The following is a 72,089-nucleotide window of genomic DNA, read 5'->3' as shown; positions in this document are numbered from 1 at the left end:
ACTTAACCGAAAAGTTTTTAAGACGTTTTCATCATAATCTCAAACGTCCAAATGGAGTCCGAGTTCTTTTCAACATCAAGCAACAACGTGAGGAAACTCTCCGTAGTTTTATCGCTCGTTTCCGCTAAGCTGCAGCTGAGATTTCTGAGCAATCCGATCTAATGGTGGTTTACGCTTTTAAAGAAGCTATCTTGTTTGATAAAGATGGGTTATACAACTCTCTTGTTCGGGATATTCCATATTCGGCGCGCGTTATACCAAATGAGTTCAACAATTTATCAATGTTGAAGACGACATTTGCTTTCGAACTTCTCGTGACAAAGATAATAAAGGAAAAGATTTTAATGATCGTTTTGAAATAAACGAGTAAGAATCCGACTTTTGATCAATAGCAACCCAAATCGGAAGCCTCCGTGATAAGAAAGAAGACTCCACGAAGCGGGACCGGGAAAGCCTTTTTACGATTTTGAATTAACTCCGCTTAATTCCAAATATGTAGTTTTCGACAAAATCAAGGATAAGAGTCCGCTCACTCCATTGCGTTTGCGCCGACGACACTAAAACAACTTCGTGATAAATCGTTATGGTGCAAATTTCATAATGATTATGGTCATGAGACGGAGAATTGTCGGTCTTGGCGGGAAGAATTGAAAAGCTTGTGCAGAATGGGAAACTTGATCAATATGTGTAGAAGAAAGTAACAACTCAAGCTTTAACTATCGATCACAATGTCATTAAGGTTGGACATGCCATCATTGATTCATTGTCAATACTCGGCGGGAAAATCCGCCGTCGTTCTAAAGTCAAATATCCGCCTAATTTGTACGGTTAATCGGGATCAATTTCGTGGAAGGTTTTCGCGAGGAGACTATTGAAGATGAACCATTATGTTTCATTGACCAAGATCTAATGAAGTGCATGTTCCTCATTATGATCTTTGTCGTGATAACTGCAGATATCACCGACTGTATCGTAACAACGATAATGATCAACACTAGTAGTTCAGCTAGCGTCATGTTTTCTGGGTGTTATCGTAGTATTCCTTTTATTGATAACTTGGTCACCCCTGAAAATGCGCCTATCGTTGGTTTTGATGGTACCGCTACTCATTGCGTTGGAAAGGTGTCTCTCCCGGTCACTCTTATGCAGAAGGAAGTCAATATTGATTTCTTATTGATGGATTGTAAATCCCCTTACAATGTCATCCTTGGTCTAGATTGGATTCATTATATGGAAGCTGTCATCTCAACATATTATCAAGCCATCAAGTTCCCATTCAATAAAAAAGTCTGTAAGGTGCGCAGCGATCAACTGGCATCTCTAATTTGCCACGACAATGTTCTCGATGATTATAAGAAGTCCGGAAGTTGTTGACGAACTATTCGAGTTCCAACGCGTCAAATAGCAATACAAAGATCCGGGACCTTCGGTTTACTCTGCCAATAGAAATGTTGAAGGACCCCCGACGGTCGATCCACTTTTAGAAGTTCAAATTGGCCAACTCCCCGAAGAGACTACTTTTATTTGTTAGAACTTCCGTAAGAGGAGAGACAAGAGCTTATTTTGTTATTGCAGAAGAATAATCATGTGTTTGCTTGGCTTAATAGAGCAAATGCTCGTATAGATCCTTCGTGGCTTGTCATTAACTCGACATTGATCCTAATGCAAAACCGATTCGACAAAAGCCCCGAAGGATGGCCCCCGATAGAAAGATGAAAGTGAAAGACGAAATCAACCGTCTTGTCGTTAACTTTATAAGGCTCGTGACTTATCCAACATGGATGTCAAATGTTGTCGCGATTGCCTCCAAAAAGAACGGCAAATTACGTGTTTGTATCGATTTCACAAATCTCAATAAGGGCTTGTCCGATTCATCCGTGATCCATTGCCTTATATATCCGAAATGGTCGACATGCAACATCCGGTTTTCGCCGTTTGTCTTTTGGATGCTTATTCTAGTTACCATCGATTCCGTTTTTCATTAAGGACCAAGAGTTCTGCATCAGGCATTTATCATTTACCGGTAATGCCTTTCGGTTTTGACTTATTTGAGCCACATATCAAAAGCTAGTCAACACTATTTTTTCTGACCTACTTGGAAAGACAGTAAGCATACATCGACGACATGGTTGTCAGATCTACAGAAGCACCTGATCATCTTATTGATTTGCAAGCTGTTTTCGATAGACTCTCCAATGTCAACATGCATTTGAATCCGGCTAAGTGTTCTTTCGGTTTATCATATGGTAAATTCTTATGATACATGATGACTAGATGCGGAATTGAAGCAAATCCGGATCAGATTCGAGCTGTCCTTGAAATGCCTTCTCCGACATCAAAGAAAGAAATTCAACGACTTACAAAGACGGCTTTGGTCGCCCTAAATCGCTTTATCTCTAAGATTCGACGATGCCGATCCTTTTTCCAAACATTGAAAGACGATCAATTTGACGGGAGGACTGTGAACTTGCATTTCGCCATTTGAAAGCATATTTAGTCCAACCTCCAGTTCTTGCCAATCCGATGACGGGGCAGCCTATAGGTTCAGTGTTTAGCCATTGATCATGCCGTAAGTGCCGCCTTATTTGTCAACGGTGGCGACGGTCAGCCCTATATTCTTTGTTAGCAAGACTCTTACATTTCTTTGAAACAAGATATTCTTGAGTGGAGAAAAATTGCATTGGCTTTGGTTCATGTCGCCCGACGCCTTAAACCTTATTTCCGGGGACGAAGTCGCCAAAGTTTATACGGACATATCCGCGTGGCTTTTTTCGCAATGCTCGGGAATCAAGTAAGCCTCGCAGAATGGAAAGTTACCTTAGCTTTATAAGCATTGTGGTTTGAAACTCGCACGGTGAGAAAGGACAATCTTTGGCTTCGCTTAATGGCTGATTTTCCAATTGAGGATATTCTTATGTCCGACGACATTACTAGATCTAAGAGAATGTCGCCGACAACACGCCATTACCTCTCGGGGACGATGATTTGCCAAACTTATCGATGTATCTCACGATTGTTGGATTGTTTACACCGATGGTTCGCGATAATAAGTATGGCTCCGTATTGGTGTGTAATCTTGCAACCGAATGGAGAAAAATTGAGAAGTGGTCGCGTTTGGGTTTTGACGTTTCAAATAATGAGGCCGAAAGTAATGGTCATTATTCATTTGCGGGCATGCGACCGCTTCTTCTGGGGGGAGACTAAGCTATAATTATTCACGATTCTAAGTTAGTCGCTAGCCGCTTTGGTGGATCGTGATGCGTACTTCGCGGACGATAGAATGGCGGCTTATGTGGACTTAATTCATCGGATTGCTCGAAATTTTGATTTTATCAATATTGTAAATTCCGTCATGACGCGGCAACATGCTAATTCTCGCGATATTTATCCAGCAGTTAAGTCGATAAGCCTCGCCAGATTACCATTGAATTTCAAAAGGAACCGAAAGTATCGATCGGGTCCATCGAGGATGTGCACGATATGTACATCACTCGAGTTGTTTTTTCATCAAGACATTTTCTCGAGGAATCACGCCATGCCAATTTGATATCTCCCCGTCGACTCGGTTTAAGCGTGATCTTGATAATCAAGCTTATCATTGCAGAGAAAAATGCTTGATCCACAACTTATGCTATCGATGACCACAATGATCCTCGTTTAATGATATTGTCTCGGTCCATACCGACGAATCATCATGAAGTCGACAATATTCCGCAGGTTCCCGATATAGAGCTAAGTTTTCCGCTTTTACACCTTGTGACGAAGATGATTGGCATCTTTCTTATATCACATATTTACATGATCACATCTTGCCTCCCGATCATAAAGTGGGTGATCGGTCAAACGCGATGCTTGGAAATATTGTCTCATATCGACTTGAACGGTTCATTTGTAACTTTATCGCGAAAGGCACAAGTCTTAACCCCTATGCTTTCATTGTCTCGCCAGAGCTAAAGGTTTGCTCGTCCTAGTGGAAATTCATTCAGGCCTATGGGGACCACTTCCTGGTGAAGTCTCGCCATGAAAGCAATGACACAAGGATACCGTGGTCGTGACATGCAAAAAGGATGCTAAGCATTTGTCCTGAGAAGTGTGTTTTTGTCGTAAATATGCTAATATGGGAAATCTTCCAAAGAACGGAACTTCATCCATCTTCGAGCCCTTGCCGCTTGCAAAGTGGGGTCTTGACATCGCCCGGTCCTCTTCCCAAAAGCTCCCCGGCAGTTGTTCGCTTCTTACTCGTCGCGAACCGATTATTTTACAAATAATAAGCTATGCCCTTAGCCTAGATCCATGCTTCATATGTTAAAAATTTTATGGCGCAGACATTGTTTGTCGCTTCGGTATTCCAACATCATTGACTTCCACAATGGCAAACAATTTGATGTCAAGAAATTCGACAATTTTGTTCTCGACTTGAAGATTAACCATAATTTCTCCGCACCATACCATCCTCGCTTAATGGACAAGCCGGCTACTAACAAATCCATTCTTGCAATGCTCTGCCGGATGACTTCAACAGCCAAAGGAAATTGGGTTAAGGAACTTCCTGCGTTATGTGGGCTTATCGAACCACACCTAAGCATTCAACCGGATTTTCTCCGCTTAATCTTGCTTACTGCATTGCGGGAAGCCTTGCCTTTGAGTTGATGACACCAACCACACTTAACTTCTAACGTGGAATTGGAGTCGAATGATCAAGCACTTGCTCAAGCCAAAGCCTTGATAGATGAGACAAGAGATGTTGGTCTTCACCAGCTTAATTCGCTATCGCTGATATGAAACGAAAATATGATAAGAAAGTTCGAATTTAAAGTGTTGAGAAAGATGACCGGTACTGGCCGAAAAGACGGGTTGATAGATTCCGCAGAATTTGGAGAAAACCGACAGTCCATACATCATAGATCGCCTCCGCCACCAAAGGATCTTATTTTCTCCGAGATTTAGATGGGAATGTTCTCGATAAGCCATGGAATGTGTTTCATCCGCACAAGTTCTATAAGTAGATTTTAGTTGTGTTTTTCCATTATCCCGAGAAATAAAATAATACAATAGTTCGTGCATGTATTTTCCGTTGTTATCTTTGCATTTTTAAGACTCTGGGTAATCAATAAAGAAGCAGCTCTTTCACTTCCGGGCCTAATGGTATGATTTTGGTTTTAGCGAACCTTATAATCGCTATAACAAAATCTATAGCTTAAATTACCAAGTTTAATTTCGTCAAGTAGTCTAAGTTGAACGCTTTTACGCCGCTTTAGTCGTCTTTATCGCTATAATAATAAAATCGCAAAATTACCACGCTTAATTTCGACTGGCTAAGTTGAACGCTTTACGCCGCTTTTAGTCATTACTATCGCCATAACAAACCGGGAAATTACTACGCGTTTAATTTCGTTAGTCTGCTGAACGCTTTTATGCTCGCTTTAGTCGCTACATTATCGCTATAACAAAAATCTGGCGAAATTACCACGTTTAATTTCACAGGCCTAAGTCGAACGCTTTTTACCGCTTAGTCATTACTATCGCCCGACAAAATTTGGACGAAATTACCACGTTTAATTTCGCCAATCTGTTGAATGCTTTACCGCTTTTAGTCGCTACTATCATTACAACAAAAACCGCAAAATTACCACGCTTAATTTCGCCACTCTAAGTTGAATGCTTTTACGGCATTAGTCGTTACTATCGCCCGACAAAACCGACTTAAATTACTACTTTTAATTTCGCAGCCTTTTTGAACATATTTACGCCGCTTTAGTCGATTATTGCTATGACAAAATCTGACGAACGTACCACATTTAATTTTGTTAGTCTAAATTGAATGATTTTATGCTCGCTTAGTTGGTTACTCGCGTTATGTCAACATCTGATGAAGTTACCCCGTTTCGTTTCGTCAGTTCTGCGTCGGAGCATTTTTTCGCTCAATCTAATTTTGCAAGCTTAAAGTTAGCATTGGGGGCGTTTCATTCTATTTCGTGTCATCTATATAATTCAACAACATTGTCAGTTTTCCACAAGTATGTTATCTGACATCACAATGATATTTAATTGCCAATACATACTTTATTTTATTCAAAAAGAATTTTTAGCTCTATGGTATTACAAACGCACAATCACATGATCATTGGTTTGGGCAAATCCAATGGTTCCTTACAAACTTTTCAGATATACAACTTTCGCATAAATCTTTGTAATTCATCTTCTCACGCTCTAGTTCATCTCCCGCTTCTATTAAAGTCTCTCAATTGTCTTACTTGATGATTCACAATGTGCCATTTGCACGGATCTTGGCCGGCCGCTTAAATCATTATTCGCTTGTTATTTTTTTCGCCTCTTTTGGCGACGCTTAAGTTCCTAATCTTTGGTCGCCACGAGTGCCTTTAATTTATCACATCCGCTTTTTAATTGTTTAGGTTCTTCCATTATCTCACAAAGCTTTCCTAAAGTCTTCAGACGATCTCCCTTCCGGCTTCTTCCGTCCGCCGTTAAGTTTTTGTTTTCGCCTTCTAACTCTTCGTTGGTTCCGCTTTAACGCTTTGTTTGCCTCTTCCAATTTTCAGTTGAGCATTGTCACTTTCTATTTCTTCTATGGCATTGACATCATTCGAACTATACTTTTCTTCACAACTTTTTCATGAATTTCTTTTGGCCTGCACTACCGCCGCTTTTAACTTATACAAAAAATATCTGTTTTCATCAATCTTTCATACTTAAACACAAGTTTGCAATAACTGATAAAAAAAAATACTATCATACCTGGTTCATACTATCGAAAAATCATTGACACCGGTTCCGTCATATTCTCCGATGTTCTCCGTATTTTGGTCACCGCTTTGATATTTTTCGAGCCCTCCATTGGCGTGGTCCCTCGGCGATACCTTCAGCTTTCGCCGTGGGACTTGAACATCTTTGCTTCATCTACCAATTTTATCGGTTTAGTTGTCGACATAAATTTCTTTACCGGCCCTAACGCTAATAGTAAAAGCTCAACCGGCCAACTTTACATTAATGTATTCTCGCGGTTTTCCTCCATGAGCAGATAATTCCTACGCATCTGCTGGTGGTTGGATTCCTTTTGTTCCTGCATTTTGTTTTGTCGCTTTTGTTTTCTTCAATCGACTTTCAGGTTCTTCGCTGCACTATCTTTTGTAAGTATCACGGTTTCGTTTTCCCGCCATTCTTTTCCTCAGATATACCAAACCAGAGCGAAGATATTACATTTCCCACACTTTTACATATCTATGTTTCTACGTACATACCGCCTCTTTATATCGAGAGTTTGTATTATATTTCGCCTGGGATGTTTTGTGCATTGTAGTCCTCGTCCTCGAGGCATCATACATTGTAATGTGGTTGTCTCTCGTCTCCGTCGCCCGCTTTCTTGTGGAACATCTTCTTTGTAATTCGCTTTTTGTGCTTTGGCAAGCTCAACACTAGTTCTCACTGTTAATTCCGCTCCATTTTTTCACTATCGCTATCGCTATCAAATATTGCATTTCGAGAATCTTATTCTTCTTCGCCATTTCACTATGTGTCTCCCTCGACCTATCGCCGTTGTTCAATACCCCCATAGTGTTTGAAATCAACAATATCATCAAAATAGCTCGATCTACCAATCTTTCGCCGTAACATTCATGAAAGAAGAAACAAAGGTTGTTCTCCACTTCCTGTCCAATTCAATGTCCGTAGTGTACTCGATTTTCTCGTTAGACACAAAATAACTCGGGTTAGTCAACGCTTACTCAGAGTACAATTTTCAATACTTATGTTTCGCTTACCGAAATTTGTTCGCACTTTAAACTCGCCGGATTCCACTTCCTCGCAAGCGTACGTAAATCTATCCCATCCGTGTATACTTTTGGGAACCTTTAAAAGTTCTGTTTGAATCTTTGAATTCAACTTCAAATTTTATGTACCCTTTCGCCAAGATGGCTTTTCGGTCAGATCAACGCTAAGATTTCGAGCCCCAAACCTTCTAAATTCATTTTGTAAACGGCGCCTCGTGAAGATTAACCGAACGATATTGGCGCTTGTCCCGTGCAATTTGCCACCACTCCAATAATCGCGCACTTTTGTTCAACGGAATTGTATTCGCTAATTTAATTGTGTGTGCTTCATTACTACTTCCATCTTCTTCGACTTCGCTTTAAATTCAGTTATCACATAGAAGGGACATAGTTGGACTAGGTTTTCCATAATAAACCCCTGACCTAAAGTCTGCTATAAATGGAACACCTATTCTAAACCGTCCAAGAGTCCTTCTAATCTTGAAAATATAGCTGTACAAGATTAGTCATCCAGTTTTGGACCAATTAGAATCGGCACCTTGAGTTCGAACTGCTTGTAAACCGACTAGTCTAACTAAAGGAATCCCAAACTTCGTAGGAATTGACCAAAGCCCGACCAAATCAGTTCAGGCCATTATCTTATGCTCCATTCTCTTTCTAATAATGATCATTGGTTGTAATCTCCTCCACCACATGTCTTTGGGACACCGCGGAAAATTACCCTACGAAACCATTACAAGCAAGTGTTAATGTTGTCAACATAAGGGAAAAGAGGTACAACACTCGTTTGCAAGACCAACTTAACTCCGAAACATGTCGGGAAGATAGAAATATGATTCCTCAAGATAATGACACAAACTTCCTCCCTATACTTGCTAATAAAGATCAAGATGATGATCGACTCACGATGAGTTACCGAAAAAATCTAAGGACCTTCACCTTACCGGTAAATGCAACAAATCTAGATGATTGGAGAACACCGTTTATTGCATTTCTAAGCAATGACATAATTCCATCGGATCCCAAGATCGGGAGATCATCAAATGAGATGCATGGAAGTTTATCTTTGAAATCCTCATCTGATAGAACTCTACAACTATATAGAAAAGGCAATTTGTTGTCTCCCATGCTAAGGTAACTCCGACCGCGGGAAGGACTAGCGATTACTTAAGAAGTCCATCTGCAGGGATATCACGGTAATCACTTTCGGTGGTGAAGCTTGGCATAAAGCAATGACCGCGAGGGGATGCTTGGTGGCCTTGCATGTAGTTAGATGTGAAACACATTTCCGAGACATGTATCCCTTGCCAAAAAACATTACCACATGGGTACTTTTCCAGCAACTTAGCTGTATTAAATTTTCTCCCCTTTGCCATTTGCGAAATGGGGGTTAGACATCATAGGACCCCTTCCTAGGGCTCAGGGGAATGTTGATTTTGCTAGTTGCTACGAATTACTTTATCAAATGGCAGAATTACAACCCTTAGTGCACATACAAGCTTCCGACGTCAAGCAGTTTCTATGGAAGGATATAGTATGTCATTTTGGTATCCTTGTTGAGCTAATATCAGACAACGGAAAACAGTTTGATGTAGAATACACAAATTTTGTGCTAGTCTCCATATTGACATTATTTTTAGCACCACGGTTGGGTACCAAATATGGCACCACGACACACCGCTCCGACGAATCACGGCGACCGATTAGCATTGCCCATTAAAATTTGGCTATTTTTTATTGCCAACCGAGGTTGGCTAACTAAAGCAGCTTACTTTTATTGCCAACTAAATGGGTCACCTATTTTTTGCCAACTAAGTTGGCCGACTTTTATTGCCCTCTTGTATGGCTAGCATAATCGGCCCACTCATCTTGATATGACAGATTTTGGTATAAATACAAACAAAGCAAGATATCTTTCTATATAAAGATTTTTAATAAGATTTTAAAAGAAATTAAGATCTAGATATTATGGAAATTACATTTCTTAAGCAAAAAGAAATCTCGTTTATTACTCACCTATAAATATCTCATTTCATTTCCAAAAAATTACGTTCATTTGAGAGACTTGATTCGGATAATGATTTAGATACATAAGCGCCTTTTGCGATACATTCTCAACAATTAAATCACAACAACCTCTCTAATGAAACCATTGGTGTGTGTTTGGGTAGAGACACTCTCTATATTTTCTATTACGTTTTAGTTTTCCAAATGCGGCTAGAAGAATTTGTACAAATCTCTCTCATATCTTGTGCGGAGAAAGGCTTCGTATGGTCTTTTCTTTCATAGCAAAGCGGGTCAAAAGCCCATTATTCTAAATTGGCGGGTTCACGATTTTAAAATTTCAAGCCCATTAATCTGTAGTCAGCCCATTGCTTATGACCATTCTCTGTCGGGCCTTAAACTTAATCGGGGCAGGCTAAAATTTGGATCCGGCATTTTAGGCCCATTAGATATGGGCGGGCTTAGGAATTTAAAGCTGCGTAAGCACAGGCGATGGGGCTTTTAGCATTAGTGAATGAGAATGAAGCACTTACATCCATGGTACATCACCAACCATAGTACAAAATATCGGGGATATGGGTATTTATCGATATTCAATTTTGGATATGTATCGTGGATATATCCCTTTCTTTGGGGATATTTGACATTGTTTTACATGCAAATATAGTAGATATATCAAAATATTGACAAATATCGTGGATATTGTGGATATTTCTTGATATATCATGATACATTATTTATATTTATTTAAAATATAATAGTAAATATTAAATAAAACTTTATATACACAAAATATAAGCCAAATATCTCCAAATATCCCAAAATATTGTAAATATCGCCATATTTTGCAATCGTGATATATCTCGAGAACATATCGTGATATTTATATATCTTTCTCTGAAATCTGGATAGATATCCCCAAATATCGCGATATATCGGGATATTTTGTACTATGTCACCAACAATCCTCCACTGATATTTATAAAACAAGGAAAAGTCGGACTCAATCTGAAACAATCGCAACCACGACAAACTGTGTTAACCTGAAAACCACTAACAACCTTCAAATCATATAGACAAAGGTGACAAGTCCCAAAAAAGTAAAAATCTAAACTAACTTACCTGTCATAATTAGTAAAACCTATCAAACATGTCTTTGAGTTGGATTGCAAGGCTTGAGTAACAAGCATGATCAAGAATGCAAACCTTACGACCAAGAATGAATCCACCCATGTTAACCTTCATTTTTACAACACTCATCGCTATGCACTCCCTCATTCTTAGTGGTGGAACTAGAGGCGGGTTAGGTCAGGTTGAGGCTTAACCCGAAGCCCAATCCGAGAGTTTCAAATGTTTCAACCCGAGTCGGGACCAAGTTCTAGTCGGTCCTTAAATTTTCAGTCCAAGCCTAACTTTCGGGTTGGATCGGGTTAGTCAAGTTTCGGGTTTCAATGTTAAGCGTTGAATAACTCAACGTCTTTTCACTTTTAAATAAATAAATTAATAGATAAATAACACGAAATTCAATATTCTAACCAAATCAAAGGAATTTGAAATCAAAGGGATTTGATTATTTGAAATGAAAACTAACATGATTGATTCAATTATTCTCTCTTAAATTGATATTCTCAACTTTATTTTTGACAAGAATAAATCTCTACTAGTAGTATAACCTATAATGATCGTGGTCTCTTAAATTCATCCGGGTCTTTTTATGACGCATAATATGAATAATAAAATCGGATACCTAAATATTTATTAATGAAGACTACTTTGTCTTTTTTATGCATTTATAAATTTTCAATACCGATATTGTCCTTAAATAAAAATATTACTTAACACCTTTAAATAGGAGCAATCAGTCTTTTGATGTAGCAGTATATTAGAAAACCAAATCCATGCCATTCTCAATGTACGCCTTATTATAAATGCCATTTAATTAGCAATAATTGAGTTATTTAATATGAGGTTAAGAAAAGAAAAAGTCTAATAAGAGAATACGAACCGATTCTTTTCCCTTCTCTCCCATCTCTTTTGTTTCTCATAATTTTTTTTTCTCACAATTAAACTACTACTCTCATTCTTTTAATTTTGGGTTTTTCCCTGTAATACAAAAGAAAATAAAAAATAACCAAAAAATTGAGTGTAATATGAGTGTAACCAAAAAACCATTAGAGAAGAGCTCGGAGAAGAAAGTGTCACGGAGGAAGACCCCTCTCTTTATCTCCTTCTCATCCTATAATTATGTGTTCATCTCTCTCTTTATAAAAATCAATGACATTAAATATGGAATTGATGTCTCTAGCAAGCCGATTGCTTTGCTGATGGTTTTCTTTGTGCTCAGGAATGATTGGGACACACTAAAGAGGTTGTTATCCTTTCGACTGAAGCAAGTATGGTAAGCTACTAAGTGAGGGACACAGTGAATAATGATATACCATATGTTGTACATGGCGGTTGTTGATAGCCCTGTGTGTGTGTGTGTGTGTGTGTGTGTGTGTTGTTTTTTTTTTTTTTTTTTTTTAATTTTTTTATTGTTGATTTGTTTCCAAATTTTCTGCATTTAGGTTATGGCCTAGTACCCTGAAGCTCAAATGACTCAAGATCGACAAACTTCTTCATTAGGAGAAACATATTAGGAGTTAGTAAGGAGGTTGGAAAAAGGTATTTATGGTTTTAACATATGTGAAGAGGGTTCATGCATTTTGAAGGTGAGAATGGACTACTTTAACACATTCAACAATACCCGTAGTGTTATCAGTAACAGTTTCTTAACTTTAGTTGAAATTTCAGCCCCAGTTATGTGTTTTTCTTTTGGCAGAAATTGGTGGGTGTAGTGAGAAGTTCATTACTGGGAAGTCAGGCTTGAATTACAACAAGGAAGGTGAAGTTGGCTTTGAATCTAATGGTAATTTGTTTTATAACTCAAAGTCGATTCATTTTTAGTCTCATTTATTGGAAATGTTATTCTATCTTGAAAAATAAATTTATTCATAAAAAAAAAACGAGGCCTTATGTTCCTAGAGGTTCACCTTTACATCTATACTCTTAAAAAGTGTAGACACTTTGATGGATTCCCTTTTCCATTAAAGCTTCCACCTCATTAAAGTGATTGAGATTTGAGAATGATAAAAGAATATCAGCTTTGGAAGTCACATGGATTTTTCGCCTTTTCCTTTTGAAGTGTCATTGTATATGTGCAAGGACATGTTTTTTATTCCTTGTAGTTTTTTTTATCGAAGAAGTTATTATATTCAAGAGTCTTGTGGTATAGTTTTAGTAAAATGGAACTACTTATGAGTTATGAATGAAGTTATCAAAGCCTTATATGGAGAATTTTGAAATATTCAGTTAGTCACATATGGCTTACGTAAAATGATTAGTTATCATTATTTCACCGTTGTTAACTATTACCAGTTTGAGTAGCTATCTTGGTGTTGCTCCTTTATTATGTTTCTTTTTTGCTTCATTTGGTAGTTTTTAATTGAAAACACCAATTTAGTTAATGTAGTTTGAAGTGATCAATATCTTTTTTTTTCAGCTTTCATATTATTTATTATTACTGCTAAAAGTTCCAATTAGACATGTTATTCTATTGATTAACTTCCGGGCATTACTCTGCAGGGATATTCTCTGAGACTATTCCCAAGTTAAGGCGGTGAAATTCGGAGACCCTTCGAGATCAATATATCAATAGCAAAGAACTCAAGCATGCTTTTTCATCCTCTGTTGTAAAATTGTGCCTTTTACACTATGTTGGAATATTTGTTGTTAGTGTGTTTTCCCTGAATCAATATTATCGAAATTATATAAGAAGATCATGGAGTTAGGACACGGGTGGCCCTATTTTTCGATGGTGTTTTTTATTCAAGAATTTGTGTAGGGACATGGAATGTTGGGAGGAAAATTACCAGCAGATGACCTAGATATAAGTGATTGGTTAGATATGAACCAGCCTGAGATATCTATTTATGCATTTTCTTTAACGCCAACAACTAACATCCTCATTCTGTTGCTAGAGACATAAATGCATATTTAGGTGACATTTACTGCACTCTTTGTCTATTTTTTGGTTTTGTTGTTTCTGTTTTGACACATTAAGATTGATGCTTTTAGTTTTTCTACGTTGTTGGCTAAAACTGCTAAATTCGAACATTTTAATAAATAGATTTTTCCTTTCAGTTGAAAATACTTTTTATGCATTTTTTTTTACATTTCTTTAGCGCCAATTACTAACATCCTCATTGCGAAATTGCTAGAGACAAACGCAGATTTAGGTGACATTTACTGCCAACTTCATCAATTTTTTTGTTTTATAAAAATTTCTGCTGTTTTATGGAATTTATATTAATTCAGACCAAAGCACATGCTCTCCTTCCTTATTCATCTACTTCTTAATTGGTTATATCTCTTTGTTTTGTCTGCATTCTAATCTTCTTCACTTGGACTAGCAAGTGGACTGGTAGCCCATGTTGAGCACAAAGTCTTCACTCTCTTTTCTGCATTAGAGTAATAACTCTTGAAACTTGATTTGGACGAATTATGGGCGAAATGATGGCAGAGACTCTCAGGAATGAATTTGAGGTAAACCTATATCTCCTTTTTATGATATCTGCAATACCCTTTGTTTAATTTGATCTCAGTATTATTGTCTGAACTTTCTTCATTTTTCATACTACCTGCATGAGTTTTGGTTCATGATTGTTGAATTCTTATATTGTGATTCTCAATTGAATTTTTAGATGATGCTCATTGTTTTTGAAAATTGTTCATGGGTTTTGCACTGAAAATGATATAAACAGATAGAAAAACCAATTGCCTCTGATCCTAGATTCAAGCAGTCAATTTCATTCGGAAGATTTGAGAATGATTTATTATCTTGGGAAAGATGGTCGTCGTTTTCGCAGAACAAGTACTTGGAAGAAGTTGAGAAGTGTTCAACCCTAGATTAGTAGTTATGAAAAAATTAAGCTTACTTTGAAGCCCATTACAAGAAGATTGCTGCTCGAAAGGTGGAGATCATGGAAGAAGAGCAGAGGATGAGAGAAGATTTATTCAGATTGGATACTCCAGGTAAGAAAAATTCCATTAACAATTAATGATTATGGCACGAAAGTTGAATTCAGTACATTGGGAATCAATGGAATTACTTGCTCAATGGAGCCAGATAAAAACTCGTTGGCAACGACCTATAACACTTTAACTAAGGAGCCAAACCAGGATAGGAGCGGTGTCAATCGTCAAGGCTCATCTATGGAGGGGGTTGAAGAAGAAGGGGATGACTTACCAGATAGTCCAAAGTCAAGTGAATTTGAGGGAGCGTCTTGGTTTTAGATGAAAATCGCGATGTTGAACCACGCAGGGCTCAATCGGAAGTAGAGTTCAATTCAACAAATGAAGACTTCAGTTATGTAGGTTTTCCAAAGACAATCGGAACATATGAATGTTTTAGTACAAGAGAACCATCTAATTAGATCTTTAGATCCATTACAACATCCACGCTAGCTTTGACATAGAGACAAAAGTGCACTCAAGAAGAAAAGCACCTAATCAAAGCACAAGATCCATTAGAGCATTCACAGCTGTGCAATGAGACAAGCCACACCGAACGAAGCATGTTATTGGATCACTAGATCTATTACAGCGATCCAAGCAGTTGGACATAGAGACAAGCTATGCTTTGAAGAGAAGCAACTGATTGGATCACAACATTCATTAGAACATCCACATCTGTACAATGAGACAAGCCATACTAAAAGCCGCGAAGCATGTGATTGGATCACTAGATCCATTACAACAGATCGCCAATTTGGATAATTAGACAAAGGCCATGTCCAAGAGAATAAGTCGGAGGATTCTAAATCAAAGCCACGAGGGAAGCCCAAAAGGTGAAATGCCAAAACTCTTCTTCACAATATGTTTTCCAAATTATCTATCGGTACATACATAGTGAGAAATTAACTAAAATTTTCTTTGAAAATGAACTTATTAGAAAATTCTACATTCTAAGGACAAAAGTACGGAAAACACAAAAGAAGAAACCAAATAATCCTACAAAGAAAATAACACATACTTCTCTCCCAAGAGCATCAAAGCCTGCACCAGTCCCCCAAAGATATCAACATCCAAGCTTTAAACCATGAAGGAAATTGGTCCATCTGTAATAAAGAAGAATACTATACCGGTTTGTTAAAAAGAAGGCACCCTCTAACTTAACTCACTACATATGTCGTTTTGTTTGGAACCCACAAAAATCTGATTTCGTTGTTCACCCTCAACAAGAAGATCTTTTATTGTGGAGAAAATGGGAAATGAGGATATTGTAAAGCGAGCTTTGGGGGCATTTCGAACAATTTCAAATTATCTAAACCTTCTATTGAAGAAAAGTCCTCTGCTTCTCCAGCGGGTTTTGTCTTAATCAAATTTTAATTTTCATCTAAATATTGATCCTGTGTAGTTGTATATTTGCTAGATTTATCCATGGCAATAAGAAAATGGGTGATAAAAGGTTGTTCCTTTTACAGCTTTCTGCAGAGCGAACAACATGACTTGCTGCTTCTGCAATGACTCCACAAAAGGATAAGAAAAGGTAATCCCTATGGATTACAAGTATATACTTATTGGTTTCCAGTCCATGCACATCTTTTTATCTGATACTGGTATCGTAATGAACTAGTGCAGGTACATAATCTTAATCTTATTTGTGTGTGTGTGTGTGTGTGTGTGTATGTTTTTTTCGCCATGGAGGAGGTGAGACACTGTTATATTTTTATTCATAGATTTGTCTTCATCTCTTTCAGATCCCTCTTCAGTTGTTTAGCGAAATTGAAATCCAATTCTTAGAAAGTTATTTGTAGTCAGATTGTTTTTCTTACTCTTGAAATACTCGGGGTTCTATCTACAAAACCCTTTCGCTGTTTAAACAAAAACGAGGCGACGAAAATCTGTTTCTTAAATATGTTCTTACAAATTTTATTTGATTGCTTACGTTTTCTTCCTTTAGTTTTGAGTTTGTTAAATCCGTGATTTTCCAAAAGAATTAGAGAAGCATGAGGATTAGAGATATCAAAGCTCATTGCAATGAACAAATTACAGACATGATGATCAACGGCGGCGATGAAGGTTAGTAGAGGTATCTGAAAATGGCTATTGGTATTTGGGGATTTCATGGGTTTTGTAATTTGAGTATTTGTGTGTATGCTGTGATAATTTAGCCATGTAGTGGGGCCTTTCCCACAACAATTTTGGATGTATTGTTTTTACTCTCTTTAATTAGTTTTTAATCTCTCTGTATTTTTTCATGCATATTTTCATACATGTATGAGGCATAACCTTTTCTAACCGGCATGATTTGTGCCAAATACATGTTGCTGAGTATAACACTATCCGCATTCAACTTAATACAATTAACATAAATCAAGGTGGAAGGTATGATCACTTTCCTAGGCGTAAGCCTCATTTACAATGAAAACTCCAACGGACTCGAAGTTATTCTTGAAATTTTTATTGCATCCCTAATCTATTGCATGTCTTCTCTCGTGTTGATGTAGGGCGGTTTGTATCAAGATTTGATGTGGCTAACTTAAGTCTTCTCATTGCAGTTTAGCTGTCCAAGATCTTTCTAATATAGTGAAGCCAGAGGATACTGTTACCGGCCTCGGCACATTTAGTGACACTTCTCATAGTTGCTCCCAAGTATTCACAGGACTGGTTGTCAATTAAGATATGAGACGTTGACTACTTACATGGTAAGTTCTCCTTTGTTTTTCGTTCCTTTTTTCCCTTTGTTTATGTTATTTTTTTTTATTGATTGAGAACTAAAGTAAATTATGTGTTGAAATTGAATTCTTTGTGGGATTATTTGTTAAGTAAATTCTTAGAAAGTTATTTGTAATCAGATTGTTTTTCTTCTTAGGTTCTTTCACACATCTAAAAGGGACTGGGCGTTTGCATTATCATGCTAGAATCTCAGAGGTTGTTAAGGTATGTCTGTTTACTTTTATCTTTTTCGAGTAACTGCGTGGCAATGAATAAGTTTAGAATTCATATATTTTTTTCTTAGACATCTGTGTCAATAATTACTTTGCAGAAACCGTGAAAAGTGGGTTTCTCACAACTGCTACCGCGATTGCCTCTACTGATAGGGTTATATACTAAAAGCATTACTTTTGTATTAACTCTAATTCCTTATATTTTGAATGAGAATCATATGGGCAAATGTTATGCATATTATATATGTTATTAGTTATATGCATATGTCTAATACTTTATGTTGTAGATGATATGGTGTGAACACACAGAAGATCATATCATCAGTACCTTATAAAGTATAAGTAATCGTTCACAACCTAGATGGATTTGGACAAACCATTGGTACAGTTGTAGTATAATCTGGTATTAGTCTATCTTGACTATAAGATTACACTAGTACACTTTGTGTGTATTGAACAGGACCTAGTGAGGTTGTTTCTCCTTATACTGACTATATAAGAGAACAAACGCCTCTGTTATTATGGATGCTTGTCCTTCTAATCCGGATATAATAACGGACACTTACATGCATTGTACATTACTTTAAATCATTAATGAGTGAGATTCATTTGTGAATCAACAAACTTGATGGATTGGGTAATGACATTGTATGTAAGGTGTGCTGTTGATTATAGAAGGAACTGTCCCGCAAGAAGTCGGGTTGATGATGTCCCCTTGAGGAGCTCAAAAAGATTGTCATGTAAACCCCGCAGTGGATTTATTCGACATGACAATGAGGTTAAGTGGGTACTACTCAAGGACATAAGAAGTTGATTAATGTAGTTGTCGAATCCTTGACTTAATCAACGGACATTCGATATCTTAAACACGGGGAGATCAACGAGCATATAATATGGAGCCCATAAACGCTGACATGTAATTTGGGATTAGGGCGGCAGTGCAATAATGGCCTTTAGTGGAATAAGCCATTTGTTGACGGACTTGGGTCGTGTGTTCGAGGAGAACATGGGAAGCCCAAGCCCATCAAGAGGCCCAACCCTAATTTCTCCTCATGGTCCTTGTTGTAGCCTATAAATAGAATACTCTTTCTCTCTGGCCGAAATTCACTATTCATTAGATTAGAAAAAAAAGGCAAGAAAAGTAGATCTGAATTCATTTCTGATCTTGGGAGAAAGAAGGGGGTTGGTAGATCATTGTCCACACAACGTCCAATCTATTCTAAAGGAATACAACAGAAGATCAAGAGGTTGATTTCGGATTCATAAAGCTTGGATTCTCAGAGTTATCAAAACCGGATCTGAAAAGGTATGTTCTCCAATCACAAATCGTGGACACCCATTAATTCCGCTGCGCGTGGTGTTCGCGATTTGTAGAAATATTGATTCTGAAAATAACGGTTCCTACATCTACGGCTCTCCCCTGATCTACGGTTTCATGGCATGGTAGTGATATAATAAATTTTAATCGATTGTGTACTACTCATAATCCTGGTATTACTATAACATTTTGATGTTCTTTGAAAGTTGGAATTTCTTGGTATGAATTAGGAAACTTGAAATTTTTGGGTTCAGAAGATCATTCATGGATGCAGTTAGAGGTAAACTAAACATTCAACATCTGATTGAGTTGTTATGTTGATTAAATTTTAAAAGAGTTATTATTCGTTCTACAGAAAATTGACAGTTAAACGATGTAGCCCAGTCGGCAACTCTGTGAGTATACATCTTTCATTCAATTTAACAACTGCAAAGAACAAGAACCGTTATTTGCAGAGAGAGAGAGAGAGAAAGAGAGAAGTGGAGAATAGAAAAGAAGGTGGCGAATTCAAGTTCTGAAGAAGGCGGTGGTTCCCGTCTACAGATTCTAATATCATCAGTGATTTCAACTTTTGGAGGTGTTTTTGGTCTGAAGCAATTTCAAGAACAAGAAAACAAAGAAATGGGTTCAAGACCTATTGTTCCAAACCAACCCAGAGGAGGGGCAGTAATTGTAGGTAGAGGAAAGCACAAGGCTGGTGCAGTTGAAGGAAATAATCGATGAGCACTCATAAATGTAACAAATAGAGGTGTTGATGGAAGAGGCATTGATGCAAAGCCAATTACTTGCCCAGTAACGAGGAATTTCTGCGCACAGATACTTTCCAAACCATAAGAGACCATCACTGAGAATAACAATAAGAAACAAATTGTTGTAGTTGTTGATGGTCCTATTGTTGGAAAAGAAGTTGCTGCAGAAGGAAGGTTGCTCAAGAAGAATATTCTTGTGAGGCCAAAGCCTGAGAAGGTTATTGAGATTAGTCCTGATACTGAAGAAGAAAAATCAGAAATTCGTAGACAGTCTATAGAAGCTCCGTCGAAGAAGAAGAGGGTTCATACCCTTACATCAGTTCTAACTGCTCGAAGCAAGGTTGCTTGTGGTATAACCAATAAGCCAAAGGATGCCATTATCGATATTGATCACGATAGATCCGATAATCACTTGGCAAGTACGTGGACTATGTAGAGGATATATACAATTATTACAAACTTGCTGAGAATTCGAGCCGAGTTCACGCCTACATGTATACTCAGCATGAAATTAATGAGAAGATGAGGGATATTCCCATGGAATGGTTAATTGAAGTTCATAGCAAGTTTGAACTCATGCCTGAAACTCTATATCTTACAGTTCATATAGTCGATCGATACCTTTCCATGAGATCAGTTTCAAGGAAGATTTTGCAGTTAATAGGCATGAGTGCCATGCTCATAGCAAGCAAATTTGAGGAGATTTGGGCACTTGAGGGTTAATGACTTTGTTTGCATTGCGCATGATGCCTACTGCAGAGCCTTGATATACATGCAATAGAAAGTTGATTAAGGGAAAGCTTGAATGGAGCTTAATTAATAATCCCAACACCATATGTCTTCCTTGTCGCGATATATAAAGGCTGCCATGGTCCCGATCGGGAGATGGAGAACATGATATTCTTCTTGGCAGAGCTGGCCTTGACTCAATATGAGTTGATATGGTACTGTTCATCACTGGTAGATGCTTCTGCAGTCTATGTTGCACGTTGTACCTTGAACAAAACCCCTTTTTGGGATGAAACTCTGAAGCATCACACTGGTTTCTCTTAATCACAGCTTCTAGATTGTGCCAAGATGTTGGCTCACTTCCACTCGGTGGCTAACGAGGACAGGCTCCAAGCCATTCGCAATAAGTATACACATCCTCTTCATGGCGCAATTGCTCTACTGCCACCAACTAAATACCTTTTGAATTGATCCAGTTTACCACTAAATGGCGTGTGTAGTCGATGACATGTTATTGTTTCTGTAATGACCAGAGTTAAGATTGTGTCCTTGTGCAATCAATAACACTTTCTTTTTAGTATGATAGGCGCAACACCAACGCTCTAGATAACTGTAAGGAAGTAGTAGGTATTGAAGTGGATCATAGGTATTGTAATGACCAGAGTTTTCTTTCCCAGTGTGTGTCCTTTTGTGTATGTTTGATATCCAACTTCAAGATATAAAGGAAGTAGTTATTTGTTGGTTGTTCAAAAAAAAAAAAAAAACTCTGTGGGTGTTTCTTTACTTCATACCGGTTAATGGGTATGTTTTGGTTTTAGTTTCAAAGTACATTACAGTTGACACATTTCACTCTATGTGCCAAGTACAATGGATTTCTCATTCAGTTTTGCTTATTTGTCTAACCTTAGTTTACCTCTCTTAGTAATAAACTTTTCCAAGGTAAAGACAGTCGTGCAGAACACTCTGTGTCACGTAAGCTTTCATAAGATTTTTTTTTCACCACGTGCAGAGCATGTGCATGATTGCTAGTCCTTATAAGGAAACAATATAACATAATATAATGAATGAAATATATACGTACATATATGCAGACGAGCTTGGGTTTTTTGATTATTTGATATTCTAACCCGAGCCCAACCCGAAACTAAGTCGGGTTTGATTTTATAAAACCAAGCCCGGACCACGAATCTAAAATGTTAGTCCAGGACCAACAAAAATTGGGTTTTAGCCCATCGAGCTTGGGCTAACCCGACCCAAGTCATTCTCATCATCACAGCCTTGAGGATTCATCACTGGTTGGGCCATTTCAGAGTTTTTCATGTAGGACTTTAGCTGTGGCCAAGACATAAACTCGCCATATTCCACTGGGACGTAAAACTACTACTATACATAAGGTTTCAATTCAGTACTATTAGTTTGGCCTAGTTTGTTTGTTTTTTTTTTTCCAAATATTTAGAGGATTAAGGCTGACCCACACTAGTTACATCGAAGGACCCTAGCCCGAAAGCTTATCAATCCCGGAGGGACACGAGCCCGAACTTACATTGCCCAAAAGCTAAAAGGAACCCAACCTAACCTAACTCGAAGGCTCTCGCTAGTGGCGCCCAGTTTGAGCCACCCAACTGCCTCTACCTTCTCCAGCTTGGGCTAACCCGACCCAAGTCATTCTCATCATCACAGCCTTGAGGATTCATCACACTGGTTGGGCCATTTCAGAGTTTTTCATGTAGGACTTTAGCTGTGGCCAAGACATAAACTCGCCATATTCCACTGGGACGTAAAACTACTACTATACATAAGGTTTCAATTCAGTACTATTAGTTTGGCCTAGTTTGTTTGTGTTTTTTTTTCCAAATATTTAGATGGTTAAGACTGACCCACACCGGTTACATCGAAGGACCCTAGCCCGAAAGCTTATCAATCCCGGAGGGACACAAGCCCGAACTTACATTGCCCAAAGGCTCATCAACCCCAAAGGGAACCTAACCTGAAGGCTCTCGCCGACGCGCCAGTTTGAGCCACCCAACTGCCTCTACCTTCTCCATGAAGACTTGCTTTCACTCCTTGGTCCATTTATCATAGGTGGCACGAGCCCGAACTTACATTGCCCGAAAGCTTATCAACCCCCGGAGGGACACGAGCCCGAACTTACATTGCCTGAAGGCTCATCAACCCCGAAGAGAACCTAGCCCGAAGGCTCTTGCCGATGCGCCAATTTGAATAGACCGAACCGCCTCCACCTTGTCCATGAAGACTTACTTTCGCTCATTGGTCCACCTATCATAAGTGGCATCCTTGTCACTAGCCCGAAGGCTGACCTGGCCTAAAGGCCCATCACATAATTACACAAGGAAGAAACCACAACCAATACTTGATGGGATTCGAACTTGCAACTTCTCTAAGAGGGGTACCCAACCAATCGGGCTAAAATCTCGTTTGTAAAAACTGAGGGGACGAAAATAATTTCTAAATTGGCCTATGCCGGAACATATATAATTTAACCTGCCCATCTTAACTCGAAACCTTATCAAAGTTAGACACAAATTCAAACTTGAATCGCATGGTGAGATTTCAGGGGAACACCCGAGTCAGTTAAACCGACAATTGACAAGTGACAACTACTACAACTATTTCTCAAATGTCCTTTTCTTTAGTACTCAGTTCGGTTGAGTCCTGCTCTACTTGATACTTGGAAGTGATTTAGCCTAGTGTAGACAGACACACTGATATGGATCGGCCCTGACTTTTTCAAGTTCCTAGTCATCGGTGAGCTTATTGAAGAACAAAAACATGATCAAACTTGAGAATTGGAAACACACTGATCGATCATTATGAGATGCAGTTGGAAAAAAAAAAAGTCCTAACAAAGGAATATAGCAGCATACAATTTCCGGGTGAATGGTAAGTTTCTGGATGGAAAGAAGTTCCAAGACTTAGACCCAAATCGACTATAATATCGTCCTTCACTCCGTTGTAAAAGCTGTGGTGAGAGGAAGATGTTGAGAAAAATTCTGAACCCTCGGCACTGGAATCCATTAAAATATCGCAGGACCAATGTTTTGCTGTACCAATTTCACACGACCGATTCTGAACTACATCTAAATCTATCTATTTATATGTATGATCTGTGCCTGGAAAAAATTGAACGGCCAGCCAGTTGGTAAAACTAAACAAACAATCCCCATACTCCATGATCAATAATTGAGGGGTGCTTATCTTCATTCGCTACATTTAACATGCAAAAATGCAACTTTGTGGTATATACCATAACATGCAAGTAGAAGAACAAGGAATGGCCTAAATGATTCTATCTAAAGAGGGTTTGGATTCTGCATCCCAACATGAAGACAACGGTTCAGAGCATTTTTTTCAAGTTATATTCAAGATTCAACCAGTAGTTCACTGGCAGCACCTCCCAAACAAATGGAATTAGGCTTCATAATCAAATGAGTTGCTTTAATTTAAGAAGACTACTTGAGAGATAGTTGGTCAGGTTACTCGTGGCAAAAGGTGCAGACTGAATTTCCAAATGTTGGCAATTCAGATAATCGTTGAGGGAAATCATTTATGCCATTCACACACTGACAAACACACACAAGCACAAAACGAATCCGCATTGGCTCGCTCTATATTGGTTGCAAAGGCATGAGCTCAAATAATTCCTAGAGCAAAAAAATAAAAATAATCATAAAAATCCTACAGCAACTTCAGCACAGATGGAACTATAAGGCCAGTGCAATGCACCTAAGATAATCCATCTGTGTGATTATGTCAAGGATGGAATCATTACTTTAGGCATCATGTTTGTTTTGCATTAAATTTCCCTAGAAACAGAGTTTCTTCTCCTAACTCAAAGTTTGCACGCTATATATGTGAATATGTGTGCTAATATTGTTGACAAAGTTAACGCATGACCCTCTTGCCAGATCCTATCTTATTCAGTAGTTGTGAAGATTTTATTTCTACTATAGATAGTTATTCCATTTAGATGTATACTTGTATTGCCGTCATCAAATTTTCACATCCTTGAATAATCTGCTCTTTATTGGAATAACCAAATACTCTACTCATTTACATGACGATCTATACATCCAATGCCAGTTCCTATGTCCAGCAACATACTTCCGTCGAACCTTGTTTTGTTTAAGCAAATTCTAACCATAAGATGCTTATGACTTGATTTTGTGCAAGGAGTTGGACACTTGGACACATCATTTTAACCAAAAATCCCGCGACAATGCTCCATATTCCATTTGTGTCTAGGCCGTGTCCAAACCGTGCCTAGCTAGGCCGGCCACGTCAATATGTGCTGGCAGATAGTCTCGAATTTTCCTTGAGACGCGTCATTGGAGATTCCTGCCCATTATGGTGTTATACATTTATGTCGATTATAAGCATTACTGGAAAGTTTGAAAATGATATGATTTCCTTTCCTCAAATTCTCCGCTAGTTGTTGACATTCACGCCTATATATCCTTCTATGTTGTGCTTGTTTCAAGCAAATTGTTTGAGAAAGGAGGAGGCTAGCTTGAATCTGCGTTCTTTCTTTGTAGTATTCACTTTTTAGAAACAAGGTCGATAGGAGATTTAAGTGCCTCATTTAGATTAGCTCAACCATTCACAGTTCCATGGAGGAGCAAGAGATGTCCTTATTATTGTCTAGGAGCAACAGAACATATCGACTTCAGAGAGTGTGGTATAACTTTAATGTTTTCTGTTCACATATTTGTATATATTAGGATTATGTAATTAGCCTTCCGCTCCTTGATAGCTCTGGCTTTCAAGAAGTAATTCCTAAGAATCCTAGATCTAATAATAGTCTAATTACTTCTAGAAAAATGCTGGATATAATTAAATTATAAAATGAACGGGTTTTTTATATAACGAAGCTGAAATCTCATTCTTTTTTTCAGGTATTATCAAACGCTTTGAATCTCAAATGGGACTGGGTGGTATCGGAAATGAGGTATAACCATTTTGACATGTCATATACTTCATGGATCCTCGTTACCTATTCCTAACTATTAAAATTTGAATTTGTATGAGCTTACTCGCCAGTATACTATAGTGATCGTGTGCAATATAATATTAATTTTCAATGATCTAGCAAGTGATTACTTTGTATTTTGATAAGCTATTCCCTTGCTCAGACATTGAAAGAAGAAGCCAAAAACTTTTGCTCTGTGTTTTAATGAATTGGTTGCAGGGGATTATTCTGTTATACCATAAGTCCGTTCATAATTTCTTCTAAAGTGAGGCTCTCGCTTCTGATATGAAGTGGCCAACGAACCATGGTCCTAGTCCCTCTGATGAGGCAAGTGTTTGAAGACCGACTTTCTTATTTTTTACAAGGTTATTGATGGTTTCGCATATTGGTATTTCCCTTTTGACTGGTGAATAGCCAAAATTACCTTAACATGTGTTTGCCATTTCTAACTGAAATTATTTTCCCATGTACATTGTAGAATCGTATTCCATGAGAAGGCAAGGGACACTCTTTGCACGTTCCAACCCTTGGTCTATTTTTCTAGCCTTAACGTTAGGGCAGCATGCATACATATTTCGGTGTGATGAAAAAAAAAACTTTAGGTCAAAATTTTCTATAAAGATCGTCCAAGAAGTTTATATTCTGGCTAAGTAAACTCCTCAATATTTACTATTTCACTAGCCTGAGATAGTGAGATGAACTAAAACTCCCATGTTGAGTTGGATATTTTAGAATTGAAGTATAAAAGAGCTATGTTACGGTGAATTAATTCAGACTGTACCGTTCTACAGGGACTGGAAAAAAACAGGCAGAGGATGTGGAGCGATAACCTTTCTCTTCATTGTCAACCAGTTTGGAGCTTAATCTAGTGGAGACACTTTAGAATAAGCACCGGCAGAAGACATCTACCAGAGAATTCATGTCGTCTCATGGCCAAAGAAGCAGCTTGTAAAGGAGCGTTTTAGTTTTCTCCTGATTACAGTAGAGGAGGACGAGATGGGTTTGGATTTTGGATGTGACCGAGGTCGCTGTGAGCGAACTGCCTACGTATCTTCTCTCGTTTTTTCCTTTTCTTGGGGAGAGAAGAATCAGGTCCGACGTAGTTCCAGTAGGTGGTATTTATAGGATTCTGGGAGTGGAGATCCTTCGGACACGCAAAACCCTTTGTGTACAAATGTAGGGCAGAGATCGTGAATGAGTGCTGGAGTGGTTTTGGTGTAAGTCGTGCTCTGATTGGGAGTTGGCGCGGTAGTCCCTATTTCCCGGTGGTGGGAAATACAAATAAGATTTTGGCAATGATTACATCCGGGGGGGGCTCGCCTCCTCGGCAAAGTGTTCGATCGAGGTATCTTTGTTCGCACCACCTACTTGTAAAGAAGGAGTCGCCGCAGATCGGTCTTGGAGGTCGATCGTTGAGGTCGCTTGTGCTTCGTCTGCAATGTTCCTTAGTGGGGATATTGCTCCCCTACACAGCCCCCTCTCAGTAGAATGGCTGGGTTCATGCAGGCGATCTGCTGAGAGAAGACTCAACACTTGGGTGAAGCATGAGCGAGCTATGGAGGTTGTTCGTTTGGGATGCCACCGAGTTGGAAACTTGTAGCAAGGTGGTTTTGGTGGGAAAGAAAAATGTTGCGGTTACCGCACGCGATGAGAATCATAGCAGTTGAAAGGAGTCGTGTCGCCGCCGGTATTCGAAGTCGAAAAAACAGGTTCCTTGGACACGTGTGTGTAGGGCTATATCATAGGCGAAATCATAACTTCTTAGAACCGAACAGCGGTTGTGCAAAATCAAAATCGAGGCAACCAAAAGGCATTTCCAGCTTCTTCTTCCGCAAAACGCAAGTTTGGGGCTTTGCAGCGAGTGCTTTCATTCTTTGCTTGCTTTTCATTTTCGCTTTGCTTTCTTCTCGCTCCAAAGAGGGTTTGTTAAGTTGGTAGGTCGTGTTAGGTTATAGGGTTTAAGGTTTGGTGATTCGAGAATAAGGTGATATTACAATGTCGGATTCGATGACACTTTCGTTCGAAGAGGTACGGGAGGTTTCAATCGAAATGGGAGAGTATGAAGAAGAGAATGAGGATTCGTTGAGCCGGTGATGGTCGGACCAGAAGTGGAAGAAGAAGTTAGGATAGAGGAGGTTAATAGCCGATCCGGGTCGAGGGATGAGGTGGCTAGCGATGCGCCCGGTCGAGGAGAGATGATGACGCCAGTGACCTACCCCTAAAGAGTAGATCGGCTGCCGCCGCCCGGTTCTGCGAAAGCAGCGATGGGATTAATGTGCCCGACACGGAAATATACGAACCTAGGTTGAGTGAAAATGTTCAGTAGTGAGGGGTACAAGCCTCCAATGGTGGAGTAATCATATGTGAAGGTCACCGAGAGCCGCCTCATGCAAAATACCGCTCGAAATTGGTTTGTGACTTCTTGAGTCATTGTGGGAAGTCTCCATGTCGGTTCGTTGGCAACACCTGGCGACTATTTAAGGTGTTCAATCCATTGAATGCGAGCCGGGAATTCCACATAGGTGTGTCCGACATAATAGAGCATTACGTAATGAGGCGGTCCGTAATCGAACTTTAGTTTGCAAACCATGCCGACGCCAGCGTCTCGCGGCTTGATGGTGTAAGCAATGAGGCCCGGACGAGGGAGGTCGTTGTTGCTAGTGGGCAACCACCGCGCTAGTGGATGTAGGTTCGCGAACTAGGATGTGTAGTCTAGCCCGCTGGGTAGGCTTGTCTTCCTCTTGTTGTTTTAGTGGGTGAGCCAATCGCTTCTTAACCGGTTCATCTCTTTGTTTTGTTTGCGAGATATTCCCCGCGGCGGACTCGAATCGATCGTAGGGAGATAGAAAGGTTCGCGACGGTTGAGTCGGGAAGAAAAGCGAGCTAAGCTTCCGAGTTTGCTCGCTTCTTTGAGGAAAAAGGAGGTGCCGCGATCCGGAGAAGAGAAAGGTGCAAAAGGAGCGCCGCTTAAGTCGAACGGCCGGGGTGATGGAGAAGCCGCATAAGTGATCTGATAACAGGAGGACCGAGACGGGCGCTGCGTGGCGTCTCGAGGCGCGCCCCCCGTTGTGGAGGCTACGGGCCGGTAGCTCGAGCCATCCCCGAGGATCGACCATTGATGCTCCCGTGGAGTTGGAGATCAGAAGCTTTATTTCCTCCTGTGGGTAGGTGAAGAAGAGGAGAGCTGAAGTGGTCGAGCCGAGGGAGCTCGAATGGCTAAAGTGGTGCAACATGCCCCGGGGAGGGCTCTAAAGTGGAGGAGGTGGTGCTAGCGCTGGCGCCGTCGGGCGGCCCCCGAAAGCGGAGTCATGGACTTGGCTACCTTCGCGCGGGATCTAGTCCGCCTCGACGAGGACGGAACTTCACCGCTAGTGAAAGCGGGGCTCCCCGTAAGGCGAAAGTGGAAAAGTGGCCGTGGGTGGCGGACACCGAGGCCCAATTTGTGTACCGACGAAAGCACGAGGGCAATAATCAGAAAGCGCACCGACCGCAGCCTTCGTGTCGAGAGTAAGGTAGCGCCCGTTTTTTGGAACAGATCGCCTCGGACGGGAACCGCAAGGAATTGGATGAGAAGGGATCATGATACCATACGCCGGATGGAAATCGCGCATAATGTCCGGGTAATGCGTAGAATTATCGTCCGTTAGTATAGCATGTTAACCTATGTTCGTTGCTTTGATCCGTTTGCATGTGTGCATTGTGGCGGCTTTGTCACCGCTTCCAAAAGTTGAAAGAGATTGCACCTGATTATTTGAAACGGATAGGAGTCCGTCTTTGAAGTTGACGGAAGAGCTAAAAAACGTCAGACGCTGCGCCAAGATGGAGCGTGATGAGCTCGAGGGTCCGGTTCGGGAAGGCACATGTAGCTCGACTCTGTCCGAAGATGCCGAAAGACAACGGAAGCCGGAAGATCCGGGCGAGAAGCTAGAAGGAGCGGAAGGTAACGTTCGTGCCGCAACTGTGGAAATTGGGAGGCTGAACGATTATGCCCTCCACTGTAAGAAAGTTGCTCAGGACGCTACTAAAGGCGCATTTACGATCCGGATGTCTTGACTCACGGAGATCCGAAATGGATTACAAAGCTTTGAAGGAGGAACACGCACGCTGCACGTCCCGTACCACAGTGGAACAGGTACGAGGAGACGTCGGTGGGGCGATTGGGTCCTCCTTGATCATGCCAGAAACCGTGGTGTCCGTCGAAGCCGGAACTGTTGCCGACGCTTGTTGATGAGTTTAAACTGGGCCGGGATATCGCTCGAAGTGGAAGCGGAGGGCTCACCGAGGTTGATGAAGCCGTTTGAGCTGTGAATCGACTGCGGGTGCCCATGGGCGAGCTGTGAATTTATTTTTGTTTCTTGCCGCCTTATATCTTTGGATACAATAAAATGGTTTCACAGGGTAACCTGGCGCTTCGCTTTTTGTGTTGTTAGACTATGCTCTTGGCCGGTGGTACCCCGCTAATTCGGGGTAACCATGTGATGTTACTATTTGTGTAGCCGGGTTGGATTTTACGAGTAGTCTCGAACTTCGGCTAAACAACGACCAGATGAGAAAAACCGGTAAACCAGTCGCCCCTTTGTTTTCATCACGGTCTATCTTTGGCTATTTGTTTTGCTTTGTGTGCTTGACTCGTTTGTTTGATCATAGTTGTTTGTGATTAGATCGCGCGATAACAAAACGCGTGGTGGATGCATTCGCGGTGACCACTTTTCTTGATGATGACCGTAAGCTTGGATGAAGCGCCCCGCTGTTGGTTATACCGACGAGTTATTGTTCGAATCATGTATTGATTACTACAAACCGAAGTGTTTCTTCACGTGCGTGACACGTGTAGGGAGGTGAGGGGTTCAGGGGACATAATGATGGCGGGCAGATGGCGTTTGGCGTCTCAAGGCAATTATGAGGCGCCTAGGAAAAGACGTTGCCTAAGGAATATAAACGGTTCCTCGCATACCATCAAGGTATTTGGCCATCGTTGAGTCTGCGCTGCTCTCTGTCTTCTTCGCTCTACCCTGTCGCCGTGCTCTGCTCTTCTTGCTTCTTCACCAGGTATGTGGTTTCTTCTTTGTACATGTTATTCCGTTTGAGAAATACCCGGAGTAAGCTTTAGCTGACGCCGTGATATCTTTGTTGCTAGGTTAGACCATGGCTAGATGTCGCGCGTATGCGAGAGAAACGTCACCGTTGATAATGGAGAAAATGGAGTTTGAACGTCATGTTCATGGCGATCGGGGGAAGAGAAAGGTTGCTGATGGGGAAACGAAGAATCATAAACGACCGAGGAGAGATAGTCGCCACCGGGCGCGGCATTGTGGTTCGGTCGCCACAACGGTAAAGCGAAACTCCGGGTCGCTCGCTGGGAAATAACGAAGCTGGGGCAAGGTCGCCCAGTCACAGGTGAGAGGTCGTCCCCGCAATGTAAGGATGTGGGGCGCGAATTCTACTACCTTGGGAAGACGGGGAAGAAACGGATGGTGAAACGTTCGATCAGAAGCTTCCACTTTCCCCCCATAGCGACTAGCGTTCTGAAGGGATTGTGCTAGATGGTGATAAAGCAGAGGTGGAGGACGAGGACATGGGGACACTACTGGGGACGATGGATATGGTCGCTTGTTTGGTGAGCTCTTGATACCTTAAGCTGTTGTGCCGACTTCCGGGGGAGTCTGGTGTTCTAACTTTGCTCATACAGTTTCTTGCAGGGTATGATAAGCTGAAAGATGCCGCTCAACGGTGATCGAGACTAGTGGTAGCCCTCACGCGGAGTCGGGTTGATCGCGAGCTCGCGGGGGGTGGACAAGAAGAAACTAGAAGTGATGTCCACCAAGTACGAGCGTAAATTTCTTGAAAACGCCGTCTTGGTGGACGGATATGACTGAGCTGGAAAGGGAATTGTCATTGCTTATCGCGAAGAAATGTCAGAAGGTGGCGCGAAAAGCGAAGAAGGCGATATCTTGAAACTGTATAAGCCTATGCCGCTACTGACGAAAAAGTATGACACGAGGAAAACGATGGCGGCAGCGAGGAAGGAAAGCCCGAGATGCGTGTGATCTTGAGGTCGATTCGCATATCTTTTCGACCGACTAAGCGCGGGGAAGACAAACATGTCATTCTACCGAATTGAAAAGGTGATCTTCATTTAACTCTGTTGGTCTTGAGTTGTGAGTGTAGTCTGCATTTCTCTCTCTTATACGAGAGCAAACAATAGAGCTGTGTTTTCAGGCTTGCCCGAAAGCGATTCGGCATTTTCATTGAACCGGGTTTCCACGAAAGTGGCGGTTCAATACTTGGTGAATTTTTGTAATGATCATCGATCTGGATTTCCTGGGTAATCCCAGCAGATCAGTGGATGTATTTGCTATGACGTATGGTCATATAATGTTATTGTGAATGTGTATGCATGCTGCCGTGTCCTTGTGTGTAACTAGCAGCCTGACTCTGATTCTAGAAATATGCGTCCTGTCATGTAGTCAGCCCTAGAAGTAGAGGTCGTTAATGTGACAGGAATTGGAGAGGCTATGGTGCCTGTGAGCTCCGGAGAGCGTTTGCTCGCGGAGAGCGTTCTCGTGTGGTCGATTCTAGAAATATAGGGCCTCGTCGTAACAAGACTTGGAAAGGCTGTAGAGCCGGTGAGTTCCAAAGAGCTGTATGCTTTCGCTGAGAGGCGTTTCTCGTGTAGTCGATCCTAGAAATATAGGTCCCTCGGCGTAACAAGAATTGGAGAGGCTATGTAGCCGAAAGCTCCCGAGAATGCGTTTCCGGCGAGGCGATCTCGCTTTAGTCGATCCTAGAAATATAGGTCCTCGACGTTACAAGACTTGGAGAGGCTAAGTAGCCTGTAAGCTCCTGAGAGCTGTCTGCTCGCTGAGAGCGTTCTCGCTTTAGTCGATCCTAGAAATATAGGTCTTCGACGTTACAAGAATTGGAGAGGCGAAGTAACCTCAAGTCGAGCTCCCTGAGAGCTTTCGCCCGAAGGCGTTAGCTGTAAAAGCTTTAGTCGATCCTAGAAATATAGGTATTCGACGTTACAAGAATTGAAGAGGTTAAGTAGCCTGTAAGCTCCTGAGAGCTGTCTGCTCGCTGAGAGCGTTCTGGCTTTAGTCGATCCTAGAAATATAGGTATTCGACGTTACAAGAATTGGAGAGGCTAAGTAGCCTGTAAGCTTTACTAATACAATTAAATGGAGTAGATAGTATCAGTCAGCACAAAAACTTTTCTGACATTAATGTGAACAAAAGATTTACAACATGAATGGCGCTACTGGTAAAATTTCTTTAGTAAATAGGTATTCCAAGGTCGAGGTAACATCTTCCCCTCTTGGGTTTTGATCCAGTATGCTCCATTGCCTACGACGCGCTCCACAATGTAGGGACCTTCCCATGTGGGTGCTAACTTGGAGTCGTCTTGCGTCTTTTTCAGCACTAGGTCGCCAGGCTGAAAAGACCTAGGATGAACTCGCTTGTTGTAGGAGTTTTTCAGAGTTTGCTGGTAAGATGCGAGTCTGATGGCGGCTAAATCCCGTCTTTCTTCCAACAGGTCGACTTCTCGTGCTAACACGGAGTCGTTGAGTCCCGACTCCACAAGTTCCGGAAATGAAGTCGGGTGATTGTCGGGCCGGTGGGAATTACGGCTTCGAGCCATAACATAAGGAGAATGGTGACTCACGGTCTTCGATCGAAATGTGGTGCGGTGAGCCCATAGGATATTTTCCAACTGATTTGGCCATTGGCTCTTGTTCTTTTCAATCTTTTTCTTCAAATTTTCCAAGATTGCTTTATTATTGGCTTTGGCATGGCCATTACTCTGAGCGTACTGTGGAGTAGAGAACGCATGAACGATCTTCCACTTGGCTAGAAACTCCTTGACTGTTCTGCCTTTGAACTAAGGCCCATTGTCCATTACTAGTGTATGTGGCAAACCAAATCTAGTGATGATGTGAGTCCAGATGAAGTTTCTAACATGTGACTCTTTGACGTGTGCTAGAGGAATGGCCTCGACCCACTTAGTGAAATAGTCGGTCGCAGCTAGGACAAATCGGAAGCCCGTACTCTTCTGTGGGATGAATGGTCCCATGATGTCCATGCCCCACATGTGAAATGGCCACGGGCTCGTTATGATGATCAGTTCGCGAGCAGGTTGGATGATATTGTGACCAAATGTTTGACACTTGAGACATTTGAGGACGTATGCCTTGGCATCGATCTGCATCCGGGGCCAGAAATATCCTTGAGAAATGGCCTTGTGGGCTAATGAGCGACCGCCGGCATGATTTTCGCATTCTCCTTCGTGGATCTCTGCAAAAATCAACTGACCCTGTTCCGGAGTAATGCACCGTAAGTGCGGGCCAGCGGCGGACTTCCTGAACAACTTGTTCTGGAGTAAGCAATAACGGCGTGCTTGATACGGGACTGCCGCCTTGATGGTATCTCCTCGTGGAGCGTCGGCCGTGCGGATATAGTCAATGATGGGCTGCATCCATGTTAGACTCAACCGAGTGGCGAGAGGAAAATAGGTCGCTTATCATCAAAGTGTGCTCAACTTGGTAGCGAGGTCGATCGGCGACTTCTATGAGTAGTTGTCGGGGCGCAGTCGGGTCCGGGTAGCCAGTGCACGCTTAGGATCGATCTCTCGTGGACGGTTCTCCTCCCGCAAGAAATGGCGATATGTACCGCTTAAAAGAAGGCAATAACCGATGAACGACCAAGATACTTGGAAAGGTTACCTTCATGGGTAGTGTACTCTTTTTGCAATCCGGGCGACCCACGACCATGCGAGTCACTAAAGACTTGGATCGCCGACTCCAATGCAATGTCATACGAAGTCCCGATTAAAGCCTCGTGACTCCGCCGTTATTGAAGTTCGCGGTCGATCGCGGACGACTTTTCTATCATATCCCCATCGTGAAACTAAGACGACTCTATGCCGCCCGCCGAGGTTACTAGAGCCGCTCTACAAAAAGGGACCCGATCGATTTGACACGCCGCTTTGCGTCGAAGTCGGCTTCGGTCCCTAACCGATCATCGACGGGGAAGTCTGCTAGGAAATCTGCGACGACGACCTTTTCCTCGAGTTCAGTTGCACGAACTCTACGCGGTGCTTTCGCCGAGCTCTTCGCCCAAACGCCATTCGAGTAGTCTTGTTTTTCTTTGTGGAGGATTTTCTTTAATGGGAGGTCGGTAAAGAACTTTGATTTGATGCGCCTGAAAGTATGGCCTGAACTTCCGCGTGCCGAATACAACAAAGCAAGTACGGCTTTTTCCAGGAAGGTGTAATTCTTTTCAGCTGGCGCAAGCGTCTTACTTGTGAAGTAGATCGGTTTCTCTGAGTTGTTCTCCTCTTTGAAGAGAACCGAGCTGATGGCGAAATCGGATACGGCCAGATAAAGCCCCAGAGTCTCTCCGTCTATTGGCTTGGCTAAGACGGGAGGCGTAGTGAGGTACTCTTTGAGAGTAGCGAATGCATGATGGCATTGATCGTTCCACGAAACTGCTTCCGCCTTTTAAGTTGCAAGAACGGTCTACACTTATCCGACTTTGATATGAATCGGTTAAGTGCGGCGACCATGCCCGACAATTTCTGTATTTGCTTCTTTCAGGCGTGGGTCGGGCATGTCTAAGAACGCCGGATCTGGTCCGGATTCGCCGATCCTCACGAGACACTTGATACCCTAAAACTTGCCGGAGGACGCCCAAAAAGGCACTTCTCCGGGTTCGGCCATGCCCGTGACGGGCGAATCCGAGAACGCTTGTTCAAGGGGGTAAGGTGATCACCGGCTTTTCTACTTTTAACGACCATATCGTCAATGTAGACCTCCATGGTGTCGCTTAACATGTCCCCGAACATGTCAAGAATCAGCGTTGGTATCGTTGTTCGGCGCTCTTCAGCCGAAACGGGAGAACGTTGTAGCAATAGATCCTTTGTTCGCGGATGAAAGAGGTCTTCTCTTGATCCTCCTCTCGCGAGCTGGATTTGGTTGTACCCAATCGTGACGCAGCGTCCATGAAGGAGAGAAGCTCATGCCCGCGATGTCCGGGTCGACAAGTCGGTCAATCGCGCGAGGTAGAGGAAACCGCATCTTTGGTGTAGCGATTTACATTCAGAAATCGACGATGCGAATCGGCCGTTTCTTTTGGGTAATCGCGACGATGTTAGCGATCCACTCTAGGTAGTTTACTTTTCTGATAAAACCGACTTGTTTGAGTTTGTCGACCTCGTCGTTAATGGCTTTTTGAAAGCGTAGGGATAGTCGGCGAGGTCGCTGTCGGACTGGCCTAGCATTGGGATTAACATTTAATTTATGGCAGCGACGGGATCTATCCCGGGCACATCGATATACGACCAAGCAAAATCATCTTTATTCATAGATAAGAAGTTTACAAGGTGGGTTCTGATTGTGGGGTCGAGGTTAGCCCCTACATAGACATACTTGGGGTCGTCTTCGGTGCCGAGGTTCACTTTTTCTTCGAGGTGCCACTGGAGGTGCTGGCGGTTACCGCCATGCGAAGTCGCTCTTAGGGGAGGTCTGAACACTCCCCGGGCTGGCATGACGAAAGCAACCGGGGCAAGGCGGCCGCACGGCAACGCGCGGGGGATACTCTCAAGGCGGAAGGCGGGCCCGGCCAGATACCCATTGGTGGTAATAAACGATGGTGTAATATGTGGCGGGCAACACAACTGAGGCGACCGATAGTCGATAGTCGAAATGACGGAGTGTCTGACTTTGGATCGACGCTGGATATCCTTGTTGGTGAAGTGATGACTCGGGGAGCGACTGGGCGTGGCTGCATCTACGGAGCCCCCGCCGCTTTTTTAGTTCGATCGACTTTGGCCACTAAGTCGTGCCATGGTGTAACCGGTAGGTTCATGCATGATGGGGGTCGGCTTTTACTTTACGGGACCCACTTCCCCGACATGATCCGTTTTAGCGGTATCGCCTTCCGGTGATTGCTTCGGGTTCCATCATTCCTCGAGGTCCCGGGAAGCGGAGAACGACCCGATGCAATGTTGTTGACGGTCACATCGCATCCGATGGATCCAACGTCGCCCTAGTATGGCATTGTAGGGCGACTTGGTGTCGAACGAACGAAATCGTGTGTTGCGGTGATCTTATCCTCTAGAGACCCCACCGATCTTTCGAGGATAATGTCACCGATGGGTCGGCTCTGGAGCCATTGAACCCATAAAGGGGGCAATCGGTCTACAAAGGACCGCCGGAGTCGAATAAGATGGAAGGTGCATCTTATTGCATGGTGTGGTAGAATAAGATGTCACAGAACCGCCGGTCGATCGGGGCGCCTTTGATATCCGGTCCGCTAATCTTGACATGGACTACCAAATGTCATTATGAGGAAGGCGGACTTTGCTTAAATCGGCCTCGCGGAAAGTGATATCACCGGGCGTTGCGACTGAATCGATCGGGGCGTGGGCTGCTTGTGAAGTGAAGTGATAGACTTCTTGAGATTTCCACTCGACGCCTTTTCTCTCGGAAGAGGCTAATGAAGTCGTCCGAAGGTAATCATATGGATGGTTCGAGCATTGTCACGATCTGATGAGTGTTGCCTTCGGTCATGACGAGAACGATCGCGGGAGCGTCCTCTGCTGTGAGGACGAGCTTGGATCTCTTTTTGGTGACGGCGAGAGAGATCGACTCACGCATTACGACGAGCCATTAGTTTATGACGCAGGTCGCCATCAGGAATGCTAGTATAATCGCTTTTATATGACCGCCTTCTACAAGATCCCGGAGATAATGTTTGAGCCCCCAAAGATGCATCGGTTTCATGGCATTTCGCTTTGTGAAAAGCGCGAATGGCTTGCCGTGTCGGTCTAGTGGTTGCCTACCGCCCGCCTCGAAGAATGAGGCGCTTAATCTTATCCAAGAGATGCGATCGGGGAACTTGTCGACGGCGAACTCTCTGCCCGTTGTCCGGACGGTGTGAGCTTTTGGTGCAAGCGACTGGCGCTTCTTTCCGCCGGGTACGATCCAAAACCGCTTGCTACTTCCCCTCGGTTCTCGCCTAAGCCGTGGAGCTTCAAAGTTTCTTGCAACTTGATGTATTTGTCCACTGAAAGCCGCATACCGTAGAGTGTCTCTCGCGTTCCTTTAATCAACGACTGAAAGGTCGGTATTACGCATCGACAAGCGTTAGAAAATGACATTAGGGCGAAAGACTCTTTCAAGCCGCTTCCATGCATAGCAGCTCGCCTTGAACCGCCCTAGGAACCCGGATTTAATAGTTTCGGCTTCTCTCAATGACAAACCGAAAGTTGAATCAAGATCCGCCTTTTTCCGTCATTGTGGACGATCGGCCGGCAAAAACGATCGTAAAACCTGCTTTCAAAGGTTCCTCGATGGAGTCCGACTCGCTGAAAAGAACCAATCGAGAGCGCCATCCTTGAGACTGGCTGGAAATAAGCGGCAGTGGAGATGATCAAACTCGAGAGCTGTAAAGTGCCAAGCTTTGAATGTAGCGAGCCACATGTTGACCTGGGCACGTGCTGCCGTCGTACATGGGAAAGCGTGGCTGGATGAAGTCTTGTGGAGAGGGTTTACTGAGGACCTCTGCGCAGAACGGAGACGCGCGATAAGTTTTAAGCATCTTGTGCACAATCTGTGTCGAATCTTTCTTTACGGCGTTCTGATCAATCCGCTGTGATAACTCGTTGATTTGTTGATTAACGTCATTGATGCTATTGTCTGCTCCGTTACCTCCTTGTTGCTGCTGGTAGCCAGCCACTTGAGCTCGTAGAGTGGCGTTTTCCTCCCGGAGTAAGGAAATACTTTCATTCGTAACTCCCAGCTGGTGGGCAAGGTCCTGGACTTGAGCTTCGAGGCTAACCATGCTTCGTGGGCTTGAGAATTTTTGGTTTTGATCTTTGGCTACTGGTTAGTGTGAAGGTTGTTTGGTTTCTCAAGTGATCGAAACCACAGACGGCGCCAATGTAAAGGAGCGTTTTAGTTTTCTCCTGATTACGATGAGAGGAGGACGAGATGGGTTTGGATTTTGATGTGAGCTTAATCCGCCTACGATCTCTCTCGCTTTTTCCTTTTTCTTGGGGAGAGAAGAATCAGTCCGGCGTAGTTCCAAAGAGGGTGGTATTTATAGGATTCTCGGGAGTGGAGATCCTTCGTGACACGGTACCCTTTGTGTACAAAATGTAGGCGTAGATCGTGGAATGAGTGCTTTGGAGTGGTTTTGGTGTAAGTCGGCTCGATTGGGAGTTGGCGCGGTAGTCCCTATTTCCCGGTGGTGGGAAATACAAATAAGATTTTGGCAATGATTACATCCGGGTGGGCTGCTCGCCTCCTCGCAAAGTGTTCAGACTTGAGGTATCTTTGTTCGTACCACCTACTTGTAAGGAGTCGCTCGCAGATCGGTCTTGGAGGTCGATGCGTTGAGGTCGCTTGTGCTTCGTCTGCAATGTTCCTTAGTGGGGATATTGCTCCCCTACACAGCTAATGGACCGAAGCTTTCAAAGTGAGAGGCATATCCGAAATAGAACAGTTTCTCAAAGCAAATATGAAATATAGATCAACAGTGAAACTTTCGGATTTCAATTCTTCTGTCCCAAAGATAATTGAGAACACAATTCCAGAAACTGTATCGGGAGAAGCTTCTGCAACTTCTTCTACTAGTAAGAAAATAAAGACATGATAGATGGATGACGATGGTTGTGAATTCAATAGATTGGTTCTCTTACTTCCTTACTTCTTTTGTCCTAGAACATATTATGCCTCTTATTAGAAAATGGACTTTCCAGTAGTTGTATTAAGAAAAATTGCGAGGGTATGTAAATACCTAATCGCAATCCATATTGTGATCATATGTAACGATGATGTATTTGCGATTATCATGTAACAATGATGTATGTGCGGTTATGAAGCTTCTTTTTGCGTTCCAAAATTTGTATTTGGCGATCTCATAAACTTCTTTGAAGTGGATATAGCAACAATCCGATCTGCACTCTAATTGCTGCTGATGCTTTGATATCATCTCTCATCATATGAGTTACAATTTAATCTCTCTTTATCTTTTCTATTCCGCTTTAGCTTGCCAAGTACGCTAGAAGAATTTGTACCAATCTCTTATATTTTGTATGGAGAAAGGTTTCATATGGTCTTTTCTTTCATAGGGCAGTTTGTTCTAAAAATCGGTATAGGGGGAGCTTAGGCCGTCTAATCGGTCACCAATAAGGTAAGGGTGGAATTCGAGCTAAACAAGCCGAGCTTTACCATGCTCAAGCTCCGCTCGCTAATTACATGAGCTTTAAATTGAGCTCGAGCTTGGCTCATATAGTTAAACGAGCGAGCCTGCCGAGCTTAAACGAAATAAGCCTGCCGAAACTCAGGAGCCCCTCGGTTATTTTACACTATAAATATGCTATTTGAACTAAACGAGCCGAGCTTCATCAAGCTCATTTGTTACACGAGCTTTTATTTGAGGTCAAGTTGGATAGTAAATGAGCGAGCTCGAGCCGAGCTTAAACAAGCCAAGCCCAAGCCGAGCTCCGAGCCCTCGGCTCAAATTCCACCCTTACAATAAGGTGGGCTAGGCGGACTAATCGGCCTTTATGCGCCTAGTCATGTTTTTTTTTTTTTTTAAATGAATAAATGTTGAAAATTAAAAGCCCGTGACCCGTGTAGGCTTAAGATTTGAATAAGTTTAAAAGACTAAAGTCTAATGTAAATTATATGTCACTATAAGAAAGAGTATATTTTTATATGAAGTCAATATTCTTCAACTATTACACATTTTTGTAATTAGTATTTTTGTTTGTGTTTATTTTTTGAGTTATTATAAATGATTTTCTTCATTTCTTGTAATATAGGAATCTATTACTATATATATTAGGAGAGAAATAAAATCGCTTAAATACTTCAAATTCGCCTAGGCATTACCTGTAAGCCCAAGCTGCCAGGTGCTCTCCACCGCCTAGTGTTTTTTAGAACATTGTTCAAAAAAGCTCATTGTTCTTAATTGGGTTCACGATTTTAAAATTTCAAGCCCATTAATCTATAGTCAGCCCATTACTTACGACCATTGTTCTAAAAATCGGTCTAGGCAGCCACCTAGGCGGTCTCTAGGCGCTAGGCGGTGCCCAACCGACTCGCCTAGGCCCAAGTCATTTAAAAAATTGGTGGACCGATTAGGCAGGTCTAGACTGACCGATTAGGCGGCCTCTAGGCAGTCCAGTAATATATATATTTTTTTTGAATAATTAAAAAAAATTAAAGACCCGTGTAGGCTTAAGATTTGAATGAGTTTAAAAGACTAAAGTCTAATGTAAATTGTATGCCACTATAATAATTTATATATTTTTATATAAAGTCAATATTTTTCAACTATTACGCATTTTTGTAATAAATATCTTTGTTTCTATTTATTTTTTGAGTTATGGTAAATGATTTTTTTCATTTCTTGTAGTATAAATATGTATTAATATATATATTATAAAATATATTAGGAAAAAAAACGTCTAGCGACGGCCTAGGCGCTAGGCACTCTCCTACCACCTGACTACCGCCTAGTGTTTTTTTAAAACACTGCTTACGACCATTATGTGTATGCTTTAAACTTGATCTGGACAGGCTAGACTGGATCCAGCATTTTAGGCCCATTAGATCTTGAGCAGGCTTAGGAATTTAAACTAAGCGTAAGCCTGGAACAGTGGGGCTTTTAGCCCAATACCAATTTCTCCATGTGAACGCCCACAGTCCCACTCCCTGGGCGGAGGAAAGATCAAAGATTTGCTCAATCCTTGATCAAAATAAAATTTGTTAGAAATTCAGCTTAGGGCTTTGGAACTTTGTTTCATCATCCCATATGTATCCAGATTCCAGATCACCTATAAGGAGACTAGCTAGGAGAGCGACTGAGCAGGAGAGATTTATTCTTAGAGATAAAAAATTAACCAGAAATGTTGATGCGCCCTATAAATAAATGAAGTTCTCACTACAAAGAATCCAATAGAAGGAACAAGAAAGGTATGGATGCAAAGAAAGAAAAACATATAATAATTGCTTTTGCAGAGACACAAATCTCCTTGAGAGGGCCGTTTGTCCTTAAAAGTTACAGCTTCTCCCGCATTGTTTAAACGTTTAAACAAGCATTTAGGCGGTCAAAACATATAAAATACAGCTTTGTTGTTAGGAAGTCCACCGACCAAAGCACTGTTTTCAGATTCTTAAGCACAGTTATACGTAAAGAAGAGACGGAGAATGAAAGCATAAGATGCATCATGCGTCGTACTCGATGACCATTTTAAGCGCTCGCCAATTCCTTTTGTTATTTAGTTTTTTTTTTAACATATTAAACGAGTTAAGCTTCAGTGTACATGTCTTAGCAAGATTCCTCGAATAAATTCATGACGAATATTTGTGTGAGTAAGACATGTATAAATGTATTGCACAATGAGGAATACGACATCTATAACTTGACAATTTACATCGAGAGTGATTCTGGTCTTCTGGATGGCTCTTAGATAGCTAAACCTAATTTATATCCAACTTAATGAACTTATATTCAATTCCCATCATGTGGCCTTGGCTCAAACTCTGTTGACTGCAAATATGGAAAATGATTTTTTTTTTTCCTTTATACATCAACTGATCGATCAAGCCATAGTAGAAAAGTAGATGCAAATTTTGCTGTTATTGAAACTCTCATTTATGATTCTTTAATGTCATTTTTAGTATTTACCAACAAATAAAAATGAAAATATCATTTTCATGTTGATGAGTCTTTTTCAAACTGTGCTGCTTAATTGAAAAATAAATTACCATTGAAGAATGATTAGAAAATGGTTCCACAAACCCCTTGCACAACAAGCAATTCAATAAAGTCGAAAGTACTAACAAAAACCAAGTTATAAGTTCGAACATTGAAAGGAGGAACAAAAAAAAAAGGTGCACAAAACCTCTTGTGAAGTCATCATCATCAAATTAATTAAAATAATAGGCATAAAGGTGTGTTAGACGACCTCGATATGGTGATGTCTTTATCTTATGTTCATCATCAATCCACCCAATTAAAATCGATGGGGTAACCAAATATAGGAAGGAAGCTAGGTGCATGTATTAATGTATATATTATCACATGTAAACTCCATTATTGATGTAATCAAATATAATCAAATGTTCATATCATGTACAGAACATCTCTATGTTTTTATTTATTTATGATGATGATCACACGCATAGCAGAAAGTCAAATATATAATTATTGATTAACATCAAATTGACAATACACAATTATCTCAAGGGACACACTTACAGCCATAGGAGATGGGAGGATTACTTGAGTTTGCGCATTTCGTGTTACAAAGGCAACAAAGTTCTTAAGAGTAGCCCACTTAGTATGCGGTTTGCAGACGTTATAACTTATAACAGCAACATTTTGACAAAGAATCAAGCCTAAAAGCAATTTAAAAGTTATAAATTTCAAATTGTTAAACTGATTTTGAAACTCAGGAAATTCTTAACAGCTTAAATATCGAAATGGTCGTTCAAGTAATCTATTCAAGTTAAAGCTTTATGCCGACATTGGCGTTTTCAAACATTCAGGTCCCTGAAATTTTCCTTATTTCGAACTTCTATACTGGATTCTACCGTCAGGAAACTCGGACCCATCATCGGGTTGGACACTTGGACCTACAAATTGCTACTTTTCACCTTAAACCAGTCAAACGCTCAAACCACGAGTTTTTGTTTGACCTGTAAGTCTGTAACTACCATACTAAACTACTGAAGTAGTGTACGCACTTTTCTTCTTGGAGCATTAGCCAACATGTTTACAACTATTTAGGTGTAAGCTGTAATTCAAAATTTCAAAATACAGCTTCTCCCTCTGACCGACATCTTTAATGAGCCATGCCGTACTCCATAAAGGCACAAAGTATGCTTCTTATCAGAAACTTCCATCCAGAAAGAGACGTAACTCGTAAGCTAAAAATGCATGCCCCTGCTCTTTTACTCCATAAGTCCATACTCCATAGTCCATGCGTCCAGATCAATTATCAAGAAAATGGTAGAAAGTAGTCAGCATAGATATTTTTAGTGTTATTAAGTTAGGCATAGTGGACCTGCTATGCGATATGCGAATACGTTTAATAGATTAAAATACAAACAAAGTATTTAGCTTCTTCTATTGAATATCGCTTTCGAGTTTCAACCTATGTTAGAAATTGTGAAATTACTGTTTACATTCAAGTTCAGGGAATATTTCTCTAATAAAGGAACCGAAAATTTCTCGAATAAAGGAACCAAAAAATAATATAAGATTTGGTTAAGCCAGATGCCAAGTCTCTAGAGCTGGGATTTCTAGCAAAATTTGGAAAAACTTATCACAAATTGAGACCTTATATATTATATAAGTAGATCGTGGTCTTTTTCCATGAACTATTGCTCATATACACAATACATTTCTGTTAGCTTCTAGTGAACTCATATTTTCAGGGTTAGGCACATCAGATATTATTTCGAAATTGCTGGTTTAAGTGAGAGGTGGCAGTCTGGTACATGTGCAACATTTGTGTAATGACTACTATTTTTTCTATATAGTTAAAATTAATCGAAAATGTAATTAAACATCATATGTCTCACATTTTTTTTATTGTTGTATTAAAATGTTATGTTCTTGTGTAAAATTTATTTATTATAAGTAATAAAAATCAAATACGATTTTGTTTGAATTATATTTGGGCTTATTTGACATGTCAAAATTAGCTCATGGGTTAGGATATGTTCTTGGGTTTTTTTTAGATCCATTAAAAACCCAAATATGGTCATAATATGTTTTTCAAAATTAGGTTTTAATTAAATACGAATTTGAGATCTATTTCTTACTTTCAATTACTTAAAACCCTAAAACAAATTAAATTAGAGAATAAAGAAATAAAATGAGAGAGTGATGAAGAAGTGAATAAAGTAAATCAAGATATATAATTTTCACATTAATTTTTATTTTTGTTATTGTTATTGAAAATATTTATAGGTTGATTAAGAAACAAATGGTTATGTTTTAAATAAATTATAATGTAGATTTACAATACAAGTACCATGATTTCATTGTTTTTTTGTTACAAGTACTTTAACATTAATTGAATTCGAATTTTCTTAAATCATTAATTTAGAATTACGTTTTCTATTGATGTCGTTGTTGGAATTTAGTGATTCTAGGCTAGTTGAATAAATATTTCTGAGACAGTCAAAATTCATATCTCGTTTGTACTGTTTGGACATTTTTTCGATTTTATAATAATTTGTAAAGTTTCTGTTTTGCATGAATTATGTAGTCTTCGTTAGTCATGATTAAATTCTGAAAATTTTAGGGTCTATTCAAATTACTCAGTATTATGTTCCAATTTAATTTCATAATTTTTTTAAAATTTGTAGGCTCACTGAATAAAATTGTTCCCATGTTAAATACGTAGGTGGCACATATCATCTATACAAATTAATTGTGTGGTCAAAGTGTACGTGTCTAGTAAATGAATATGAGTTGATTTGTATATATTATGGGACAATATCTAATGTAAAGAATTATAATATTATAATATTTTAAGTCGGCATGAAATTAATAGACACTAACATTGATTTTATAATTGAATGTTTTTGCTTATTATTTGATTTTGAAATATTGTAAGATAATTTCGTTTGGTGTAAATATTAATTATTAATTAGTTACCGTATGAGGGATTGTGTTTAGGGTTAATGAGTACTGTCCCCCACTAGATGAGCTAATTAGGATCACCCCAACCCCACTACATATGGGAAATTTTCCCCATTTAGTGGAGGAGAAATCCCCCTCCTAGTTTAACCCTTCCAAAAAATACATCATAAAAAAATGACCACCTAAGAAAGGAACTAGTGAGGGTTGAAAGAGGAGGGTAAATTCCTAATTTGACCCATTTAGTGGAGGAGAAATCCTAATTGGCTCATCTAGTTTAACCCTTGTGTTTATTTATGTGAAAAATATATCATACATGTGAATGACCACCTAAGAAAGAAACTATGGTGATTGTGTTGAAACTTGAAAGTTGGTGTTAGTGTAGGTGGTATTCCTATAATATACGGGGAATGACCACGTTTTATGCATTGGATTGCAGTGTCATAAATATATGTTTCATTATGAGTGAAGAGTTTGACTATGTGATATGAAGACTTTTATTAGTGATGTTTAACCCTGTTATGTAGGAGGGTATGACCTATTAACTCTTTATGTAGGAATGACGTCCTACACTATACTTGCATGGTTAACTTAAAGGTAATTCATGCATAAGTGCTACGTAATTAAAATGTAAGAAATTGCTTGGAAGAAATTTGTTGTTGTTTTTGAGAAACTAAAACTACTTGTTTTATGAGTTGTAATTACTTTTATTAAAACAAGTTGTTGTTAGGGTATGCTTTGAGTTTGTTTTTGTTTTGTCTATCCACACCAGTAAATTCAATTTGTTGATCTTGTTAGCAATTCGGAATACGTGAATTATTTGTTACGGGAATAATTCGAATTTTATTCGTTTACATGTTAAAAAAAATCGATTAACAATTCGGTCAAAAATTCGCAATAAGTTAATAATATGTAGTATGTTTTATACGAGTATTAAGCATTTGAAATAAAAATTTGGATTTCAAAAATTCGGTACACTTAAAGATAAAATTATAATATATATTTGTTAATATAATTAAAATGTTCCACTAGTTTCACTCTAACTATATATTATAATGTTCTACTTATAATTTTACTTATAACTATATATTATAATTATAGTAAAATGTTCTACCTTATAACTATATATTACAAATATATAATTAGAGTAAAATATTTTATTTTTTACAATGTTCTACTAATTTTACTATAGTATAATTATAATATATATTTGTCAATATTTATCTCTTTTATATATTTACATCTTTTTTAGAATGTAGATTTATAAATTGTATAGAAAAATAATAATTATAAACGGTCTATGTTAGTTTACTCAATCATTTGATTTGCAAAAAGGAAAAAAGAAAGCCCTTCATAGATATACAAAAACTTTTAAGTCATGGTCAGTCCCATGTCTCTTTTCCCGTCTATTTTTAGTTTCATATTTATGTTTATTCATACATTCTTACAAGAATTTGGTTTTCAAATTATTTTTATATGAAGTACTTTTTAAATGAAATTTTGAATAATTCGGTACTTCGTGTGTTTATACGTTTATAGTGAAAAAAAAACATGAATTATTCCGAATTATTGAAAGGTTTAGAAGTATTAAATATTTAGGCTTCCGAAAATTTTATTCGTGAATTATATGTGAATTATTCGGAGTATTACTAACAAGGTTGCTGACTCACGTTTGTTTTTGTACTGCTAACAAAGATACATTATTGGGAGCGTAGTTGGTGGAGAGAGAAGTGATGAAACTTTGGATTTAAACGTGTTAAGTTTTAGAATCATATTTGTTTTTAGTTTCCATATTAATATCTTTGGAAAGTTGTAAAATTTGGAGTATTAATTTATATTCGTGGAAATAATATTATGGACTATTTGGATAATGGAAATGGAGCGTTTTATGAATATTTATTGGTAGTTTTAAATATTTTGATTCTATTTAGCTAAACGTAGACATGGATGTGTCGTTTCCAGTTCACACTCTATGTCTCGAGTGATTAGAGACTAGTTGAAAATGCACATTTTTCGATTGAATATCAGATTGCTCAAAATTTGGAGCGTGACAATTTGCGTCTATTATTCAACGTTGACGTGGTAATAGTGCACCTCACAAATGACGAAATGAGATGAAATAATTCATGGAAAATCTTAAAATAAAAGAAAGGAATATTATTACAGTAAAACAAAGTAAAATATCTAATAGTAGAAAGAACTTTTTTAGTATATAAGTACAACATATGTCAGCATATTGCCAAAATCGCACTCAATGAAAAAGAAGTCTACTTCTGCCAAAGTTAGCCTAGTGACACCAATAGAAAAGCATTTGTCATCTCTTTGAATGCTCATCCACACATCCCATCCAACCAATTTGCAAATAATCAATCTTTTTCTCTTTCTCTCTTTGTTCAACTTGAAATCATGGTTTCTGTTGCAGAGAACATAACAGAAGCAAGATGTAACAGAAGATCTAGGAACAACAGCGTCATTTCACCTTCACCACCAAGTCCACAAATGCCACCACTTCTTCAATCAACACGATGTAAACCAACCATTTCATCACTCTTTTTATCAACTTTTACAAACAACAATAATAACACGGGCACTAATGAATCTTCATCTTCAAGTTTAAAGACTAACAAAAAAATGAACTTTACTTCTTCAAAGTTTAGAGGACTTGGGTGTACTTCATCTTCTGCTCAAGTTTCTGGGCCTGGGGATGTTATTAGGACTTCTGCTGATTGGCAAGCTAAGAAAGTAAGAAAAAAGAAACAAAGGAATTCACACAAGAAGAAAAACGATAATCAGCAAGTAAATGCTGGAAATTTGAACAACCCAACTTCTGTTGTTGTTGTTCCTGATGTTTGGTGTGCTCCTGGGATTGGTTTTTCTACTGATGCTGCTGCTGCTGCTTCTGTTGATTGTGTCGTGTCGAGAAGACCAGTGCAGGGAAGGGGTAGGAATGATGGTGGAGAGAGAATGAATCATAGGGAGGTAGTTTTCAAGAACTCCATTTTCTATAGAAGTTTTGTATAATTTGGGTAGTATTATATTGATATTTTGCTTGTTTGAGTGTGGGGACACAATGAGAATTATGTTTCTTGTTTAGTTGATTGGTGATTGACTGATTGCTATTGAAACGAACTTATTATAGGGTGGCCGGTGGGATATTTTATAGAGTTTTAGTTCATCTTAACTTTCATTTTTAATGTGAGAAGTTTGAGTCCTACGAAAACACGTCTCTGTTCCATAGTTTTAGGAGTTGAAACTCGTCATTTTTATTTTTTGTGAGAAGTGAACAGTTACTCTTGATTTCAGTCCCATAAAACACTAGATTGCTGATTTATCTGCTTTGGTTCCTCATTCTTTGTTTCGTTGGGGAAGGTGCTTCTTTTGTTTACTCTTCTGTTCTTTTCATGGATCTTGGTGTTGGGCGTTTATTAGTAGTTTTAAGGAGTGATTTAATATCATTTTGAAAATGCCTTTTTTGGTGGTCTATGTGTCTGTTATGCCATTTGTTACTTTCTTTGTATTTCTAAGCGAGCAACAAGATCTTGATACATGTTTGTTATGTACCTTGTTTTGTTTTCGGACTAACTTTAGTCCTGATGGTCTTGACAGCGTTCTTGTGCTGCAAGGCGAACTGCTAACGTTGAGCACGTGTCTATCCTTGATTCCCCTGAGTTTGGGACATCACGATTTGGGTCTGATGTATTTCGTGCTAGTCATCATCGTTGCCGGCACCATTCTCCTGGACGATTAGCAGAGGTGTGTAGATTCTTTTGACATTACTCTTCCTACTATTGAAATTATTTGGAAGGCATTGTTTGTACAAGATGTCTTCATTGTAATGCTATGTGGATTTTGCCATTTTATTTATTGTGTTATCTTTATTTTGAATCGTCTGTAAGTTCAATTTAGGATCAGCATTTGAAATGTGTTTTGTGGTTGAGGATTAAGTTGGCTATAATAATAGGATAATGGAAATTCCCTCTCGAATGGGAATTGTAAGTTTTATGAGAATGTGGGTAGGATTGCAGGAGATCGAGCCAAGAACTCCTGATTGCAGCATTGGTTTTGACTGAGCAATATTCAAAAGCTTACTACAGTCCTGATTGCTTTGGTTGTGACCAATACTCAGAAACTTACTACACATCAATGCACAATTGCACATTGGTCAATAAGTCCTCAACAACTTTGTGCATAGAAATCAGCTTTGGTAACTGTTGACATGTTTCAAGTTTCAACTAGAGTTATAGCTAATAGCCGCTTTGATGTATTTGTACCCAACATGATCGAAACAAAGCTACCAGTTTCGAAAAAATAATTGCTCCTAGGCTTCCAGGAGTCTTTGACTCTTACATACAAGATGTGCGAACATATATATATTGTCATATCTATTCATTTCTAATTTATCCTCTTCCCATTGTGACCCTAAAAGGCTAACAATCAGAAGCACGGCTTTTTGTTCATTTGAAAGAATAAATTGACGGACCTGAAAGTGAGGTGTCTTTGTCACATGACATTTCCCACTCAACGTTGATCTCATCTAGTATGTTAACCACTTGGCCTAGACATGTCAGCATTCTTCAGTCTGAGATCTACAGTGCGCCACCAAGACCGCAGAATAAGAATTGTGTTTATGGTATAGTTGCAGAAATATTATGAGAGTAATTGTTAAGCTATTCACCTCTCTAGAAGACACAATTTCTTTCTCTTCGGGACCGAAGAAGTATTTTGGCCTTTAGTATGGTGGTATTTATGCAAATCATTTGAGTTTCTCTTATAATTTATCAATCATAACAGTAATGAAAAAGAAAGATGCTCAGCAACATGAATCCAATTAGAGTGTCACTAATATGGTTGTGTGGTTTATTCATGTTGAATGTAGATCATGCTGTTCCAAAGTGGCCTAATGTCAGGAGGAAGATCAGATAGACATGATAGATACAGGGATTGGCGTCTTGATGTTGATCATATGTCGTATGAGGTGTGTAGTATACCACTCACTTGAAACTGAACCTTTTGTCCTTGTTTGTAAAAGGATTCGTAGTCTGCCTAAACTAGTCAGTAGTGATATTAAATGGACTTATTTTTTTAATACTGCTTTTCTTATTATGTGGTGGTGCAAACAGGAATTGCTTGAACTGGGTGATAGAATTGGTTATGTAAGCACTGGGTTGAGGGAAGATGAGATATTGCGCTGCCTCAGGAAAACAAAGCACGCGATTTTAGATGCTCTTTAACACCGCGTTTCGACGGAGGTGGAGGGAAATGTAGCATTTGTCAAGTGGGTTAAAAAATTCATTAATACTGTTCTGATTCTTTTTGCTTTGTAGTTCATTCAATCTTTTTCATTTGCTGCTTGCCCATTGAACATAGAAGTTTCTAATATCTTTTTGTGCAGGAGGAATATGAAACAGGTGATGAACTTGGCAAGCTGGAGTGTGGACATAGCTACCACATGGGTTGCATAAAAAGTGGCTTCTTCAAAAGAACTCTTGCCCTGTCTGCAAGGTAGCGGCAGCTTCCCAACAATGACGACTGGAGGAGGATTCATCAGTTCTTTTCACCTTAATGGATTTATATCAACCATTCAAATCCCTACATTATTTGTTTATAGATTTGCACTCTAAAAAGAAAGCATGCATTGATTCTTTTATAGATCCATTATACACATGCTTTATAGAAATCAGTAGTTTCAGTTGTCTTTCCTTTTTCTCCGGATCAGCGTGGATGGAAAGTTTGAAGGGATGGAATTCTCCACCATCCCAGTGTAGCCATGTTTCATTCAATTTGTTGGCCCTGGCATTCCTAGTATGTGCACTCTTTACAGTTCGGTTGAAAGCTGAATGCTGAAGTCACAGTTTTGATTCCAAGTCTCCTAAAGTGCCTGTTTCAAACGTGCTGTTCGAACCCTAGACAACTCACAGTTTTTGTGATGCTCTATTGGTTATGGAGGATCATTCGTTTGGTAGGATCTTTGAAAATGCTCAGTTTAAAGCCACAGGTCTTAATGCTTAAACTGTTCATCTTGATAGTTCTAATAGTGTCTAGGACGAGGGCTTATCTCGTCTGAATTATATATCTTCTTATAGATCTGATAGTTGTACACTACTACCCTGAGTCTAGGTTTTATTTCATCATGGCTCTGAACAATTATGGTCAAGTAAGTTTTTTAACTTTTGGGGCTATTTCTCTGCCCAAGCGGCCAGGTGCAGAGTTGAATGCTGATTTTTATCAGAGAATTAGTTAACGAGCATATCACAAATAGCTTTGTATAATATTAACGCTGGCGAGTAAAACCAAAAGAAACAAATGCAAAAAGGGATTAACTTTGTATCACTGGTAAAATGGTCCATTCTTAGTATGGATAATGGACTGAAGTGTTGAATACGCATGATCCAACAGTGTGGGATAAAAAATCCGGTCGGTAGGACAATCTGGCGTCGTACATTGGTACAATGGTGCCCCACTTGTAAGTCCCTCGTTGAAAATCTGTCACATTGCATTATTAGGTGTGGTTGCAAATTTGCAATCAACTAATAACTCTTAGCCCTGGAGCATCTCTAGGAGAGACACTATTCTAGCGCACCGAACATCAAATTTTTAATAATTTAGTGTTTTTTCATTTCTAAGAGAGACACTTTTTGATAAACACACAAAAAAAAATACTAAATCAGCTAAAATTTAGTGTTTGCTTTGGTACTGTATTAAATTTCTCTCGTAGTTTTGGCTAAACCGTGCGGTGTTTCGAACATCGTATGAACACCGTATGGGCTTGGGCTAGACTGTGGGTTTCTATGGCGCGGTATTTCGAAAACTGCCTAGTTTATCCAAAACCGCGTGCGTGATATGAATAAAAATAATATCGGAATTAGGAACTGAACTTGAATACATCTCATATTACATAAAATTTATTTAGCTCTCTTCTTAACGTCCCTTACCACTCGATGACTGTCCTATTTCCATTTGGATGTTCCGAAGCTGCTTCTCTAAGTTCCTAACATGAGAACCAAGACTTTCTCTGTCTGCACGAAGGTTAACTACTTCAGTCTGAAGTTTCTCATATGCCTGATATTGTTGCTTATACATCTGCTGAATATCCTCATACGCTTTTCGAGTCTCCTCATACGCATGTTGGGATTGCCAATATGTTTGAGAATATGCCTCATCTCTTTCTTGGTCGTAATGATACAAGACAGTCCTCATCCCATCAACACATACGAACATTGTTCTCATATCTTTCCTGATAAACATCCTGAAAATCCAAGAAAATACAGTGTGAGTACATATCATATATATAATGAAGAACTAAACTCACTATGGTATACTGATTTATGTTGCACGAACACGGACACTGACGTGGACGCGGACACAGACACGTCGACTCGGTTATATCTCAAAAAGGTAGGACGCGGACGCGGCAAAGGACGCAGAAATTAATTAATATTTATAATTTTATTTTATATAAATTGAACATTAAAAACTAAATTAAATGTATCAACATTCATAAATTCAAAACTATTAAAGATAAATAGCCACAAAACTAAGTTTAATATTTCCTAATCAAACTTTAAAAACATGTCATAAGTCTTAACAAAACAAAAAATGAAAAAATTGAGTTTTTTAATATTATATTTATTTATTTTTTATTTTTTTGGGTCAAAATCCGTGTCCTGACCATGTTGGATCGCGTCGACCCGCTGGCCCCGCTTAGTTGATCTAGCGTTTTGACCTTGTTGACGCGCGTGTCCATGCCACGCGTTAAGATCCAATGTGTGTCCGGACGGACCGCGACTTCATTAGTAGGTGCGTCCGTGTTTTAGAGATACTGATCAATCTGCGGCTCTAACTCATGAAAACGAGCATCAGGCACCTCAGGAATGGAAAGGTAAGTAGCCTCCCTATCAGGTCCACACACGGCAAACATCATCGGATTAGTGGCAGACACAGGAGCTGGATGATATGCATTCACAGGTTGTGGGTTGTAAACAAACTATGGCGGATGAGGAATATGTAGCTCACGTCTCATCCCTTCTAGGCCCACAAACTCGAAGTTGCTAACCCGACCAACAGAGGGCAACAACGGACCCATAGAGACACAGTTCTACCATCTATAATACTGATCAGCAGTCTGCTCAACAACAAAAGAAGACGCATCTGGCCAAGGACCACCACTGGCATGAGCTTCATGAACTTGAGTTTTACTCCACGACTTATATTCACTAACATCTGGTATGGGAGCACATGGAACTCCATAATGTCCAGTCAACTGTCTCCAACATCTGTCGCCACAAGATTAAACCTTACGATCCGCGTCGCGGCAAAACCACTCTGTGACGTGACAAAACACAAGCATGCCGCACATCTGGATCGACAAAGGCAATAGACAAACGCCAAGGTCTCCACTCAATAGATGACAATGATCTAATATCAATCTGAGCACAAGCCATACACACATTATTTCTAATATGCCCCCTGTTACGAGTTAAGTGAGACCCTAACCAACTTGCAAATTTAGGGCAAGTATCAGTAATCATGTCTATGTTAAGACGAAGACATCTGAAGTACTCGTAAAACCAAATCTCTAAAAGTCCTATGAATCTTGCATTCTGAGAACTTTTACTTCTAAATGTCTGTGAAGATTTATCTAACGCCGCTATCATTGTGGCATAAATTGAGCTACCAAGGTCATAATCTCTCATATTATACAAATCAGAAACATAAGCATAATATCCAAGTCATACAGTAGAATGACCATTTGGAAACATAACATGCCCAATATAAAACATAAAAAAGCCCTAACATACACATCAACACCCTCACTACCAGGTAGAACAGTCAAAGCTAACTCTGCTCGTGTATTAGGATCCAAGAGAGGTTCCATATATGCAGTCTTAATATGAGATAGCTTAATACTAGAAGAATCATAAGCATCCGCATCCAAGAGAGGAAAAATCATAATCATACTAGCAATGTTCTCATAATTTGTATTAAAAGGTATCGGTTGGCCTATACTGATATTGAACCCAAAAATCATGGTGAAGTCTAGTGGTGTGAACCCCAACTCCGCACAAGGAAAATGAAATGTATGAGTTGTATTCCACCATCTTTCTACTAAAGCAATGACCACTACCCAATCAGCCTTCTTATAATCTACATCAACCAAAAGACCCACTAGACTATCTCTAATATGTACAAACTCATAAAAACCTTCCACCACTCTCTAACACCAAGTAAAGCCGATCTAACTCAATACTCAATAACTTGCTGATATTATGAAAAAATAATAATGCATATAAGATAAATAAATAATTAATTGATTCAAAACTAATTAATACATAATATTCAAAATATATATTTAATCAAAACTAATTAATTACCTGAGAATTAGCCACTACACTCGACACGTGTTTTGTATCATGTGTAGAAGACAACTTGCATATCAAGTATTTCATCGAGATTAAATTGCCAATCGAAGTTGTTCATTTGATACTCAAGTACATAGGGATGTCTATCAGTCAGCATGACATCCTCAGCTTCTTCTCCCCCACCGTCTTCTACTTCCTCGACTTCTTCTACCTCTACATCATCGCCAATGTCATTTGTGTACTGCCAATACTTATCATCATCACGGTCGAAAGGTTGAAAAGGATCTATATAAAATTTCAAGAGTTTAGGTAGGTTTTTGTTTTTTTTTTAATAAGGAGATGGCTTATCAATTGAGAGAAAAGTTAAAAATGAATGAACCGCGTGGTTTTGATCATGTATATAAAGACATGGCACGTGGTGTTTCAAACACCATGTGGTTTCTGGAAAATTGTGTGGGCTTGGGCTTATGTAGTGGACTTCTGTGGCGGGGTTTTGCAAAAGCTGCGTGGACTATATGGCGCGGTGTATCCAAAATCGCGTTATTTGATGTCAATTTTTTAATATCACTCCTGAAGTTGGTTGGTGTAAGTTTGGTTTGGTATTTGGTTTGGTATCACTCCTAAAGATGCTCTTAACCTTAGCCTTAGCCTCTTAAATCTTAACATTTTTTTTTTATGATATAAGTTTGAACATTCTTCTTTAATGTGCTAATGTTCACAGATCAATGTATTCTGTTTTTTTGGTAACTGATCAATGTATTCGAATAATAGAGAGAAAATAATGTTATTCTACCGGAATGTAATGAATCAGTTGGAAGCTTTAAAGCGGAATACGAAAAACACAAAATTGGGCCCAAAACCACAAATAGGATGGCCCAATGCCATTTTCTAGAATACAAAAATTGGAAGGCCTCTTATATTGTTTAAATGGCCCAATACACCAGACTGTGGCCCTATAGAATCTAACCCAACTAAAACAGTGGTTCAAGGATAAAGCCTAATAATAATTTCGCCATAAGTTCACCTTGATTTTTAATTTCGCCATAAGTCCAAAACCGGACTAACTGTCATTGTTTTTTATTTGTAATTTCAGCTCAAGGACAAACCAAGCTGACGTCATCATATGTGAAAATTTAAATTTACATAGTTTTCTTTTCATATATAAATTTAAAATTTGCATATATATGTTGTAAGTACCTTTTGTTCTCTCCTTGAAATGTAACTACAGCAGACGTGTCCAGGTCGTACCTTCACAGCTCGTATATCCCTAGGTCGTGCTACACCACTAGGACGTCACAACGATCTAAACTCAAGTCGTCCCAAATATCAGATACAACCATACATGGAAACAAATGATTTACCGTGATCCTAAAGCTCAGTCAACATACCATTGAAGGAGACATTTACTTTGTAATAGCAGAAGTAATGACGGATCATCAAGATAACACAAAATATGGATTTACACTTGATAACGGCCTGGAGCAAATAAGGAAGGTCAGCTCAAACATCTATAAATAGAAAGAGATGAATTACGTAAGGCTTGATTCAAGTTCACCCAAGAAACTTGATATGTAGGCAACTTTTATCCTAAGAAAGAGTGCAGCCATTCCCTACCAACCTCAACATCAGGTCGTAGATAGAAATCCACACCTCTACATTGGCATCGTCTGCTGGTTCCTTTCCTTGAGAAAAACACTTACACTATTTTCTCAAGCCCACGAAACTGGTTAAAAAAAAACCACCATGGAAGAACAACTAAAAGCTCTCATAGATCAAGTAAAGTTTCTACAGGAATCCTTTACCATGCTCCAGCAAGAGAACCAAGCTATGTGCGAGCAAACCACCTCCAACACCAACAACCTGGCTCCAGACGCAATTGAAAGCAACACAGTCATAGCCATCACTATAATCACCAATCAACTACTAGAGGACTTTTCCCAGCGGTTGGAGAAGTCAAGCGAAAAAGCCAACAAAGCCCAGATCGTACAGAAGATGCTCCAGTCATACAAAGCGTCACCATTCACCACAGAAGTCAGGGACAAATAGCCTCCCATTGATTTTAGCCAGCCAAAGTTCCCATTGTATGACGGTAGCTCATGTCCAGGCCAGCATATAGCTCGTTTCAACCAAATCCTGGCGCTATACAGCACTCCAGACTTTGACTACCTAAAATGCAAACTCTTTCCAACCAGCTTGAAGGATGAAACATTAGATTGGTTCTACACGCTAACTTCTTATTCAATCCACAACTTCAAAGATGCCGCCAAGACATTCAGAGCAAAGTTCGGTCCACCTACTATTCGTGCTTTATTAAGACGTTTCAAAAAGGAACTGCTATCAATGGAGCTAGGCCTCAAGGACAGCTTTGCAACCTCGGCATTCACCAACGCCTTCCTAGACGACTCTCAACTAGCGAATCTCATGCGCAATAAGCGGGAGCGCTTAAGCCCAGATACTGAAGAGTTAGACAAGTACATGAAGTACGAAGAATGGATGGCTCAACGCAAAGGCAAAGAAGTACTCACAGTAAGCGACAAACGGGGACCCAAATAAAGCAATCAATACTCAGGCAACAACAAGGGCACCAACTCCGAGAAGCCATCTTACACCAAAAGAGAATTCTCCAACTTTTCTAGGACGCCAAGCCATATCCCGAAGAAGATATATACGACACCTTACTTCAAACCAAACATCAATGTTTCATCAAATCCATTGGTAGGAGTCTCCACTTTATTCGTTTAATCGACAGGGGCTAAAGCCCAATTCACAATATCATGGATCAATGTACGGGGCCGTTAACTCATGTGGCTAAAGGCTGAACCTTAGCCACATGGCTTGCCACTAATGTAACGTTGATTTATGTCCGATTCATTTCTTATCAAAGAGATAATTATAAGTTGAAAGTTATAGTATATCACAATTACTCAAGCTACAAGATTACTTGAGCTACAAGGACTCTCTACTCTACCTATATAAATACCAAACTATTTTTCATTCAGAACTACATTCTTGAGACTTGATCCCATTGATAATTTGGGTACGTAGGCATCCGCAAGGTACAGTCTCATCATACCCCCGATCACCATCATTTTTCTAATTACTTTTCTACGTTCTTCGTCTCTTTCATCAACACTTAGTGTTTTGATCATATTTGGTCGAAACATAATTGGCGCCGTCTGCGGTTCTTATACTACACCCTCGATCACGTTCTGCGAAAGTTATGACACATACTTGAAGAGCTTAAGGTCCCGATGTGATTACTGATAATCATCATGAACATGATGGTCAAGGACAACTTGGCGCTGACAGCATAATACCTTATAATACTGTCGTTCCACCAATGCGCCAAATTATTCAACGTGAGGTTATTGCCTCTGACGATTCTCCAATATCTGATGTCGGATAATGTAAGTCATATGTCTCGAGAAGCACTTCTTCAAAAGTTAAAGACTGTCCGCAAAACGAGAATAATTACTACAAGCGCCATCTTAAACGACGCTACCCACTCGCAGATGATGTTGTATCTGTCACACCACAACGCGTCACACGCCAATGATATAATAGTGTGTGGGATCGTTTAAGTGGTGAGGATGAGATTCACGATGTTCGTGAATGTTCATCAACGAGTTAAAGTAATGGGCGACGAATTCCCGACCTCCGTAGAAATCTCCACCCACTTGGTCACGCTTCTCGGTAGGCAAGGTAATTGCTAATAATCGTCTAACTGCACCCCACGATCCTACAAATTATCGGCAAGTCCCGAGGAATTCGGTGGCGAAACGAATAATGATCGCACTCATGATCGAAACCATCAGTATGGTGAAACACTTCAACAACGCGGTTCTTATCATTCGAACATTATCGTCTTGAAAGCCCAACGCACCATCCACAATCATCTCGACACGGAAACGCGATGAATCTTCGCCGCTTTTCTTCTCGTTCGTTAAGCTCCCCATAGGCGTCATCGCGACTATGATCACGATCCAACGATCTGGATCGATGACTCCTTAACGTGTCGAGAAATGATTAAAAAGCTCTTTCCGACAGCGATCCTTTTGAATCGACACTAGAAAATCTGGCGGTTGAAGATGGTATTTTGGACAAATTTTCTCTCATTTGTCCAAAGGGCTACTCATAACAAAGACTTCAAACAACCGAGTTTGATCAATATGATGATGTCGAGGGTTGCCCTATGCTTCATGTGATTAATTTCACAAACAAACCTGGTTTTATCGGGAGGTGATGATGCTTTAAAATGCAAACTTTTCCGCCTTCTATATTAAAAGGGAAAGCGTTGGTATGGTTTAGCAAATTACCTCTGCGCTCTATTCGTCGGTTCAAGGACTTAACTGAAAAGTTTTTAAGACGTTTTCATCATAATCTCAAACGTCCAAATGGAGTCCGAGTTCTTTTCAACATCAAGCAACAACGCGAGGAAACTCTCCGTAGTTTTATCGCCAAGCGTTTCCGCTTATTGCCGCACTGAGATTTCCGAAAGCAATCCGATCTAATGGTGGTTTACGCTTTTAAAGAAGCTATCTTGTTTGATAAAGATGGGTTATACAACTCTCTTGTTCGGGATATTCCATATTCCCGTCGTTATACTATACCAAATGAGTTCAACAATTTATCAATGTTGAAGACGCGACGCCGCTTTCGAACTTCTCGTGACAAAGATAATAAAGGAAAAGATTTTAATGATCGACAAAATAAACGAAAGAATCCGACTTTTGATCAACAACAACCCAATCGAAGCCTCCGTTATAAGAAAGAAGACTCCACGAAAGCGGGGGCCGGAAAGCCTTTTTACTGATTTTGAATTAACTCCGCTTAATTCCAAATATCGCGTAGTTCTGACAAAATCAAGGATAAGAGTCTGCTCACTCCGTCGTTTCCCTTTGCGGCGACACTAAAACAACTTCGTGATAAATCGTTATGGTGCAAATTTCATAATGATTATGGTCATGAGAGGCGGAGAATTGTCGGTCTTTATGGGGAAGAATTGAAAAGCTTGTGCGAGAATGGGAAACTTGATCAATATGTGCGAAGAAAGTAACAACTCAAGCTTTAACTATCACTGATCACAATGTCATTAAGGTTGGACATGCCATCATTGATTCATTGTCCAATACTCAGCGGAAAACTGCTCGTCGTTCTAAAGTCAAATATCTGTCTAATTTGTACGAAGTTAACGGGATCAATTTCGTAGAAGGTTTTCGCACGGAGACTATTGAAGATGAACCATTATGTTTCACTGACCAAGATCTAATGGGCGTGCATGTTCCTCATTATGATGCTGTCGTGATAACTGCGTATATCAGCTGTATGCGTGTACAACGTATAATGATCAACACTAGTAGTTCAGCTAGCGTCATGTTTTCTGGGTGTTATCGTAGTATTCCTTTTATTGATAACTTGGTCACCCCTGAAAATGCGCCTATCGTTGGTTTTGATGGTACCGCTACTCATTCGTTGGAAAGGTGTCTCTCCGTCACTCTTATCGAAGGAAGTCAATATTAATTTCTTATTGATGGATTGTAAATCCCCACAATGTCATCCTTGGTCTAGATTGGATTCATTATATGGAAGGCGTCATCTCAACATATCATCAAGCCATCAAGTTCCCATTCAATAAAAAGTCCGTAAGGTCTTGCTGATCAACCGGCATCTCTAATTTGCCACGACAATGTTCTCGATGATTATAAGAAGTCTAAAGTTGTTGGGCCGAACTATTCTGAGTTCAAACCGTCAAATAGCAATTACAACATCCGGGACCTTCGGTTTACTCTGCCAATAGAAATGTTGAAGGACCCCGACGATTCGATCCACTTTTAAAAGTTCAAATTGGCCAACTCCCCGAAGAGACTACTTTTATTTCAGCCCGAACTTCCGGAAGAGGAGAGACAAGAGCTTATTTTGTTATTGCGGAAGAATAATCATGTGTTTGCTTGGTGAATAGAGCAAATGCCTGGTATAGATCCTTCCGGTGGCTTGTCATTAACTTCGACATTGATCCTAATGCAAAACCCGGTTCGACAAAAGCCCCGGTATGGCCCCGATAGAAAGATGAAAGTGAAAGACGAAATCGACCGTCTCTTGTCTGTTAACTTTATAAGGCCTGTGACTTATCCAACATGGATGTCAAATGTTGTCGCAGTGCCTAAAAAGAACGGCAAATTACGTGTTTGTATCGATTTCACAAATCTCAATAAGGCTTGTCCGATTCAACCGTATCCATTGCCTTGTATATATGAAATGGTCGATGCAACATCTGGTTTTCAGCGTTTGTCTTTTTTGGATGCTTATTCTAGTTACCATTAGATTCCGTTTTCATTAAGGACCAAGAGTTACAGACCAAGGCATTTACTGTTACCAGGTAATGCCTTTCGGTTTGAAAAACGCTGGAGCCACATATCAAAAGCTAGTCAACACTATTTTTTCTGACCTATTTGGAAAGACAGTCGAAGCATACATCGACGACATGGTTGTCAGATCTACAGAAGCACCTGATCATCTTATTGATTTGCAAGCTGTTTTCGATAGACTCTCCAATGTCAACATGCATTTGAATCCGGCTAAGTGTTCTTTCGGTTTATCATATGGTAAATTCTTATGATACATGATGACTAGATGCGGAATTGAAGCAAATCCGGATCAGATTCGAGCTGTCCTTGAAATGCCTTCTCCGACATCAAAGAAAGAAATTCAACGACTTACAGTACGCTTGGCTGCCCTAAATCGCTTTATCTCTCGGTATTCTGATCGATGCCGTCCTTTTTTCCAAACATTGAAAGACGCATCAATTTGGACGGAGGACTGTGAACTTGCATTTCGTCATTTGAAAGCATACTTAGTCCAACCTCCAGTTCTTGCCAATCCAGCAACGGGGCAGCCTATAGGTCTGTATTTAGCCGCCATTGATCATGCCGTAAGTGCCGTCTTATTTGTCAACGGTGGTGATGGTCGTCCTATATTCTTTGTTAGCAAGACTCTTACAACTGCTGAAACAAGATATTCTCGAGTGGAGAAAATTGCATTGGCTTTGGTTCATCTTTGCCCGGCGTCTTAAACCTTATTTCGAGGGGACGAAGTCGTCAAAGTTTATACTGGAATATCCATCTGCGAAAGCTTTTTCGCAATGCTCGAGAATCAAGTAAGCCTTCGCGAGAATGGGAAAGTTACCTTAGCGCTTATAGCATTGTGTTTGAAACTCGCACAGCTGAGAAAGGACAAGCTTTGGCTTCGCTAATGGCTGATTTTCCAATTGAGGATATTCTTATGTCTGACGCATTACTAGACGAAGAGAATGTCGTCGACAACACGCCATTACCTCTCAGGGGCGATGATTTGCCAAACTTATCAGATGTATCTGCTGATTGTTGGATTGTTTACACTGATGGTTCGCATAATAAGTATGGCTCCGGTATTGGGTGTGTAATCTTGCAACCGAATGGAGAAAAAATTGAGAAGTCAGTGCGTTTGGGTTTTGACGTTTCAAATAATGAGGCCGAAAGTGAAGGTCATCATTTGCGGCTTCGACTTTGCTCTTCACTTGGGGAGACTAAGCTATAATTATTCACAGATTCTAAGTTAGTTAAGCTAGCCAGTTTGGTGGATCGTATGCAGCTCGTGACGATAGAATGGCGGCTTATGTGGACTTAATTCATCGGATTGCTCGAAATTTTGATTTTATCAATATTGTGCAGCGTCCGCGTCATGACGTGCAACATGCGAATTCTCTCGCATATTTATCCGCGGCAGTTAAGTCAGATAAGTCTCGCCAGATTACCATTGAATTTCAAAAGGAACCGAGTATCGATCTGTCCATCGAGGATGTGCGCGATATGTACATCACTCAGAGTTGTTTTTTCATCAAGACATTTTCTGAGGAATCACGTCATGCCAATTTGATATCTCCTGTGCTGACTCAGAAGCGCAAGCGTGATCTTGATAATCAAGCTATCATTGCAGAGAAAATGCTTGATCCACAACTTATGCTATCAGATGACCACAATGATCCTGTCAATGATATTGTCTCGGTCCATACCGACGACGATCATGAAGCTGACAATGTTCCAGAGGTTCCTGATATAGAGCTAAGTTTTCCGCTTACACCTTGTGACGAAGATGATTGGCATCTTTCTTATATCACATATTTACATGATCACATCTTGCCTCCTGATCATAAAGTGGGTGATTGTGTCAAACGCGATGCTTGGAAATATTGTCTCATATCGACTTCGAACGGTCTGTTGCAACTTTATCGCAAAGGCACAAGTCTTAACCCTATGCTTCGTTGTCTCAGCAGAGCTAAAGGTTTGCTCGTCCTAGTGGAAATTCATTCAGGCCTATGTGGGGACCACTCCCGGGGGTGAAGTCTCGCTCATAGAGCAATGACACAAGGATACTGGTGGCCGTACATGCAAAAGGATGCTAAGCATTTGTCTGAGAAGTGTGTTCCTTGTCAGAAATATGCTAATATGGGAAATCTTCCAGCAACGGAACTTCATCCAATCTTGAGCCCTTGGCCGTTTGCAAAGTGGGGTCTTGACATCGTCGGTCCTCTTTCTTCAAAGCTCCCGCGGTGTTCGTTTCTTACTCGTCATGGCCGATTATTTTACCAAGTGGGTTTTGAAGCTATGCCCTTAGCCTAGATCCATGCTTCATATGTTAAAAAATTCTTATGGCGAGACATTGTTTGTCGTTTCGGTATTCCAACATCATTGACTTCCGACAATGGCAAACAATTTGATCTTGAAGAAATTCGACAATTTTTGTTCGACTTGAAGATTAATCATAATTTTTCTGCACCATACCATCCTCAAGCTAATGGACAAAGGAAGCTACTAACAAATCCATTCTTGCAATGCTCAAAGCGATGACTTCAACAGGCCAAAGGAAATTGGGTTAAGGAACTTCCTGGCGGTTATGTGGGCTTATCGAACCACACCTAAAGCATTCAACCGGGATTTTCTCCGTTTAATCTTGCTTACGATGCGAAGCGGTCTTGCCTACAGAGTTGATGACACCAACCACACGAACTTCTAACGGAATTGGAGTCGAATGATCAACACTTGCTCAAAGCCAAAGCCTTGATAAATGAGACAAGAGATGTTGGTCTTCAACGGTTAATTAGTTATCAAGTCGATATGAAACGAAAATATGATAAGAAAGTTCGACTTAAAGTGTTGAGAAAGATGATTTGGGTACTCTCCGAAAAAGACGGGGTTGATAGATTCGGTAAATTTGGAGAAAACCGACAGGTCCATACATCATAGATCGCCCTGCCACCAAAGGATCTTATTTTCTCCGAGATTTAGATGGGAATGTTCTCGATAAGCCATGGAATGTGTTTCATCTGCACAAGTTCTATAAGTAGATTTTAGTTGTGTTTTTCCGTTATCCTGGAGAAATAAAATAATACAATAGTTCAGGTATGTATTTTCCGTTGTTAGCTTTGCATTTTTTAAGACTCGGTAATCAATAATAAAGCGCTTTCTTTCTTTCGCCCAATGGTATGATTTTGGTTTTAGCGAACCTTATAATCGCTACAACAAAATCTGGCGAAATTACCACGTTTAATTTCGTCAGTCTAAGTTGAACGTTTTTACGCTCGCTTAGTCGTTCCTATCGCTACAATAAAATCTGGCAAAATTACCACGTTTAATTTCGTCAGTCTAAGTTGAACGCTTTTACGCTCGCTTAGTTGTTACTATCGCTACAACAAAATCTGGCGAAATTACTACGTTTAATTTCGTTAGTCTAAGTTGAACGCTTTTATGCTCGCTTAGTCGTTACTATCGCTACAACAAAATCTGGCGAAATTACCATGTTTAATTTAGATCGGTCTAAAATCGAACGCTTTTACGCCAAAACTTAGTCATTACTATCGCTCCGACAAAATCTGGCGAAATTACCACGTTTAATTTCGTCAATCTAAGTTGAATGCTTTTACGCTCGCTTAGTCGTTACTATCATTACAACAAAATCTGGCAAAATTACCACATTTAATTTCGTCACTCTAAGTTGAATGCTTTTACGCTCGCTTAGTCGTTACTATCGCTCCGACAAAATCTGACGAAATTACTACGTTTAATTTCGGCAGTCTAAGTTGAACGCTGTTACGCTCGCTTAGTCGTATTATTGCTATGACAAAATCTGACGAACGTACCACATTTAATTTTGTTAGTCTAAATTGAATGATTTTATGCTCGCTTAGTTGGTTACTCGCGCTATGTCAACATCTGATGAAGTTACCCCGTTTCGTTTCGTCAGTTCTGCGTCAGAGCATTTTTTCGCTCAATCTAATTTTGTAAGCTTAAAGTTAGCATTAGGGGCGTTTCATTCTATTTCGTGTCATCTATATAATTCAATAACATTGTCAGTTTTCCACAAGTATGTTATCTGACATCACAATGATATTCAATTGCCAATACATACTTTATTTTATTCAAATTTTTTTTTTAGCTCTATGGTATTACAAACGCACAATCACATGATCATTGGTTTGGGCAAATCCAATGGTTCCTTCCAAACTTTTCGCATATACAACTCGTACAAATCTTTGTAATTCATCTTCTCACGTTCTAGTTCATCTCCCGTTTCTATTAAAGTCTCTGTCAATTGTCTTACGGATGATTCACAATGTGCCATTTGCACGTGATCTTGGCCGAGCCGCTCGTTTAAATCTGTCATTCACTTGTTATTTTTCTCTGCCTCTTTTTAGCGCGTTTAAGTTCCTGATCTTTGGTCGCCATGAGTGCCTTTAATTCTATCACATCTGCTTTTAAGTGTTTGTGTTCTTCCATTATCTCACAGGCTTTCCCAAAGTCTTCGTATGATCTCTGCTCGGCTTCTTCCGTCCGCTCGGTTAAGTTTTTGTTTTCGTCTTCTAACTCTCTGTTGGTTCCGCTTAACGCTTTGTTTGCCTCTTCCAATTTTCGGTTGAGTATTTTCACTTTCTCTATTTCTTTTATGGCATTGACATCATTCGGAACGATACTTTTCTTCACAACTTTTTCATGAATTTCTTTGGCCCGTACTACCGCCGTTTTAACTTGCGGCGAAAAATATCTGTTTTCATCAATCTTTCATACTTAAACACAAGTTTGCAATAACTGATAAAAAAAAATACTATCATACCTGGTTCATACTATCGAAAAATCATTGACACTGGTCTGTCATATTCTCCGATATTCTCCGTATTTTGGTCACAGTTTTGATATTTTTCGAGCCCCTCCATTGGCGTGGTCCCTGGCGATACCTTCGCTTCGTCGTCCGGACTTGAACATCTTTGCTTCATCTACCAATTTTATCGGTTTAGTGTTGGACATAAATTTCTTTACCGTCCTAACGCAATAGTAAAAGTCAACTGTCAACTTACTATTAACAGATTCTGTGGTTTTCCTCCATGAGTAGTATTACCCCGGACAGTACTTGCCAGTGGTGGTTGGATTCTTTGCTCCTGCATTTTGTTTTGTCGTTTGTTTTCTTTCACCGACTTTGTGTTCTTCGCTGCACTATCTTTTGTAAGTATCACGGTTTCGTTCTTTTCCCCGCCATTCTTTTCCTGTATATACCAAACCAGAGCGAGATATTACATTTCCCCACACTTTTACATATCTATGTTTTCTACGGTACATACATGTTCCTCTTTATATTGAGAGTGTATTATATTTCGTCTGGGATGTTTTGTGCATTGTAGTCTCGTCCCTCGAGGCATCATACATTGTAATGTTGGTTGTCTCTCTTGGTCTCCATTCGCCCGTTTTCTTGTGGAACATCTTCTTTTGTGCAATTCGCTTTTTGTGCTTGGCAAGCTCAACACTAGTTCTCGCTGTGTTAATTCCGTTCCATCTTCTTTTTCACTATCGCTATCGCTATCAAATATTGCATTTCTGATAATCTTATTCTTCTTCGCCATTTCACTATGTGTCTCCTTGGACCTATCGGGCTGTTGTTCAATACCCCCATAGTGTTGGAAATCAACAATATCATTAAAATAGCTCAGATCTACCAATCTTTCGTCAGAACATTCATGAAAGAAGAAACAAAGGTTGTTCTCCACTTCCTTGTCCAATTCAATGTCTGGTAGTGTACTCGCATTTTCTGTTAGACACAAAATAACTCGTGTTAGTCAACAGTTTACTCGTAGTACAATTTTCAATACTTATGTTTTGGCTTACCTCGAAATTTGTTCGGCACTTTAAACTCTGTCGGATTCCACTTCCCTCGCAAGCGGTACAGAAATATATCCCATCCGGTGTATACTTTTGGGAACCCTTTAAAAGTTATGTTTGAATCTTTGAATTCAACTTCAAATTTTATGTACCCTTTCGTCAATATGGCTTTCGGTCGTATCAACGCGAAGATTTCTTGAGCCCCAAACCTTCTGTTAAATTCATTTTGTAAACGGTGCGCTCTCGTAAAGATTAACCAGAACGATATTGGCAGTTGTCTCGGTGCAATTTGCCACCACTCCAATAATTGCGCAATTTCTTTGTTCAACGGAATTGTATTCCCGCAATTTAATTGTGTGTAAGCCATTACTACTTCATCTTCTTCGACTTTCGTTTTAAATTCATACACTTCTTCCATCTCAAATTTCTCGAGTCCTAGTATTTTATGTATTTCCTTAAGCGACCATCGGCGCGGTTTCAGGTAGTCGATGTATCTGTCACCTTCTTTCCACCTCACCAAGTCTCCGATCGCCATCGAGTTTTTTTCTTCTCGATTATCTTTCATCCGTGTAATACAGTCGTTTCTACCTGAAAAAAAAAAAAAAAAAACGGGTCAGATAGCTCAAAAACTGGGTTGACTAAGTCCACAAGGGTGACCCAGGCCAAATCAATGGGACACAGGTACGGTGCCCTTCCTTAGAGGGCACTGCACCGTATCGTGTTTTGTTAGTATCGGTTTGAAATCTTTGAATACAGGCGCCTTCATCGTCTTCAACATCTCTATAGCAACTCGTGAAGAGATCCCGAACTGGCTTACCTTCATGACCAACAAAGACTGATAAGATATCACCATCACCCTCCACAATGAAACTCCTAATAGAACTTTTATAAAGTGTTGATCGAGATGAACTATATTCGGGTTTTGATGTATTTGGTATTATCCTCCAAGTGATTCCTCTTCAGCCTCATTTGGATTGAAAACACCCAGTTCTCCATTTCTGCTTATACAATAGAAAACACCATCGTGAAAAACTGGGGTGCAATAAGATTTTACAAACTTGTGTCTTTTCTTGATATTAATCCGAAACCACCCTTCTTTTCACACAAAAACCAAACTGCCATACTAACTTCATCAAATTCTTCAAAGTGGCCAAACACTGCACAATCTGAGCAAGTTGGTGGAGACGAGAAGGAGATGTTCACCAAACTACACGTGTCAATGAGATTAGGAAGTTGGATGTTTTCCTTAGTGATAGAAAGGTAATGATCAGCGATACACGTATACAACAATGACCAGGTACACATAGTTATTTTAGTTATTAATGGATTTCACAACGACAACATAGAACAACAGTAGTAGTCAGAAAGTAGTGTGAGCAGGAATCGCCAGATATTAATCCAAAATATCCACAGATGCTAGACCAAAAATCTTCACGTTATTGAATTTTTAATCAACTTTTGCGGTATTCGCGAGGGAAAAATCGATGCAGAAGAGCTGATGGTGAGAGAACATACCTGGCTAGTCAAAGCGAAGACGGAACAAGCTTCAAAACTTCTCTTGCCTACGTCTGTTCTGTTGGATGAGCGTAAAGTGTTTTTTATGGATTGGGATATGCGGCCCCAGCACTTATATAGGATTACGAGCGGGTTTTCCAGTGCTGGTGGGATTCTTCTCCAACTCCAACTCCAACTTCATCTCTACTCTCAATTCTTATCTCATCCGAACACTTTGAGTCCAATTCGTATTTAACTTCTTTGTATTATTATTATTACTAAACTGCCCCTACGTTTAATTTTCAACGGTATAATCCAAGTATCGCTATTCCGTTGGCACGCATCGTCGAATTCAAATTTCGTATTATTACGTGACGCGTTCGGTACAGTTTTCGCCAATCGAATTTTTTTGGAATTTTATTTCTGTGCATATTTTATTTATTTCTGTGCATTTTCGGCCATCTTTTATTTAACTACATTGCGTCCCGTATACGTTAGTTTGACATTATTTCGTTCCCGATAATTCACGAATTTTTTTCGACAGTCAATTTTCCAATTATTTCTTTTCGCACGACACTTCGTTATACATTCCGCTCATTTTTCTTTCTTCTTTGCCATATGAACTTTGTTCGCATGCCAAAGAGGGGGCGGTGTTTCGACCCCCACCTACGTGGCAAACGTCCATTGGTAGGAGTCTCCACTTTATTCGTTTAATCGACAGGGCTAAAGCCCAATTCGCAATATCATGGATCAATGTACAGGCCCATTAACTCATGTGGCTAAGGCTTAGCCACATGGCTTGCCACTAATGTACATTGATTTATGTCCAGATTCGTTTCTTATCAAAGAGATAATTATCAGTTGAAAGTTATAGTATATCACAATTACTCAAGCTACAAGATTACTTGAGCTACAAGGACTCTCTACTCTACCTATATAAATACCAAACTATTTTTCATTCAGAACTACGTTCTTGAGACTTGATCCCATTGATAATTTGGGTACGTAGGCAACCGCAAGGTACAGTCTCATCATTTCCCCGATCACCATCATTTTTCTAATTACTTTTCTGCGTTCTTCGTCTCTTTCATCAACACTTAGTGTTTTGATCATATTTGGTCGAAACAATCAACAAGGTGATAGCAATACCAAGACGTCCATACTGCCACTTCCACAAACTCCACCACATCCCAAAGTTACAAGATCCTCAAGCTTCCAGTATCAACAACATACAAGCTCAAGGAAAAACAAGCACAAGTCGAACCTGGAGAGAAAGTCAATTCGGGCACAAATGATAACCCAAAATTTGTTTATGTAGGAGCAACTTGTCAATTTTCTATCTCTCAATAAATATGTTTTTTCTTGATCATATATCGATATGCCAGGAATCGACCCTTAGGTTGCTTACCACAAATTAAATGTAGATCCAACTATAAAACCTATCAAACAACGACCTAAGAAACTAGCACTCAAATTTCAAAAAACCATCAATGAAGAAATAAAAAGCTCAAAAAGGTTGGATTCATCAGAGAGGTCGAGTACCCGACCTGGTAGGCTAACATTGTAGCTATTCCTAAGAAAAATAGTCAGGTACAACTCTGCATAGACTTCACCAATGTCAACAAGCACTGCCCAAAGGACAACTTCCCCCAACCCAGGATTGACATACTGGTAGATCAAACTTATGGTCATGAACTTTTATCATTTATGGATGCATATAGCTGATACAATCAAATACCACTTGTAGAAGAAGATTAGGAAAAAACGTCCTTCATAACCGAACAAGGAACGTTTTGCTATAACGTCTAACCGTTCAGTTTGAAGAACGTTAGTGCGACCTACCAGAGACTTGTCACAAAAATGTTCAAAGACTTGCTAGGCGACAGTATGGAAGTCTGTATACATAGACAACATGGTAGTCAAAAGCGCAAAAGCTGGCGACCACATTTCTCACCTACAAGAAGCCTTTGGAAGATTGCGCCAAAACAAGATAAAGCTCAACCCAGCAAAATGTGTATTTGGGGTAGCCTCAGGGAAATTCTTAGGATACCTCGTTTCACAAAGACACATTGAAGCAAACCCAGAACAAATACGAGCTCTCCTTGAAATGCCAGAACCAACTTCCAAACAACAAATTCACAAGCTATCTGGCATGGTTTCAACCCTCAACATATTCATCACACGTGCATCTGACAAATGCAGACCATTCCTACAAATACTAAAGAAGGGCGCAACATTCTCATGGACAGACGAATGCCACAAATCCTTCAACGACCTGAAGACTTACCTATCAACTCCGCCCATCCTGTCTAAACCAAATGAAGGAGAAACACTGGGGTTTTACCTTCCGACTACCGATTTTGCCATCAATTCGGTCCTTTTTCGCGAAAAAGCGAGGGAATCGAAAAACCAGTCTATTTCACCAGCAAGACATTGGCAGATTCAGAAAAAATTACTCTCTAATTAAGAAAACAATGTTATCTTTGTTATACTCTGCTCGTAAGTTTCGACCATACTTCCAGGCTCATAGCATCAAGGTTTTAACAGATGTACCCATAAAGCAGGTCTTGAGTTCCACCAACAAAACAGCCCGCATGGCCAAATGGGCTGAAGAACTCAGAGAACATCACATTTAATTTTTTTTCCAGAACATCTTGCAAAGGTCAGGTCGTTACCAACTTCCTTGCTGACTTCCTCGTCGAAGATATCAACTGGGAACCCTAGCCGATTACTTCACTCCATCAACCAACCACCCCAGACACATGGTACTTCTACGTAGATGAAGCTTGCAATAACAGCGGTGGTAGACTGGGGGCTGTGTTAACTTCATCAGAAGGAATCCAACTACAAAAGTCAATAAAAATCGATTTCACAACATCCAACAATGAAGCAGAATATGAAGCGTTAATCACAGGCCCCCGCATGACACAACAATTACAAGTCCGGAAGCTCAAAGTATACAGTGACTCCCAACTAATCGTCAAACAGATCACCAAATTAAGAGTATGTGACAAATGGAGCAAACTTAGCCAAGTACGCTCAGGTCATCAATGATGTCATCAACTCATTCACAATATTCTCCTTGGAACACATTCCACAAGAAGATAACAGACATGCAGACAGCCTGACTTTCTTAGCCTAAAAAATCCAAGATGCATGTCCCAGAACAGTTTACATTGACATCCTAAAAAGGCCTGCCTACCAACATGAAAGTGTCAACAGCCTCACGGACTTCCAACCCTCATCCGAAGAAGAGATCACTCAATCTTGGATAGACCCAATTCTAAAATTTATCTTACATGGCGAGCTCCCAACAGAGGCAAGGAATGCTCGTGCCATACAATTTCGAGCTCCCAGATTCACCGTGATCAACGGGCGATTGTTCCGTAAATCCACAGAAGGACCCCACCTAAGGTGCATAACTCTACACGAAGGCCAACTCATCTTCGACAAAATTCACAAAGCCGAATGTGGCAACCATGCAGGAGCAAGATCTCTGGCTCATAAAGTAATCGCCCAAGGGTATTATTGACCAGGCATGCACATCGAGACAAAAAAGTATGTTCTCAAATGCCACCAATGTCAAATATTTGGCCACAACCACCTAAGTCCAGCATGGGAGTTGATCAACATAGCCAGCCCGTGGCCTTTTCATACGTGGGGGCTAGACATCATGGGACCATTTATCCTACAAAAGAAAACATGACTCAAATACATTCTTGCAGCCACAGATTACTTCACCAAATGGGTTGAGGTAATCCCACTTGTTCATCAAGAAAGTCCACGTCATCAACTTCATATGGACCAATATCATCACAAGATTTGGT

The 72,089-nt window shown here is 40.0% G+C and overlaps 3 long non-coding RNA genes and 2 pseudogenes across 4 annotated transcripts; all 5 read left to right on the top strand.

Annotated features, from left to right (window-relative positions):
• Nucleotides 1-16,167: 16,167 nt before the first annotated feature.
• On the top strand, nt 16,168-17,775 carry LOC147479349 (uncharacterized). Its single transcript, XR_015204879.1, has 3 exons — nt 16,168-16,913; nt 17,393-17,539; nt 17,707-17,775. It is a non-coding gene; the product is annotated as an uncharacterized LOC147479349 (long non-coding RNA).
• A 1,413-nt stretch (nt 17,776-19,188) lies between these two features.
• Nucleotides 19,189-20,010, top strand: LOC147479348 (uncharacterized). Its single transcript, XR_015205327.1, has 3 exons — nt 19,189-19,225; nt 19,331-19,380; nt 19,456-20,010. It is a non-coding gene; the product is annotated as an uncharacterized LOC147479348 (long non-coding RNA).
• A 2-nt stretch (nt 20,011-20,012) lies between these two features.
• On the top strand, nt 20,013-21,255 carry LOC147479347 (G2/mitotic-specific cyclin S13-7 pseudogene; annotated as a pseudogene).
• A 3,880-nt stretch (nt 21,256-25,135) lies between these two features.
• On the top strand, nt 25,136-26,513 carry LOC147479346 (uncharacterized). Its single transcript, XR_015204914.1, has 3 exons — nt 25,136-25,274; nt 25,492-25,544; nt 26,357-26,513. It is a non-coding gene; the product is annotated as an uncharacterized LOC147479346 (long non-coding RNA).
• Nucleotides 26,514-47,358: 20,845 nt separating this feature from the next.
• Nucleotides 47,359-51,486, top strand: LOC147479345 (uncharacterized; annotated as a pseudogene). Its single transcript, XR_015206227.1, has 5 exons — nt 47,359-48,209; nt 48,837-48,983; nt 50,107-50,205; nt 50,351-50,505; nt 50,623-51,486. The product of XR_015206227.1 is annotated as an uncharacterized LOC147479345 (transcript).
• Nucleotides 51,487-72,089: the final 20,603 nt, after the last annotated feature.

Source organism: Coptis chinensis, chromosome 8 (genome assembly GCF_015680905.1).
Source record: "Coptis chinensis isolate HL-2020 chromosome 8, ASM1568090v1, whole genome shotgun sequence".
In the NCBI taxonomy this organism is placed as follows: domain Eukaryota; kingdom Viridiplantae; phylum Streptophyta; class Magnoliopsida; order Ranunculales; family Ranunculaceae; genus Coptis; species Coptis chinensis.
This window is presented reverse-complemented; position numbering and strand designations above follow the sequence as displayed.